The sequence below is a fragment of the Lactuca sativa genome, chromosome 3 (assembly GCF_002870075.4).
Source record: "Lactuca sativa cultivar Salinas chromosome 3, Lsat_Salinas_v11, whole genome shotgun sequence".
Classification (NCBI taxonomy): Eukaryota; Viridiplantae; Streptophyta; class Magnoliopsida; order Asterales; family Asteraceae; genus Lactuca; species Lactuca sativa.
Genome location: NC_056625.2, coordinates 292,880,528 through 292,952,616, shown reverse-complemented (window position 1 = coordinate 292,952,616; position 72,089 = coordinate 292,880,528). Strand labels below are relative to the sequence as shown.

General features: G+C 37.7%; 2 protein-coding genes across 3 annotated transcripts; both read left to right on the top strand.

Annotated features, from left to right (window-relative positions):
• Positions 1-44,778: 44,778 nt before the first annotated feature.
• Positions 44,779-47,334, top strand: LOC111907731 (transcription initiation factor TFIID subunit 11). 2 transcript variants are annotated; one of them, XM_023903536.3, is made up of 5 exons: positions 44,779-44,937; positions 45,426-45,741; positions 46,574-46,661; positions 46,753-46,852; positions 47,025-47,334. In XM_023903536.3, the coding sequence occupies exons 2-5, from the start codon at positions 45,434-45,436 to the stop codon at positions 47,150-47,152; spliced, it is 624 nt and encodes a 207-aa protein (XP_023759304.1). In that variant the 5' UTR covers positions 44,779-44,937; positions 45,426-45,433; the 3' UTR covers positions 47,153-47,334. The 2 variants fall into 2 exon arrangements, with proteins under 2 accessions (XP_023759304.1, XP_023759305.1); XM_023903537.3 differs by having other exon boundaries at positions 44,781-44,937; positions 45,433-45,741.
• Positions 47,335-48,386: 1,052 nt separating this feature from the next.
• Positions 48,387-54,110, top strand: LOC111907729 (uncharacterized; the record flags this gene model as incomplete). Its single annotated transcript, XM_042900427.2, has 4 exons — positions 48,387-49,271; positions 49,399-49,926; positions 50,593-53,654; positions 53,835-54,110. Coding segments are annotated over 3 exons (4,020 nt in total), but the record flags the coding sequence as incomplete, so codon positions are not given.
• Positions 54,111-72,089: the final 17,979 nt, after the last annotated feature.

Genomic DNA, 72,089 nt, shown 5'->3' with positions numbered 1-72,089 from the left:
TCTTAGGTGATATGAGTACCAGTACAACAGAATATGGATCTAGGGCAGGTATATTTAATTTCCATAAGAACTAGTTAAGGGTCCCTATAAGCATGTTGCTACATGTTGACTTAAGCATCTACGACTTTGAGCAAGCCTTAATGATTCGATCTATACCTATCGTTTCTTCCCAATCAGGCTGATCACAACTACTCCGTCTAGAGCTACCTTACTCTTCTCATATGAGTTAAGAGTTTTTCTGCTTTGTCGTATCTATCTAGCAGAAGGTACTTTCTGTTCTTTACCCACCTCCCTTATATTCTCCATTTACTCTCAGTTCACCAATGTAACCCTTGAGACTATCGTTTCTTACCACTGAGGTTTATGGTTACACAACATTTGTGTTTATGATCTTAGATACGTATACCATGTGCTGAGTGAAACCCAAAATCCAACACCAATAATGAATTGATGGTGAATTAATTATTCAAGCACTTACTGAGTACCTAATGAAATCTCTTTTTATTTTTGGGTGGTCTTTTATGAAATTGTCTACTACCAAGGCATTTCTTCCCAAAGACATCCGGTTTTTTTTTTGAGATTTATGCTGTCTCTTTTGTCACTAAATACTATATCCAACCTACCTGGTCAACAGATCACATCGGTCTCACAGGTACTTCTTCCGACGTTTGGTTTTATGTTAAGACTCGAAGTTCGGTTGAAGATAACCTACCCTAAGCCTATGATTAAAAGAATCCTTTCAATGTTTATTAACAAACAGTTGATTGTATTTTTCGGGAAAACACACAAGCACTTCAAGTCTCTCTTGACTTTGAAGGAAGTGATTCTTGCCCGGAATCCTCTGCTTTTTGTCTAAAATGAGACATCACTCACATCCCATACACATTTGCTTTATTTCTTTATCTTTGTCACACTAATGCACGAAAATTTCTATTTTCCAACATTCTGGTTACTGATTGGTTTGAATTCTGGTTTATCTAGTGGAGCCAAACAAGGGGTTATCATGGAATTTCAAACGACTATTGAAGATAAGATTAAGGCACGTGAATTTAAACGGTCTCTAAGCCCATGCGTGCTGACGTATCCGTGGGAGTAACCACACTGTCACATCGCGCTCTTTCAGGCGACGTTTTAGTGATCACGTCATTATCATCATGGTTTTCTCTCTCCTGGCAATGGTATATAAAGGGTTTCTAGTTTTATTTGTCTTTTACCAGCACTAAATTCTCTCAAACTTTAAAGACTAGTTTACACTGTTCATCTTCCTTCTTCATTCATCAATGGCGACTTCTTCTTCAGTACATGATTGTGACAACCCGAAATTTCCATTCTGTACAAACAATATCACTTCAATAGAAGTTATAACAGTTATAGTCAATTTTCAGACTTTTCGTATAAGTTGGAGTAATCCAGGGTTACACTTCAGTAAATATCAGGAGAGTGGATGCACTATGGTTTTGTGCAACACTGTTATTCCAACACTCTGTTATATTAGAAATCATTTCAGGAATAAAAATATTTTCTGTACAAAATATCTCGGGACTATAAATAGATTTCTGAACCAAATTCATTCATTATTCACATTTCCAACTAGAGAAAATCCATTTTCTCTCTCACGGATCTTCGGGTTTTCATCCCAAATCGTGAGTACACTTCTCTAGTTGTTTTATAATACTTGTTATATGCTTAATAACATAGATTACATGTCAAATACGTGAGACCCAGGAGTTTACCGCCCAAGAACGTTCTTGGGGAGTAAACTCCAAAATGAAGCTTAAAGGCTATCTAGTCCCATTTCCTTGTTAAGTAACTAGCTTAGGATAATATGTATGTACATTTGAGACTAGAAAACAATCAAAAACACCAAGTTTAGGGTGTTCACGGCCCAAGAACTTCTTGGACCGTGAACTCCAAATTCAAGGGCCAAATGTGCCCTAATCACTCCTAAGGCTTTAGACATTAACCCTCATTTACTTCTAGCTAATTTGTGGACTTTAAAACATCAAGAACACCCCTCAAAGTGAGTTTACGGCCAAGGAATACTCATAGGTTGTAAACTCCAAACAAGGGCACCAAAGTGTGCCTAGGGTCCTCATTAGCCTTAATCAAATGCCTAGAAATTATCCTACTTGTGCTTGGGGCTTGAAAGAATAAAATACCCATCCCATGAGAGTTTACGGCCATAAACTCTAGGGGAATTGGCCTTGAGGCTGTAAACTCCTTAAGGGAGTGTTTCTATGCCCTAAACTACCCAAAGGATTAAACCACCAAGTAAGAGTTATTCTAGAAATCAATTAGCACTTCAAAAACACCATGTACCACCAAGTTAAGAGTTCACGGCCGTAAACTCAAGGGTTTACGACCGTAAACTCCTTATGTGGGGTTTATTGAGGAGTAAACACTTAGATAAGGCTCTTTGGTACATTAAACCCCTTTAGCCTTGTCCCACAACAACTTAGATGCAACCATTAGGACCTATAACACTTATTCAAAGTGTTTACATGTTCCTAAGTGTCCCAACTTATTTCATTAGTTATTATTTGGCTAATTAGTTATATATATGCTCATTATATGATAACTAGGCTCGTGCGTGTGAACAAGTCTCCATTTGCCACCTAGCACGGTATCCGACACTTCAATCCAATCCACTCACCACAAGTGAGTTCATACCCCTTTAATTAACCTTTGAAATACTTTTAAATGTTTTAAATACTTTATGGGGGGGATACAAGTTAAATACGTATAGTTATTACATCAATCACATGTGATTAATAACTAGAAAACCAATGATTTTATTATTGTTCAAACTGTTTATCAAACTGTTTTACTTCAAACTGTTTTACAAACTCTTTTACTTATCAAATACTTTTATTTAAACTTTGTTATACTTCTTATAAATTGCTTGCCCGTATATGTATAGATATATAAGCAATGTTTAAAGGGCTTAGGAAGGCCATCCGCCCTATTTCCTTTTCGCGCTTGAGATGTGGTCTGGTGGGATTTCGGGTAGCCCTCCGAAGGTCGTTTCAATATTAATTATATATCAAATGTACATATATAGACATAAAAGTACTCCTTTATTCATGCGTATCAGTACATCATTAGTAAGTTACCATCGGGGTAAAACAGGATCATACTACTACAATTTCTAGATCAATGAGTTAGTTCATTCATGAGTCAATACTTATTACTACAAGTACATATACAACTATACTAGAAAGAGAACATATACAACTATACTAGAAAGAGAACATATACAACTATACTAGACAGAGAACATATACAACTATACTAGAGGAAGAACATATACAACTATACTAGAACAGTTCATTACATTACATATACAAGAATACGTTCATTATTGTGATATGAATCAGAGCATGACTTAAATGCCATGGCCCGAGTTGTAGCCAGAGTCTCTTGAAGGGAGAGCGTGAGTTTGCGTATAGATCTATACTGGATTGACTATCCTACACCTTGCTGCTAGCTACAGCCGGACCTGCAGGTCTGCGGGTGCCAAACGTCATTCCGTTATTACGACCATTCGTATGTCGTTGTTACCAGTCGATAATATGGTGCAATTTGTCACATGATACCTTAATATAAATCCGGTTTAAGGTAGTTAGTACAACAGTAGTTCCTATAATACAACACTACAATACTACAATAATTTACCATTACATATATTTAGTGATTATTTCACTTAAACATTAATGTACAAACTATATTTTGTTAAATGATAGTTACACTTGGGAAATTACACACTTTTACAAAAAAACGAGCATACAAAACAGTTAAGCCTTGGTAGAAGGCTACTTTAATAGAAAATATAGGTTTTTCTGAGAGATTCAAACTTTTACAAACATTTACATACATTTTACACACTTACACTTGAGACATGTTCAAACGTTTTGATAACAAACACCGACACTAAAATACTTATGAACTCAGCAGCTTAATGCCGATAAACTCTTTCAAAATAACTTGTATTCTTAGGTCATCAGTAGACAGGTACCGAGGCCAGCTTTTGAGAAGATGGAGCACATCCAAGACTCATCTTATTATTTTGATTTACATTATATTTTTGGTGTCTAAAATTGTATTGAACACGCTTGTATTAAAATTATATATTTAATGCATTGGATGATGTTGTTTGCTTGTTTACTTTTACTGTGTTGTGATACTCTACATGATGTCCTCCGCCCCAGAACGTTTCCGCCATTCTTGGTTTTGGGTTGTGACAATGATCAAACGGCATCATCATCCTTGCTCACCATTAAACCTAACCAAAATATGATCATTGAACTTAATCTGTTTTTGTATGATTCATATATGCTGCATGTAGTGGAATGTTTGAAGTATTCCCCCTTGGTTTTAGCTCTAACCCAGGTTGAAGCAGTACCAATGTCGCTATTATCATAGGTTTATTCTACGGCGACTTATGACAAAAACAAAGAACGCATTTACTTTGTCATCCACGATAAGAAGGCATCGATTTCGAAGGTGAAGTTTTGTTCGATTTTGAATCTTGCCATCGATTCCTCTGTAATCTCACAGGACTTTATCACAACGAATCAGCTATTCTCGATTATGTACGAGATAGGATATACTGATGTGCTCACTACAATTACCAAAGTAAAGAAATCTTGTTTAACGTCTCAGTAGAATGGCCTGCTCACTCTACTGATTAAGGGTTTAGCAGAACGAAGTGGTGGTTCAGACGGTACCAACAAGGGTTTCCTCACCATTCTTTACGGACTTTACAACGGAATCAATCTTGATTATGGTTCAATAATCTGGTCTCAGGTGGTGCAACGGCAACTCCTATCATCACCAAACATCATTCACCAACCAATTCAACTGATTCTGGTGCTACTCTTGGGAGAGAAGATGAGGAATATGACTCCATCTACTTAAGTCCTTACAGGCTTCCGACTAATGATGATGTTGATGCTCCTGTTACAAGTCAACATTTACAGGGCATTAATGACAAGTTAAATCGATTGCTCGAAGATAGCAAAGCTTATGGTGGTGTGGATCTTAAAGCCTTTTTGGAGACTGCCATAGAGCAGTATACAAAGGTCATTGACAAATATACTAAGGCAGTTGATGAGTCTACCTCTACTTGTAAAAAGTCCACATCAGAGGTTACTGAGGTTGTTCACAGAACTCAGATTTTCCTTGATTCGTTGAAAGCTCATGCTGACGCCAATGCAGCTAAGGTACAATCCTCTGTGGGCTCCTTTTATAAGTCCCTTCACGATGAGAGCACTAAGTTCGAAGCTATATGCTCATCGCTCCAAACCGAGACCACTTCTTTCTTACAATTAGTGGGTTCTCGTTTTGATGCTCTTCATGCTAATATGGCAACCGAAAGTGCCTTGAAGGAGGATCTGGCCAAACACATAGCCACTATTGATGTTCAAAAGGTGCAGCTAGCCCAAGCTGAAAAAGAAATCTCTTTGTTGAAAACTCAACGGGCCGTGTATAAAAGTTGTGCAGGTGAAGTGAAGGATGTGTTGACAAATTTGCTTGAAGCTCATGATCCCATTTTAACTCTTACCATTCGCAATCATCTCACATCCAAACTCCTTCATGCCCTTGTAATACTGAGTGAAATGAAGGGTGTTTCAGAGGGGGTTGTATCTCTAAAACAAGGGGGAGAGAGTAGTGCTCGTATTTTTCAACCGAGATTAAGTGTGAAAGCAGAAGGTGTTCAACCGAAAGTCACAACAGAATTGAAGGTTAATGTGGCTTCAGGTTCTGGTTCACAAGTGAAGCCAATGGAGACCATTGATGAAAGTGAAAGTGATACAGAAGAAACCATAGCTGAAGCTCTCAAACGAAAGAAAAGAGACAAAGAGCTGGATGAGACTATGAAAATTGCTAAGGAAGCTGAGGAGGGGGGAAGAAGAAACAATGAAGAAGAAGAAGATGCCTTGAAATGCAAGAAGGCTTTGTTTCCTGAGTGGACAAGAGAGACACTTATCAATCAGGCGATTGAGTTTCCTTCTATCTATTGGTTGGAACCAGTTGTTTCATTTGATTGTGATAACTTGAAGGACTCGCAGTTTGATATGCCGATTACCAGAAAAGCTTTTACGATTCATTGCTTTGAGGCGACTGCTGAGGTTCCTTTTCCTCATCCGAAGGTTGACAGAGAATTGATAGACTTCTACTTGAAGTATAGTCAACCGCAGTATCTGACTTGGAGCGCACAGAAGATCATTTCAGTCAAGGTACTTAAACCTTCACCTGCTGGGAGATTTGTAAACGTCAATTTCAAGATCACTCGTGGTTCAGCAAACACGGTGTCAATCATCTCTCTAACAGATCTTCCCAATCTTAATCCACATGATTGGATTCTGTTGTTCAACATTCTGCTCTCTGATCCTAAGGAATATGAGCCTATATTAGAGCATTTGAAAGAATGTTGGCCTCCTACATCCATGAAATTGCTACTATGGATCAGGAGATAGCAAAGGTGATGAATAAGAAGCCGACTGTGAAGACTACACTAAAACCTGGTGATGTGAACAAGATGAAAATGGGACAAATAGATTCAACACATCTTACTGTCATGTTCACGAAGGGTGAAGCTCACAGGTTTCTGTTTGCTCTAGTTGATAAACATCTATTTTCAACAGACTGCTTGGAGCATATCATTAACATCATACATCGATGCAAGCAGAATTCAGAGGCTGATAAGAAGAATTTCACTGACATGCTTCGGTGGTACATTACACTTCGCCATTATCTGTTAGCTATCATACCGAAGGTGTTCAAGACTGTGAAGAAGTCTTCTTTTGTTAAAAGAGAATGAGGTTTCGGCTCCAAATACGCAAAGGGGGAGATTGTTGAATCCATTTGTGTTGCGTCTTGGGCCATAAGTTTTGTATCCGGATTGGACCTATCCATCAGTGGTTATCTAGATTAGTTTGATAGTTATCTAGATAAGCTAATAGGGTTTTGATATAAATATGCATGCATGTATGCATCATAGACAGTTGTCGTTCATTACGTTTACCATTGTAACCCTAAACACCTCTACAGTTGAAGTTCTTTGTCGAGCTCATCTGAGGTGTTGAAGTAATAATCATTCGACATATTCAATACAATTCTCGTGTTCTTTATTACATTATTATTCATTAACTTGCATAGAATCATTCGATCCTGAAAGAACTTAGTTCTAACAAAATTAATTAACGTGTTTAATTAAAAGAGAATTAATAAATCCATAATGATATGGTTTAAGTTTAATTAAATTAAAAGTCAAATTTATTAATAGTTTAAACCATCTAGTATTTTAAATATGTAAAATACACCCTTATATTATATAAAATTAAAAGTTTAATATATTATATATGTATAAGTAAAAGGTCAGTCTTACCGTTTGTAGGTCTCATTCACGAAGCTGGTCTATAAGGGGTGTTTAAGGAAATTGCCTATAAAATGGCGATTGAATGGGTATCCACTCTTACCCACCGTACTCTTGACCAATGGAGGTTCGTTAGCCGAACGGGTAGGATATGACACAAACTTCCATTAAAAGTATAATGAAATACCAAGTAACTAAATGCTTTATAAATTCCCAATCTTAGTTACTTAGGAAAAATGTGAATTTGATGCTAATCCATGAAATTGCACATTGCACCTTATTGGTCAATTAGTGGAGCGTGTGTGGTTAACCGGCACACTAATGTGGACTAATGAAGTATGGCAATGGATAGCTCGTAGTTTGTCATAGATCAAAGGACCATGTATGGTTAACCAGCACATTGATTAGGTGATAAATGACTTCGAGAGTACGAAGCTAATTTGCTTTGTTATTCACACCTTATTTGTGATCCTCGGTATCCCAGTCACAAACTTGAAGGGCATAATCGAGATTAAACATGCCATTGAAAAGTTCAATGAATCTAAAAAGATCTAGGAGTTTCATTTAAAACGTAATTCGTTTAAAATTTTCGTTTTCATGATGGAATTGGTAAATCATCATTTACCTACCAACAAATAGTTTGCAATTGGATTACGGCATCCCTCTTTCGAATTGTGAATTAGTGTGTTGGGTCCTAGCCTTAATATTTCATTTGGGTGTTATTAAGGACTTAAATCAAATAAACTTGAATTTCTCCCTTGTAGATGTCTAGTTCTGACAACTATGGTCTTCCTAAATCTTTTGGAAAAAGTTTTCCTCATGAAGATGATGTTCCCAAAAATCATACTTCACTTCCTCCACCTCCTCCAATAATTCTCCCTGACCCACATGTTCGTCGACTTGAAAAGTTCAAAGTCACTCAAGCCCTATTTGCAAGCAAACACGAAGATGGAAAGTCTATATGTGCTCATGTCTTGGAGATGAAGTTGCATATTGACAGGCTGGAATGTTGGGTGTCGCTTTCCCGAGGAAGCTGACTATTGACTTGGTTAGGGGTGCAAACGAGCCGAGCCGAGCCCGAGCCTGGCCAGGCTCGGCTCGGGCTCGTTTAAGTTATATGAGGATCGAGCTCGAGCTCGGCTCGATTCGAGCTTTCTTTTACTGAGCTCGGCTCGAGCTCATAAAGAGTTATACAAGCTTGGCTCAGGCTCGGGCTTGACTCGTTTTTATCGGGCGTGCCTAAATAAGCTTAAGCTCGGCTCGAGCTCGTTTACTAATACCCGAAATTCATAGTTCCCTTAATATATTTTTATTTTAGTATATATAAATAATATTATATAAAGGCTCGTTTAGGCTCGTGAGCCTAATCGAGATTTGTGACATAGGCTTAAGCTCGAGCTCGTTTAATAAACAAGCTTAATATTAAGCTCGAGCTCGGCTCGGGCTCGTTTAAAATCGGTTTCGAGTCGAACTTTTAATGATCTGATCTCGAGTAGCTCGCGAGTAGCTTGGATCGTTTGCACCCCTAGACTTGGTTCTTCAATCTCTTCCCGAGTCGTATGGTCAGTTTGTTAAAGACTACTATATGAAAAATCACAACGTGCCCCTTATTGATCTTACATATTTTCTAATTGTTGTTGAATCAGAAATGATTTGGTGTATTGGTAAAGCAAATTTGATTGGAAGATCTACTTTCCAAACTTCCATAGACATTGATAATGGAAACATTGGATGTCCAGAAAAGTCTTCTCTTCCCGATGGAAATGGAAAGACTAAGTCTGAGATTGTCCTGTGTGCCATTCCAAAAGAATCTGTTTGCATCTATTTCCAAGTGAAGGGGCATTGGATGTGAAGTTGCGTATCTACCTGAAAGGAAAAGAAAGGTCAAAAGTATGACTCTGCTTCAGGTAACTCCACTATGTAACTCTATTAAGTTCCTATTTCTAGATTCTTAATACATGATGTGATAAGATTGCATTTTGATGTTTTGTAGGATTGATGAAAGGAAGCTTAAATGAAAAGCATGTTGAGTCTGATCGCGAAGAGATGGATTTTGATCGCATGGTTCGATGATCGGATTTTTAAGCTGCTACTTGGGAGTCATGATAGATTGCTTAGCAATATTTAGAAACATAGTTTTCATATGTACTTGCAATGTAAGGACAAGTTTTCTGCATTTTATAAATAATGAAAATTTTTGATTTTATCTTATTTTATATTTCCTTACAATGACATTTGTGAAAATTGATGTTTGTATATTTCTATTTTTAGCAATATGTATTTGATTCTTTCGTTGTGGTAGTGTCTAAATTTACCAAATAAGGAAAGATTCTCATAACCAAGTTTCAATTGGACAGAAACTTGGAATCATGCAACTTGTATTGTATGATGAATGAGAACCTTCATCTTTAGGAAATTAAGACTAATTCCTTGTTCACACACACACACACACACACACACATATATATATATATATATATATATATATATATATGAGTCAAGTTAAGGACTAGGGGATGTAGTACAAATTGTTTTGCACTGGTCAGGTCCACCACAAAGAATAATAAGACTATTCGTCATGATTTACTAAAAGTTTAGTAAATATGGTTATGCTTACAATATTAAGTATAATTCTAAATCATTGAAAAGTTTCAATGTATAGCAGAACGAATAAGAAGAATCAATTAGGCAGAAAGATAAAAGTTTCTCCAATCTGAAAGGATAGGAGAGTACTTTAGTATCGTGTTTTATGATCACCCTAATGATTATGAAACCATATCACAATTGATCCTCAAAGTACACCTTAGTGCATTTACATGACTAAGAAGAGGTATCAGAAATTGTTGAAATGGTTAAATCAAGAAGGTGAGTCACACTTCGTTCCAAAGTCAAGTCATAAAGTTATACTCCAATATTGTGTCTTGAGTGACATGTCTTAAGAAGGTTTTGTGACACATCATGAAATATGGAGTAGAAAAGTTTTCTTGCTTTTGCACATTTGAAATTGGTAGTTATGATGTTTAGATGAAACAAAGACCAACTAAGACCAATTATATGAAGTATCACTCTTGATAAGAATCCGCACTAACTCTTGAATATTTGTTCGTCAAGGAATGTTTCTTGACAAGAGAATCTTATATGTCAAGAGGTCAGTGGGAGTCTTAAAGGCCTTGAAAAGCTTCAAGAACTAATAAAAAATAAACCTATTGTTTATCACTAGCACATGACTTGAGGTTTGTAACCTATCGTGTTGACATATTCTTGTTTCTATGCTCATTCCAGTTAAAGTTGACTATGCATGTGAGTTCTATTAGTTCTCATTTTTTTTTTGCATAAGGTAAAGCACCTTGATCAGTGAAAATTCATTGATCAGTAAGGGTGATCTGTTCAACAACTTGGAAGACATGATAGGCCCTTGTGCTGCCGAGTGACAAGAAATTAAGATTGAACAGGTTCAGTCCATATGAATTTGAAGTTGTCTTAGACCTTGTCTTATGATAATGACAAATTCACGTGGATAGGAACACATACACCATAAAATCTAAGTGACATAAGGTTTTTCTCCACTTCATGAAAATGATTATGAGGAAACACTTTCACTAAGAAGATTTTGAGGAGATAACAGTTGTGTTAATTGCGTTCTCAAATTCAATTATGATTACGACATCCCTCTTCATAGTTCGAATCGTGAGAAATGGAAAATAGTTTGAACATTCGGGGCTTATTGTTGTAAATATGCTTGTCGATTTAGAAAACATGTATAATTGTTGAACTTTGTATACATCACATAGGTGAAAATGTTGAACTCCCCGGGAAAACCTGATGTTTTCCCAATACGTAAATTACATGACTTGTTTATTGTTATATCGATACGACGATTGTTTTTGATTACCCAGGTGACATTGGATTAATTAAGTTTTGTGAGTTGTTACAATCACGCATTAATGAAAATGACTAGTTTATAACTACAAATTACGAACGATCCTTAAGGCGTCGTCCGTACTACTCACATAATCCAACCACCCTGACTTCTCTTGATTAACGCCACAAATCTGATTACTCGAATTCTCATAAGCCGGTCAACCGAGGAGAAAGGAGGGTACGAAGCCCCCTTTATTTCCATAAGTTATTCAATGCTATCGGGAATGCAAAAGGCACTTGGCCCGACTCGCATTTGACTTCTCGACCTCACTAGCAGTACTAATGGACCATTAGGGACCAATAGCACAATAGAGCTATTGAAAGTCCTTTTACATGAAATTGGGTCATAGAAGGCCCATTAACATGTGAGCGCGTTCCCTTCGGGCCCAAAGATCATGTTATTCGGCTAGCAAGGCCCAACAAGCACGATTTGAAACTTTCAAACCCAAAGTTTGAATGTTGACTCCTCATAGTTATCGCGTGTTTATTGAAATACTATGGTTTATTGATTTTTGTTTTGTTATTGATTCGAGATCGAATCAATTCGTTTTGTAACGATATTGATTGTTGAGAGTGTATTTGTTTTTACGTTTCGTCGGTAGTCGTGGACCTTGTATTTTGTCTTAATGAATTAATTTGTTTAAAAGTAAGATTTTTACCTTTTCACAACCTTTCTTTTATAAAAATAGCACTTTTAGTCCTTTATATAAAAGAATTTCAATTTAGTCCTTAAAACATTATTTTGACACTTTTGTATCATAAACTTGTTGAAAAGACATTTTTAGCCCAAATTTATTTTGTAAACAGCTTTAGTCCTTCCAGAATGATGTTTTCTCGGTTAAAACCCCCAGTTTCACAACTTTTACAGTTTTGGTCCAAAATAGAAATTTTTTACATTTTTTATCCTTTTTGAATTTGAAAAGCATTTTTGACCTTTGAAGTAGTTTTAATACACTTTAAATCCCCTGTTTTATAGAAAATTGCATTTTCAGCCCCTCAAAGTTAGAAATCTCGCATTTTGAGGCTTATTGGGCCGAACAGCCCAAATTTAGCCCATTATGTTCAAAATTTACATTTTAAGTCCCTCAAAAATGTTGTTGTTCAAAAAAATTATTATAGAAACTGTTTGGATCCTTTTGACCCTCCAGAAACTATAATTTGTCGGTTCGGACCCTAAGTTTTGTATTTTTGACAGTTTAAGCCCAAAAATGGGTTTTATGTTCAAGTATGTTCATCCTAACCATATAAACTATTTTTCTTGACTTGATTAGTGTAAAATAGTTTAAGTTATGTTTATTTCCTTCCTCATGTTTTAGAACTCGGTTTTTACACACTTTTTGGATAACATATTCATCACAAACACATGATATCACACACATACATGCATCAAATCACACATAGCATACATTTACACATAGATCTACACTTTTACTTGTATTCTCCCCAATAAAAACTCATAAAAACGGAAAAGAAGGGGTATGAAACTCACCTTGAGTTGTGGATCGGTTTTGAAGAAGATTTGGAGAAGTTTGGTGCTATTTTCGGCCCTATCAAGTTCCTTGGATGGATCTCGAACTTAGATGCTTCTAAGGTGCAACATCATGAGTTTGAATGAATTAAGAGATGATTCTTGAATGAAAGGAAATAGATAGATTATGGATCTAACATCAACTTACCTTAGATGATGTGTTTGTGGGTTAAATCTCCTTGAAAGCTTCCTTAATCTTGAAAATATGGAGAGGAGTGGAGAGAGTTTTCTTGAGAGAATTGTGAGTGAAATGTGTGTGTGTGTGTGTGTGCTTGGATTCGGACGAGAGCAAGAGAGGGGAGAGAAGAGAGGTTTTTGAGTTGATTTGCATGAAAACATGAGATGGTGCATGGGAATCCTATGGGTAAATGTGAGGTGGCATAGGAAAGTCAACTCTCCTTCTTTGGTTGGGCTTGGGCCGAGAATGGAGAGAAAAAAAAGGAGTAGGCCTTGTATGCTTAAGCCTATTTCATGGTTATGTTATGTGATGTTTGGCCCAAATAAATATAAATATGATTTTTATAACCTATTAGGGCTAAATTAGGTTAATTATGGCCCAATATGGTCCATTTAAATATTTTATTTCATTCTAGGCTCAATATGGCCCAAAATATTAAAATAAATGAAAGTGGGTCCAGTTAGAGCACATTTAAGAGGTCTAAGCCCATGATATTCCAATTGGAAGCTTATTGGTCCATTGGACCTAATAAGGAAGTCCTAGTCCAAAATGGACTTAGACAAGGACTTCTAGGGTTTCCAATTATTTGTTGACTATTTGTAGTGCATGTATGAAGTGTTTGATTGAAATTTTGTTGTCATAGAGTAAGCATCATGCATGCTTTCATGTTTTGATTCATAGTTGACATAAGTGTTGTAGTTACAAGGCACCAAAAATTTCTAGTTGTGACATCTGATGGGTTTTAGCCATATGAACATTCCTATGTGCACATGCAAACCCTAATGCTTGGATCTAGGTTTCCCTAATTAAACATGCTTTGAATCCAAGACTTCTAATGACTAATTAGGTATAAGAACTATACAAAATCAGATCTAGAAATTTACCTTTGAATCTCTTGTTTGATCTTGTTGTCTTGGAGCTCTAGAGTCACAATTGTCACTCCTCTAATGGCTTTCAAACACCGACTAGCAAGGAGGATGATTTGAGAGAGAGAAGATAGGGAAGAAATCGGCCAGGGTTTCTTTGCTTTAGCAGAGGTGCCGATTTCACATGCCCTAAGGGTCTATATATACTAGTAGGCTCCTAGGGTTTCACCCTTAAACCCTAGTTGGATAATCTTTCCTTAAAGCAATCCAAATCCTTTCCATAGATAAGCCTTGGACGAATTTGAGGCTATCTCAAGCCCTAGAATTCTTCCATCCTCTATCCAATAAGGATTTACAGCCCAAAGTGAAACTATCAAACAATTTACAGTTTATACCCTCTTATTTAATTAATCCCTTTAAGTCACCAAACTAATACTAATTAATTTATGACTTATATTAATCAAATAACAATATTATTATTCATTATATTATTCTCATAATATATCAATAATATTTATTCTCTCATAATAAATCATCTCATCAAGTTGCTATGGTGAAGGCAACCCAAAAGGACCATGCACAATCAGGTCAAATACTTGCCTAATATAGTTGCAGCCTTAGACACTATTCCAACAGTCTCCCACTTGGATAAGTCTAGTAACTATATGCACAAGTATAATTCGATTTTCAATCGTAGCTCTCAAAGACGCTGTCAAACTCTAATCTAATCAATCTTGTCCTTTAGATAAGAGATCATATAGTCCTCTGTTAGATATCATGCTGACAATTCTATGGAATGATTAGTCAAGCATTTAGGTTTCTCGATCTCTGATTTATTCGACATAGAACTTAATCGAACACATCAATTCAGTTCTGACCGGGCCCAACACATAAGTCAAATCAAATCATCGAGCGGCCAAGATATCGCTTTTACCTTCTTAGGATAAAAGTTACAGATAAACTTCGACTTATATGCATTTTCTTATTCATTAATCAACTATACACAACAATGCGTTTTATAACATCGAGTTACTGATGCATTTTCGCATTATCAATGTACAATCAATTAACAAATAACAAACCATATATCTAGGTTTTAAGACTATATGATATTATCGTCTTGCGATCACCCTTTTATATATCATATTCCATAAGGAGATTCCAGCAAGCGCAGGTTTGTTCCAATGCTCAAAACCAGTTCATAAGCACTCATGAACGTCGCAACAATCTTTTGCCATGTCTAATACCATTTAGACAATCTACGCACCAATTCACGACAATCTTCATTCATATCTACTTCCAACATATGAACGATTGTGGACAATTTGAATAATTCGATTATTCTTAATAAATTCAATTATTCTGGGAGTCAAAACATGCAAAATGAAACAATAGTTAAACAATTAACATAAGACAGTAACATTACTCATAAATAAAACTCCTTTATTTAATCATCAAATGTTAATTACATTTATCTATTACACGTTTCTACTACTATCTAATCTATGCTAATATCATCTTTCAGCCCAATACTCCTAGCATGCTGCAAGTGCTTAACCCTACTCAGTCCCTTCGTAAGCGGATCTGCTGGGTTATCTTCTGATGATATCCTCTTCACTACGAGTTGTCCTTCTTCTACACGATGTCTAATAAAGTGGTATTTTCTGTCGATGTGTCGTGATCTACCATGATCTCTTGGTTCCTTGGTCAAGGCAACCGCTCCTTCATTATCACAGAAAATCTCTATGGGCTCCTTTAAGGCGGGTACAACTCCAAGATCACTGATGAAGTTCTTCAACCATACTGCCTCCTTCGACGCTTCGCTCGCTGCAATGTACTCTGATTCGCACGTTGAATCAGCTACGGTTTCCTGCTTGGAACTTTTCCAAGTCACTGCTCCTCCATTCAGGGTAAAGACCCAGTCTGACTGCGAACGGTAGTTGTCCCTGTCGGTCTGAAAGCTGGCGTCACTATACCCTCGCACCTTCAAGTCATCACTCCCTCTGAGGACTAAGAACCATTCCTTCGTCCTCCGAAGGTACTTAAGGATATTCTTAACCGCAACCCAATGAGCTCTGCCAGGATTCCCTTGATATCTGCTAACCATGCTCAAAGAAAAGGCTACATCAGGGTGAGTACAAGTCATAGCGTACATGATTGAGCCAACTGCGGAAGCGTATGGTACTCGGCTCATTTCTGCTATTTCAGCTTCGGTACTCGGACTTTGAGTCTTACTCAACTTGGCATTACTTTGTATCGGTAATTCTCCCTTCTTCGAGTTTTCCATACTAAAACGTTTCAGTACCTTCTCTAAGTAAGTGTTCTGACTAAGTCCTATTAGTCTCTTACTTCTCTCTCTTATTATCCTTATTCCCAAAATATAGGAAGCCTCTCCGAGGTCCTTCATAGCGAAGCACTTCCCGAGCCAGGACTTAACCTCCTGCAGAGTCGGGATGTCGTTTCCTATGAGTAATATGTCATCGACATATAGAATGAGGAAGCTTACTATACTCCCACTGGCTTTGACATATACACACGATTCATCTTCGCTTCGTACAAATCCATACACTTTGACTTTCTCATCGAAGCAAAGATTCCATCTGCGAGATGCTTGCTTAAGTCCATAAATGGACTTCTTAAGTTTACACACTCTATTCGGATGCTTCGGATCCACAAACCCCTCTGGCTGAGCCATGTAAACATCCTCAGCTAACTTTTTGTTAAGGAAAGCGGTCTTGACATCCATTTGCCAAATCTCATAATCATGAAATGCGGCAATAGCTAGCATCACTCTAATAGATTTTATCTTCGCAACTGGTGAGAAGGTCTCGTCATAGTCAACTTCGGGAGTTTGAGTAAAGCCCTTCGCGACCAATCGTGTTTTATATGTGTGTACATTTCCATCCACGTCGGTCTTCTTCTTGAAGATCCATTTGCACCCAACGGTCTTACGTCCGAGCACATTATCAACCAAATTCCAAACTTGGTTATCATACATGGATTGGATCTCGCTATCCATTGCCTCTTTCCATTTCGCAGACTCCGGGCCTGCCATGGCTTCCTTATAGCTATTAGGTTCATCAAGGTTTATTAGTGTACCATCACTAATATACGTGTCCCCTTCGGTAGTAATATGAAAACCATAAAACTGGGGTTGAACTCTAACTCTTTCGGAACGTCTAAGAGGTAAGGATTCGTCAATCGGTTCAACCGGAGTTTCCTCCTCGGGTTGAGTGCCAGCGGTAGAGGTTCCTTCATCTATCGATTCTTGAATATCTTCAAGCTCAATTTGCCTCCCACTGTCTCCTTGGCCTATGAGTTCTCGCTCTCAGAAAACTCCTCTCCTCGCAACGAAGACAACATTGTCCTTCGGCCTATAGAAGAGATATCCAAAGGATTTTTGCGGGTAGCCTGATGAAAATACATCACTCACTACGAGGTTCGAGCTTGTCGTGAGTATCTCATCTTACGAAAGCCTCGCAACCCCAAACCTTGATATGTGCTAACGAGGGAGCTTTCCCTGTCCACATCTCGTGAGGTGTTTTGGCAACCTTCTTCGTAGGGACTCGGTTAAGGATATGGGCGGCAGTCTCTAAGGCATACCCCCAAAAAGAGATTGGTAGTGAAGCACGACTCATCATAGAGCGAACCATGTCCAACAAGGTTCGATTACGCCTTTCTGTCACACCATTCAACTGCGGTGTCCTAGGAGGCGTCAATTGCGAAACTATTCCACACTCCTTGAGATAATCGTGGAATTCAAGACTTAGGTACTCTCCTCCTCGATCGGATCGAAGCATCTTGATTTTCCTGCCCAATTGATTCTCCACTTCATTCTTGAACTCTTTGAACTTTTCAAAGGTTTCTGACTTTTGCTTGATTAAATAGATATACCCATATCTACTATAATCATCGGTAAAAGTCACATAGAAGCGGTTCCCATCCTTCGTGGTTGATCTAAAGGGTCCACATACATCAGTATGTATTAGGTCCAATAGACCCTCACCCCTTTCACAAGTACTCGTGAAGGGTGACTTAGTCATCTTTCCAAGTAAACAAGACTCGCATGTGTCATCTTCCCTAAGGTCGAATGACTCCAACACTCCATCCTTTTGGAGTTGGGCTATGCGTTTCTTGTTGACATGTCCAAGACGACAATGCCACAAGGATGCTTTATCCATACTAGTGGAAGAATCAATATTCAAAACATCATTTCCTAAGTTATCAACAATCATAACAGTTTCATATATTCCATTACATGGTATAGCTTCAAAGTAAAAGACACCATTTAGATAAGCCAAAATAGAACCATTCTCATTATTAAAAGAAAATCTAAAACCTTGTCTAAACAAACCATGAAATGGAATGATGTTTCTAGCCATTTCTGGCGAATAGCAACAATTGTTCAAATCTAAACTTCAACCATTCCTAAGCACTAAAGAATATACTCCAATCTTGGTCACAGGCGACGATCTTCTGTTCCCCATGATTAGATTAATTCTTCCAGCCTCCACATCCCTATTTCTTCTTAGTCCCTGCACATTAGAACAAATGTGGTAGCCACAACCGGTATCAAGAACCCAAGAAATAGCATGAGATGAATCGTTAGATTTGATTGTGTATATACCTGTGAAAGATGACTTGATCTTTCCTTCCTTGATGGCTTGCAGGTACTCTGGGCAGCTTCTCTTCCAATGTCCTATCTTGTGGCAGTGGTGGCACTCTGCCTCCTTTAGGTTAGGGCAGGGCTTAGCAGGATCAACTTTGGTCCCACTAGAAGAGGCACCATCTCGGGCTTTAACCATGTGATAGTTCTTAGACGAAGCCTTCCTCTTCTTTCCCTTTCCTTGTCCAATAGCCAAGACAGGAGCAGCGGGTGGATTGGGAGTTGGTGCAATAGACTTGTCCTTGAAGTTGCTCTCAGCAACCCTAAAAAGACCTTGGAGTTTGCTTAGGGTGACCTCTTATTTGTTCATGTGGTAGGTCATCCTAAATTGATTGTAGCTTGGAGGCAAAGAGTGAAGCACCATGTCGATCGCCAAGTCTTCCCCAAAGTCAACATTCAACTTGCAAAGACGGTCGACATACTTTTGCATCTTTTGCAAGTGCACGGTAAGAGACTCTCCATGACCCATCTTAGCGGAAATCATGTTAGTGAAAATCTCATAATGCTCTTGTCTCGCGTTTTGGTGGTATCTCTCCAATAAGTCTTGATGCATCTCGTACGGGTACATGTCCTCATAGGACTTTTGGAATTCAGAGTTCATAGTGGCTATCATGATGCAATGTACCTTCGTCGCATCACGCTCGTGAGTTTCAAAAGCGGTCATTTCAACCGGAGTAGCGATTTCAGGGTTGATTTTCTCGAGTTTCTCATCGAGGACATACTCCTTATCCTCATAGCGAGCAATAGTGCGAATGTATCTTATCCATTCGCTAAAGTTCATCCCATCGAAAGTAACCTTTTGACAAAGGCTCATCAATGTGAAAGAACTAGCAGCAGCGTTGTTTGCGTTCGACATCTACAAATAGAAAGGACAAAGATAGATTAGAATATGAATCCCTAATTATCACCCAATAAGAAAAATTAGGGCTAGGATCCAACAACAATATTTACATATTAGAAAAGGGATGCCGTAATCTAACATGCAAACAATATGAAGGTAAGTGAATGACGATTCACTAATTCTCCACCACGAAAACATAACTTTAAGTTCTAAATGAATTGAGAATTCCTAGGTTTGGATAAGATTCATTGAAACTCTTCAATGGCATGTTTAAATCTTGATATGCCCCTCTTGTTTGTGACTGGGATACCGAGGATCACAAAGCGGGTGTGAATTACCATGCAAATTCACATGGTGCCTTCATTGTAACGATCACCTATTCGATGTGCCGGTAAACCCCACACGCTCCATCGAACTATGATAAACAATGAATCACCCTTTGCCACCTTTGCTTAGAACCAAGTAGTGTGTCGGTAAACCACACACGCTCCACTAACTTCTTAGCAAGGGTGCAAAGTGTAATTTCATGGGATTGCATCAATTCACTTTTCCTAAAGTAACTAAGATTGGGAAATTTAAAAAAAAAATGTAGTTACTTTGTATTTCATATTATACTTTTAATGAGAGGATGAGGTTGCCCTATCCTACCCGTTCGGCTAACGACCCTCCACCGATCAAGCAAGCGGTGGGTGTGAATGTACACCCATTAAGCGCCATTTTATAGGCCGCAACCTTATACCCACCTTATAGTTCGGCTTCGTGAATGAGGCCTACTATCGGTAAGACTAGCATTTTAGTTATACATACATACATATATATATATATATATATATATATATATATATATATATATATATATATATATATTAATCTTGTAATATTATATTAGTATAGGGTTGTATTTTAAACTTGTAAAATTCTAGGTTTTGAAATTTAAATTTTCTAAATTAAAACTTTTAATCACAAAACATAAATTTCAAAACTTGAGGACAAGTTTTAAGCATTTAAAACATGGAGGATCAAAATAATTAACTAATTATCACATAAGGAAATTAAATATTTTATTAATTGATAAATCTCTTTAATTAGATCAAGATTATAGTCATATATATCAAAAAATCGGATTAGGGTTGATCTAATATGATAAAGGCAAGTTTCCATAAGATAAATATCAAAAAATCCCGAATCTGGCCCTTCCTGACGCTTGGACTCGCCGAGTGCACCATGGGACTCGCCGAGTCCACAATGGGACTCGCCGAGTCCATGACTCAGAAACATAAAATTCGAATTTTTCCAGCAAGATTCAAACAAACAAGCAACAATTTAATAGAAACCAATCTAGTCTCTGATACCACTGATGGGTTTTAGCCATATGAACATTCCTATGTACACATGCAAACCCTAATGCTTGGATCTAGGTTTCTCTAATTAAACATGCTTTGAATCCAAGACTTCTAATGACTAATTAGGTATAAGAACTATACAAAATCAGATCTAGAAATTTACCTTTGAATCTCTTGTTTGATCTTGTTGTCTTGGAGCTCTAGAGTCACAATTGTCACTCCTCTAATGGCTTACAAACACCAACTAGCAAGGAGGATGATTTGAGAGAGAGAAGAGAGGGAAGAAATCAGCCAGGGTTTCTTTGCTTTAGCAGAGGTGCCGATTTCACATGCCCTAAGGGTCTATATATACTTGTAGGCTCCTAGGGTTTCACCCTTAAACCCTAGTTGGATAATCTTTCCTTAAAGCAATCCAAATCCTTTGCATAGATAAGCCTTGGACGAATTTGAGGCTATCCCAAGCCCTAGAATTCGTCCATCCTCTATCCAATAAGGATTCACAGCCCAAAGTGAAACTATCAAACAATTGACAGTTTATATCCTCTTATTTAATTAATCCCTTTAAGTCACCAAATTAATACTAATTAATTTATGAATTATATTAATCAAATAACAATATTATTATTCATTATATTATTCTCATAATATATCAATAATATTTATTCTCTCATAATAAATCATCTCATCAAGTTGCTATGGTGAAGGCAACCCAAAAGGACCATGCACAATCGGGTCAAATACTTGCCTAATATAGTTGCAACCTTAGACACTATTCTAACAACATCATCCCTCCGTTGGAGGGAATTTCGTCCCGAAATTCTTTTGAAAGCTAGATTTGAGAATGCTAGAATAGATAAGGGTACTTTTGCTTCATTTGGTCTTCGCGTTCCCACATGAATTCTGGCCCACGCTCCGCGTTCCACCGTACTTTCACGATCAGGATGCGACTTTGCTTAGTACGCTTCACCTCCCTGTCCATGATTTCGACTGGTTCTTCAACGAACATGAGATTCTCGTTGATTTCAATTTCGTCAAGGGGAATGACGAAAGTTTCATCGGATAGGCACTTCTTTAGATTGGAAACATGGAAGATGGGGTGTACACTGCTGAGCTCCATGGGTAGCTGCAGTTTGTACGCCACTGGACCAATTCGGGCAAGGATCTCGAAAGGTCCAATGTATCGTGGGTTCAGTTTTCCCCATTTTCCAAAACGAATGACCCCTTTCCAGGGAGAAACTTTTAACAGCACTCGATCCCCGACCTGAAACTCTAAAGGCTTTCGCCGTTTATCAGCGTAGCTCTTTTGTCGGTCGCGTGATGCTTGTAGTCGAGCTCTGATTTGAACTATCTTCTCTGTGGTTTCCCGTATGATCTCCGGTCCCGTTAATGTCTTGTCTTATGCTAGTCCCTTTGCTAGCTGGGTGTCGCCCACCTCAGCCCAACACAACGGTGATCTACACTTACGTCCATATAGCGCTTCGAAAGGAGCGACTTTGATGCTCGAATGGTAACTGTTGTTATACGAGAATTCAACTAAGGGTAAGTGGGTATCCCAGGACTTCCCAAAGGATATCACACATGCGCGAAGCATGTCTTCGAGCGTCTGGATGGTTCGTTCGCTTTGACCGTCCGTTTGTGGGTGATAAGCAGTGCTCATGTCGAGATGGGTTCCCAATGATTTCTGAAGTGATTGCCAAAAACATGAAGTGAACCTACTATCTTTATCTGAGATGATAGATACTGGCACTCCGTGAAGCCTCACGATTTCTCGAATGTATATTCTTGTCAGTCTCTCCATCTTGTAGGATTTTTTTATTGGCAGGAAATGGGCGGATTTCATCAGTCGGTCAACTATTACCCATATAATGTCTAATCCATCTGACGTCTTGGGTAGCTTGGTCACAAAGTCCATAGAAATCCCTTCCCATTTCCACTCGGGAATTACTGGTTGCTGTAATAACCTTGAGGGTTCTGGCATTCCACCTTTACTTTGGCGCAAGTAAGGCATTTGCTTACATAGGTGGCAATTTTTGCCTTCATGTTAGGCCACCAATAGTGTTGTTTAATATCCAAGTACATTTTGTCCGAACCTAGATGTATGGAGTATTGCGTCTTGTGAGCTTCATTCATGACTACCTCCCTAATTCCTCCAAGTTTAGGGACCCAAATACGGTTCATGAAATAGTATACTCCGTCCTCTTTCATCTCTAGATTCTTCTCCATTCCGCGTAATGCTTTGCTTGTTCTGTTTTCCGCCTTCATGGCATCTGACTGGGCTGCCCTGATCTGAGTGGTTAGGTGAGATTGGATGGTTATTGAGAGAGTTTTCACACAACGATTAGAGTACTCTTTCCGGCTCAAGGCATCAGCTACCACGTTGGCCTTGCCTGGGTGGTACTTGATTTCACACTCGTAATCGTTTAATAGTTCAACTGTAACACCCGGAATTTCAGGTATTATATTTATTCATTTTATTTCGAGTTTTATGAGAGGACTCAGTGAGTTGGTGCGTAGACTCGCCGAGTAGAGACGCAATTTCTCACCCGGATTAATGACCCGACTCGACGAGTCGCATTGGTGGACTCGGCGAGTCCGCGTTGTTTAATGAAACCCTAATTTCTCGGGTTTGGGGCCTATTTAAAGGGCCTTATGGCCGTCATTTGTGCTCACCAGTCCCCAGAGCGAAACCCTAGTGAGCTTGAGCGTTTGGAGTGAGAGAAGGATCCATTGTTGACCTTGGTGGTGTTGTCTAGCAAGGGAAAGGAAGCTATAGCCAAGAGGAAGCGAGAGGGTTAACTTCCTGAAGATCTGAGGCCCAAAACATCATGTTTGAGGTACTGTTTTCGAACCATTTTCTGTTGAGGTGATGTTCATGTTGATTTAGGGCTTATTGAGCCCTTTTGTGACTAGATCTAGTGCTCCCATGGTCCCTTAAGCGAGTGAGGTTCTGGATCTGGACCCATGGAGGTCCAGAGTGCCTCTTTGTCCAAGCTTTATATGAGTCTATGGAGGTTTTGGTTTGGCATCATTATGTTTGAGGTTAAAACACCATTTATCAGTCAATAGGTGTGATATGAGCGCCAAGACAAAAACTTTACATGATAAATAAGCTTGGAAAGACTGGATCTATGAGTTAGTGGAACATATCTGACCTCAGAAGGTCATTTGGGGTTGTGCATGGAATGCACTCGTCGAGTCCATTGGCAGACTCGACGAGTTGGAGCGAGTGGTTCCGTGTTTTCGAACCTGGGGTTGAGGAACCGAGTTGGGTGAGTGACTCGGTGAGTCAGAAGGGGATTCAGAGGAATCGGGTCCCCGAAGGGACTCGGCGAGTCTACGCTAGACTCGGCGAGTTGGGTTGACCGTTGACCAGAGTTGACCGATGTTGACTTGATAGAGTTAGTCCACCCTAGTTTGGAAAGTGTTAATTAGAGATGTATTTGTGTTATAGGAGGACTATAGCTCGGGTGATCGAGCACTAGTGATTTCAGGGATTTACGAGTTATCGAGATACGCGAGGTGAGTCTTCTCACTATACTTTACCTTGAGTAGGTAATTAGAGTTATGTGATACATTGTTGTATGCTATATATGTGTTATGTGTTGCATTGCATTATTCTATGTGATTTATGTTGTGCATGCTACAGAGTTAGAACCGGATGGTTCACAGAGATAGAGCCTGAGGGTTCATTGATTTGGTTGCACGAACCCAAAGAGTTATAGCCTCGTTTGGCTAATATGTGTTATATATAAATGGTATTTTGGGGAACTCACTAAGCTTTGTGCTTACAATGTTTGGTGTTATTGGTTTCAGGTACTAGTGAGGATCGCGGGAAGGCTCCGGCCTGATCAGTACACACACGAGATTTTTATGCTATGAGATCTTGGGATTTTTTTATATGTTATGGATTTGAGTGTCAAACAATGATGTTTTTATGAATACTAAATGAATTATGTTTTTATAAAATGCAAAAAATTGTTTTGAAATTTACGGTGTTACAAGTTGGCATCAGAGCCTTGGTTTGAGGGATTCGAGTACACCTTCGAGCGTATTTGAACTCAAACTGAGGATTTGAGAAATATTTTCAAAAAGACTAAGAGATTTTTGGAAAACGCAGAGCAGAGTCGTGTGTACGATCTGTCAGCACCCGAACGGTGATTTCCCAAGATACCTTTATGTTATATGCTTATGATATTGATATGATGTATTCTCGTGCTAGTGTGGGCTAGGTACTCCTATTAGGACTAGAGTGGTCTAATTTGTGATGCCTTAGCCTAGGGAGAGGTGAGCTGCTATGAGATGCTTGAGAGTGAGTAGGTAGCAGCAAGGAGCTTATGAGAGATTTGTTAGAGAAAGGATTTTGAATAATAGAGTACTTGGGACTTGGGATCCTAGGAGGAGGACTTGGGTTGTATACTGACGCGGTGTGGAAGGTAGTATTGGGCCCGTACTACTGGAAACACCGGGACGGTGTACAGTTCAAGTAAGAATCTTCGGGATGCCGGGAAACAAGGAGGGACGAGTTATCGAGTGCGAGTATGCTCGAGTGAGTTTCTAATATATCGTATGTTGTTTTTCAGAGGTAGATCATGGTGAGGACATGTCATGCGCCAGAGAGCAGCGAGACCAGTGATGAGGAGATCCGCCAGATCATCCATGAGGAGGTGGCTGCGGCCATCAGGGCAGAGATACCAGAGATGTTTGGGTCTATCAAGACCATGCTGATTGAGACTTTTGACGAGCGTTATGCCGCTCTTTCTGAGGCTACTGTTACGGCGGCCACCGTAGCCATTGCTGCTGCTAGGCCGCAAGGGGGTGACTCGTTGTTGTTCAGGGAGTTCAGCAACACGAAGCCACCAGAGTTTGACGGGACGCAGGACCCGATTGCAGCGATGATATGGGTACCTGACATTGAGGGGTGTTTCTACACATGCTCGTGCCCGGAGCACTCGAGGGTTCGGTTTGCGTTGAACCTGATGGGTTTTGGCCATAAGAACATCCTATGTGCTCATATAAACCCTAATGCTTGGATCTAGGTTTCTCTATTGTACATGCAATTTATCCAAGACTATAAACCCTAGATCTAGCATATGATAATCAATATAACATATAATTAGGGTTTAGATCATACCTTGATTGTTATGTAGCAATAACAATCTCAAATCCTTCTTGTAATGACTTTAGAAAGCTTAGAGTCACAAATGTCACTCCTCTAATGGTTCACAAACACCAATAGCAAGAGGATGAATAGGAGAAGAGAAGGAGGTTGCCCAAAACGTGTGGAAACCCTAGAAGGAAGCTTATCCACGTTTTTGGGGCATAAGGGCTCTATATATAGTGAGGCCATTAGGGTTATCTAACAAGGAAACCCTAATTTGGATGCTTGAGCCCTAAGCAACCCATGGACTCCTTTCCTTAAAGGCCTTGGACGATTTCTAACGGTTTTCCCCATAGAATTCGTCCACTCCTTAATATAAGGCAATCCATAGCCCAAATTGCAATTATCTTATAATTACAATTCCAGTCCCTTAAGTTTAATTAATCTCTTTTAGTCACAAACTTAATTCTTATTAATTCTTGACTATGATTAATTAAACAATATGATTTCTCCTTTAATATATTATTCTCATAATATATTAATAAATTATATTTAATCCTTTCTCTCCATAATTCATCCTATCAAGTTGCTTTGATGAAGGCAACCCAAAAGGACCATGCACCATCGGGTCAAGTACATACCAAAATAGTTATGGACTTAGACACTAATCCAACAGAACCAGCTTCGCCTGGGGGCGAAGGATTGGTGGAAGTTCACGACAGCACACTATTCTCCAGCAGAGCTTGCTGCGGTGACCTGGGAGAGGTTCACCACCATGTTTCATGATCAGTATGTTCCCCCGGTGGAACGGGATCGGTTGGCACAGGAGTTTTTGACCCTCAAGCAGGGTACAGAGTCCGTTACGGTTATCACCAGGATGTTTCATGAGAGGGCGGTGTTCTGCCCTGAGCACATGTCTACTGAGCAGGCACATATGAGCCGTTATTTGAGTATTTTGCGGAGAGATATTCGGGAGTTCGTGGCGAACTCCTCGTACCGGACATTTTCCGAGCTTCAGGAAAATGCCCGGAAGAGGGAGATTGAGCTAGAGACTCAGGCTAGGGAGGAGGCGGAGTCTCAAGGGAGGGATCGGCGACCGACACAGTCCCAGCTGGCAGCCAAGCGGGCCAAGCCCGCTGATCCCAAAGCAGGGAGCCAGAAGGGCCGCACTTGTGGAAAGTGCGGAAAGGGTCATGATGGAGTTTGTAGAGCTAAATCTTGCTACAAGTGTGGCAAGGAGGGGCATATGGCCAAGGACTACCCCAAGGGGTTTGCAGTGTGTTTCCACTGCAACCAGACGGGACACCGGAAGGCCGAGTGTCCGCTGCTGCAAGGGTCAGCACAGGGAGCTTCTCAGGGAACTGCCCCTACTGCGATTAGAGCTTCGGATAGTCGGCCGGTGAAGACCGAGACGTCGAAGGCTCGGGGGAGAGCCTTCCAGTTGACTGAGGAGGAGGTTCGCGCAACGCCCGATGTCGTGGCTGGTATGTATTCTTTCATGTATTTATTTTAATGTTTTAGATTTTGTGCTTATTTTATGCTATGCGTAGGTACTTTTCTTGTGAGTTTTGTACCTGCTTTGGTGTTATTTGACTCGGGTGCGAGTCGATCTTTTGTATCGTTGGATTTTAGTCAGCACATCAGTATTAGTCGGGAGGCGTTGAGTCGACCTCTGAGAGTCTCCATCACCGATGAGAGAGCAGTGTATGCCACGGAGGTGATTCGAGGGTGTGTACTCGAGATCTTCGGTGTAGAGTTTCCTATTGATTTGGTGCCAATTGCGATGGGGGACGTATGTGTCATTGTAGGCATGGATTGGTTGAGTAGATTTGGATCCGTTATCGATTGCGAGCGGCAGCTGGTGACTCTACGAGACCCAAGTGGGGGAGTTCTTACAGTGTACGGCGAGGGTACCCGTCCCGATTCAACGTTTTGTTCGGCTGCTAGGGCGAGACAGAGCCTACAGCAGGGCTGTAGTGGTTTTGTGGCATATGTGGTGGATACGAGAGTTGGTGCAGAGAGACGGAGTTCGGTTGAGGAGGTTCCGATAGTGCGGGAATTCCCGGATACCTTCCCCGAGGATTTACCGGGTGTGCCTCCCGAGAGGCAGGTTGAGTTTCGCATTGATTTGATTCCGGGGGCAGCTCCTATTGCCAAGGCGCCCTATCGCCTTGCACCTCCAGAGATGCAGGAGCTATCCTCGCAGCTTCAGGAGCTGCTGGGGAAGGGGTTTATTCGGCCGAGTAGTTCGTCGTGGGGTGCACCGATCCTTTTTGTGAGGAAGAAGGATGGTTCGCACCGAATGTGCATAGATTATCGAGAGCTGAACAAGTTGACGGTAAAGAACCGTTATCCTTTGTCGAGGATCGATGATTTGTTCGATCAGCTGCAGGGAGCATCTTGGTTTTCCAAGATTGATCTGAGATCTGGATATCATCAGATGAGGGTGCGCGAGGAGGATATCCAGAAGACTGCATTCAGGACTCGTTATGGGCATTATGAGTTCGTGGTGATGCCATTCGGGCTCACCAATGCGCCTACAGCGTTCATGGATCTCATGAACAGGGTATGCAGACCGATGCTAGATCGTTCAGTGATTGTGTTCATTGACGACATATTGGTATATTCGAGGTCTAGGGAGCAGCATGAGGAGCATTTGCGAGAAATCCTCAGTGTACTGATATCGGAGAGGCTTTATGCCAAATTCTCCAAGTGCGATTTTTGGTTACGAGAGGTGCAATTCCTTGGTCACCTTGTTAACCAAAAGGGGATTTTGGTCGATCCGGCCAAGATCGAGGCGGTGTTGAGATGGGAGGTGCCGAAATCTCCTTTCGAGATCAAGAGTTTTCTAGGGTTGGCTGACTATTATCGAAGGTTCATCAGGGATTTCTCCAAGATTGTTGTTCCTCTCACCAGGTTGACCCGGAAGGGTGTGGTGTTCAGCTGGGCCCAGAGCAGCTGGCCTCATTTGAGACTCTTCGCCAGAGATTGTGCGATGCCCCGGTGTTGACTCTTCCAGATGGAATGGAGGACTTCGTGGTGTATTGTGACGCATCGATATCTAGGTTGGGCGCGGTGTTGATGCAGAGGGGACATGTGATCGCGTACGCATCGAGGCAGCTGAAGCCTCACGAGGCAAGGTATCCCACCCACGATCTAGAGTTGGGGGTTGTGGTGTTCGCCCTCAAGATTTGGCGCCATTACCTGTATGGGGTTCGGTGTACGACATACACGGACCACAACAGTTTGAAGTATTTGATGGATCAGCCAAACCTGAACATGCGTCAGAGAAAATGGTTGGATGTAGTAAAGGATTATGATTGTGAGATCCTTTACCACCCGGGAAAGGCTAATGTGGTAGCCGACGCCCTGATTCATAGGGCAGAGAGCGCCCCGATTCAGGATATTTGTATGAGATTGACGGTGATGACTCCGGTGTTGGACACCATCAGAGGGGCTCAGGCTGAGGCAGTAAGACCGGAGAACCGTAAGAGAGAGCGAGTTATCGGTCAGGTATCAGAGTTCGTAACCGATAGCAGAGGGCTTATGACCTTCCAGGGTCGGATTTGGGTACCGTTTCTTGGAGGAACGCGTACCATATTGATGGAGGAAGCGCATAGATCGAGATTCTCGATCCATCCCGGGGCCACTAAGATGTTCATGGATCTTAAAAGGGAGTATTGGTGGCCCTGTATGAAGAGAGATGTAGCGTGGTTTGTTGAGAGGTGCCTAACCTGTCGTAGGGTTAAGGCCGAACATCAGAGGCCACATGGCAAGTTGCAGCCACTGGAAGTCCCAGACTGGAAATGGGAGCAGATATCCATGGATTTTATCACCAAATTGCCGAGAACGAAGAGGGGTGTCGATGCGATTTGGGTGATAGTAGACCGTTTGACAAAGAGCGCTCACTGTCTTGCCATTAGTGAGAGTTCTTCTGCGGAAAAGTTAGCAGAGGTATATGTGAGAGAGGTGGTATCGCGGCATGGGGTGCCGATCTCGATTGTGTCAGATCGAGATGTGCGTTTCACTTCCAGATTTTGGAAGAAATTCCATGAGGAGTTGGGTACGAGGCTGCATTTTAGTACCGCATACCACCCACAGACTGACGGTCAGAGCGAGCAGACGATTCAGACGCTCGAGGACATGCTCCGAGCATGCGTGTTGGATTTTGGCGGGAGTTGGGACACGTATTTGCCCTTAGCAGAGTTCTCCTACAATAACAACCATCATTCGAGCGTTGGTATGCCGCCTTTTGAGCTGTTGTATGGGAGGAGGTGTCGGACTCCGATTTGTTGGGGAGAGGTAGGGCAACGAGTGATGGGTAGCACAGAGATTGTGCTTCAGACGACAGAGCAGATACAGCGGGTCAGGCAGAGATTGTTGACCGCTCAGAGCTACGCGATTCGGGAAGAGGGGCAAGCTAGGGCCCCGGTATATTGGGTCATTTAGAGTGATCGCAAGGGTGGGTAGGGTAGCGTATCGCTTGGAACTACCTGCGGAGTTGGAGTGGATTCATAATACCTTCCACGTGTCTCAGTTGAGGAAGTGTATAGCCGACGAGTCGGCGGTGGTGCCGTTAGAGGACATTCAGGTGGATGCGAGCCTGAACTACGCGGAAAGACCAGTTGCGATTGTGGATCAAAAGATCAAGGTTATGAGGAACAAGGAGGTGCCTCTGGTACAGGTTCAGTGGCAACATCGGAGAGGATCCGAGTTGACCTGGGAGCCAGAGCGTGAGATGCAGGAGTAGCATCCGGAGCTATTTCAGGGATGAGACTTCGAGGGCGAAGTCAGATTCAAGTGGGAGAGAATTGTAACACCCAGAATTTCAGGTATTATATTTATTCATTTTATTTCGAGTTTTGTGAGAGGACTCGGCGAGTTGGTGCGTAGACTCGCCAAGTAGAGACGCGATTTCTCACCCGGATTAATGACCGGACTCGACGAGTCGCATTGGTGGACTCGATGAGTCCGCGCTGTTTAATGAAACCCTAATTTCTCGGGGTTGGGGCCAATTTAAAGGGCCTTATGGACGTCATTTGTGCTCACTAGTCCCCAGAGCGAAACCCTAGTGAGCTTGAGCGTTTGGAGTGAGAGAAGGAGCCATTGTTGACCTTGGTGGTGTTGTCTAGCAAGGGAAAGGAAGCTATAGCCAAGTGGAAGCAAGAGGGTTAACTTCCTAAAGATCTGAGGTCCAGAACATCACGTTTGAGGTACTGTTTTCGAACCATTTTCTATTGAGGTGATGTTCATGTTGATTTAGGGCTTATTGAGCCCTTTTGTGACTAAATGTAGTGCTCCCATGGTCCCTTAAGCGAGTAAGGTTCTGGATCTGGACCCATGGAGGTCCAGAGTGCCTCTTTGTCCATGCTTTATATGAGTCTATGGAGGTTTTAGTTTGGGATCATTATGTTTGAGGTTAAAACACCATTTATGAGTCAATAGGTGTGATATGAGCGCCAAGACATAAACTTTACGTGATAAATAAGCTTGGAAAGACTGGATCTATGAGTTAGTGGAACAGATCTAACCTCAGAAGGTCATTTGGGGTTGTGCATGGAATGCACTCGTCGAGTCCATTGGCAGACTCGACGAGTTGGAGCGAGTGGTTCCGTGTTTTCGAACCAAGGGTTGAGGAGCCGAGTTGGGTGAGTGACTCGGTGAGTCGGAAGGGGATTCAGAGGAATCGGGTCCCCGAAGGGACTCGGCGAGTCTACGCCAGACTCGGCGAGTTGGGTTGACCGTTGACCGTTGACCAGAGTTGACCGATGTTGACTTGATAGAGTTAGTCAACCCTAGTTTAGAAAGTGTTAATTAGAGATGTATTTGTGTTATAAGAGGACTATAGCTCGGGTGATCGAGCACTAGTGATTTCAGGGATTTACAAGTTACCGAGATATGCGAGGTGAGTCTTCTCACTATACTTTACCTTGAGTAGGTAATTAGAGTTATGTGATAAAGTGTTGTATGCTATATATGTGTTATGTGTTGCACTGCATTATTCTATGTGATTTATGTTGTGCATGCTACAGAGTTAGAACCGGATGGTTCACAGAGATAGAGCCTGAGGGTTCATAGAGTTGGGTGCACGGACCCAAAGAGTTATAGCCTCGTGTGGCTAATATGTGTTATATATATGGTATTTTGGGGAACTCACTAAGCTTTGTGCTTACAGTGTTTGGTGTTATTTGTTTAAGGTACTAGTGAGGATCGCGGGAAGGTGCCGGCCTGATCAATACACACACGGGATTTTTATGCTATGAGATCTTGGGATTTTTTTATATGGTATGGATTTGAGTTTCAAACAATGATGTTTTTATGAATACTAAATGAATTATGTTTTTATAAAATGCGAAAAATTGTTTTGAAATTTACGGTGTTACATCAACCCATCTTCGTTGCCTCATATTCAGCTCTTTTTGATTCAAGATGTACTGGAGACTCTTGTTGTCCGTAAAGATTGTGCACTTCGTACCATAGAGGTAATGCCTCCAAATCTTCAGAGCGAAGACCACTGCTCCCAATTCCAGATCGTGGGTTGTATAATTCACTTCGTGTGTCTTTAGTTGGCGGGATGCATAAGCTATCACTTTTCCACGCTGCATGAGAACGCAACCTAAACCCTGATTTGACGCGACACAGTAGACCATGAAATCTTCCGTTCCCTCTGGTAGAGATAGTACCGGGGCACTGCAGAGTGCTCGCTTCAGAGTTTGGAATGCAACTTCTTGTTTGTCCGTCCATTTAAAAGGTACACCCTTTTGTGTAAGCGAGGTAAGTGGCTTGGCGATCGTAGAGAATTTCTGAATGAACCTCTTGTAGTAACCTGCTAGGCCTAAGAATTGGCGAATTTATGTGGGTGTTGTTGGAACTGCCCATCCTTTGATGGCTTTGACCTTAGAAGGATCCACATGTATTCCTTCCTGACTAACAACATGACCCAAAAAGTTCACGCTATGGAGCCAGAACTCACACTTGGAGAGTTTTGCGTATAGCTTCTCCGTTCGCAGGGTTTCCAGGATTTGTCGGAGATGTTGGCCATGCTCTTCTTCGCTTCGGGAATAGACTAGAATGTCGTCAATGAAAACGATAACAAAGTTGTCGAGGAATGGTCGACAGATTCAATTCATTAGGTCCATGAATGCGACAAGGGCATTCGTTAGATCGAAGGGCATTACGCCAAATTCATAATGTCCGTAACGAGTTCGGAAAGCGGTTTTGGGAATATCCTCTTCCTGGACCTTGAGTTGATGGTACCCAGATCGTAGATCTATCTTAGAGAAGTAACTAGCTCCTTGGAGCTGGTCAAATAGATCGTCGATTCGTGGGAGTGGATAGCGATTTTTGACAGTGAGCTTGTTTAGCTCCCTGTAATCGATGCACATCCTAAAAGATCCGTCCTTCTTTTTGACAAAGAGAACCGGAGCTCCCCATGGCGAGTAGCTGGGTCGGATGAATCCTTTGCCCAAGAGTTCGCTGAGTTGGCTGGACAATTCCTGCATCTCAGCAGGAGCTAGTCGGTAAGGCGATTTAGCGAGGGGAGTTGCTCCTGGAACAAGATCAATTCGGAATTCAACTTGTCTCTCTGGGGGTACTCCAGGAAGATCTTCAAGAAATACGTCTGGGAATTCACGTGCTATTGGAATGTCTCGAACGTTAACCTCTTCCTTGGTTTTATCCACTATATGCACCAGGAACGTCAAATCGTTCTTTCGCAGGTGCTTTTGTGCCTGGACGCACGAGATGAGACGAAGGTTCGTGCTAGGTTTGTCTCCGTATATAACTAGGGTTTCGTGATCTGGAAGGTGAAGGCGAACGGCCTTCTCGTGACACATAATTTTAGCATGGTGGGGGCTTAACCAGTCCATGCCAATAATCACATCAAAACTCCTAATGGAAACAGGCATTAAGTCTATTCGGAAGACGTGTTGATTTAGAGTTAGGGTACATCCGATGTAGACTTCCCCAGTGGATTCGGTTTTCCCATTGGCCATTTCCACCGTAAAGGTTTCATTGAGCTTCTGGGGTTGTTGTTTTAACAAATGTTTAAACTTATTGCTCACAAAACTTCGCTCTACTCCGGTATCAAATAGGATGCATGCATAAGTGTGGTTTAGGAGAAACGTACCGGTAACAACAGCGGGATCTTGAATCGCTTCTCCCTGACCCATGGTCAGCATCCTTCCTGTTCCTCCATTTCCGGGATTGTTGTTGTTGGGGAAATTTCGACGGAAATGCCCAGTCCTTCCACATCCATAGCAGGTGTGGCTAGGTCCTGCATTGTTGCCGCCAGTGTTGGTGTTGTTGTTGTTGCGGTTATTGTTGTTGTTGTTTCCCTGTTGTTGGTTCTGAGGAGGGTAGGTCCTGCAATACCTTGTCGTGTGTCCCTTTCGATTGCAACTGGTGCACTGCATCTCTCTGCATTCTCCATTGTGATGGAGATTGCACTTGTTACGCTTGGGAAGATTACCGGAATAAGGTCTAGGAGCACTTGGAGCAGCTGAGGCTGGAGCATGTGGTGTGGATGGAACTTGAGTGGTTGCAACATTAACTGCCACTGTTTGCTGCTTCTTGGACGATTCAAAGCCTTGACGTCCCTTTCTCTTGTTGTTCTTCCCCTTCTTGCTATCATTTTCCTTCTTAACTTCAGTCTCCACTGGCTTCTCACCCTTCTTGTTGTTGTGGTCATACAGCTTCTTGGCCAATCTCTTGGCACTGTCGAAAGTTTCGGGATTTGCAGCTATCACGTTTCCTTGGATCGGGGAGGTTAGTCCCCAGATGAATCGCTCGATCTTCTTACCCTCTGAGGTAATCATGCCAGGGCACAACAGAGACAGTTCGCTAAACCTTGATATGTAGGCATCTATATCAGCGTTCCGGACAGTGAGATTCCACAGCTCGTGTTCCATTTTCTAAATTTCACCACAAGGGCAATACTCGGCCATCAACATTTCTTTCATCTCTGTCCATGGCATGGAATTGGCTATGGGGAGTGTCATGGCTTCCACGTGTCCGTTCCACCAAGTGAGCGCTTGGTCAACGAAAGTGCATGCGGCAAACTTCACCTTCATCTCCTCAGGACAATCGCATATCTCGAATACCGATTCCACCTTCTTGATCCATCATTTCAGGGTGATCATCTGTAACAGCCCGGATTTCCAGGTATCTTTATTGATTTGATTATTTTGTGTTTTGTGAGGGGACTCGGCGAGTTGGAGCTCAGACTCGCCGAGTAGGGTCGCGATTTTTGGACGCGGGATTCGTCTGGACTCGGCAAGTCCAGGATATGGACTCGGCGAGTCTGCGCTGTTTAATGAAACCCTAATTTCCCGGTCCTAAGCCCTATTTAAAGGACCTTATGGCCCTCATTTGCGGCCACCTTGAACCCTAAGAGTCCCCATTCGACTGTGAGCCCTTGTGAGTGTATTTGGAGGCCATTTGTTCACCATTTTGTGTGATATTGCAAGAAAGGAGGGAGAGGATCAAGCTTGAGGAGTTTGGGAGCGTGGATCTATTGCTAAATCATCAAGGGAGTCTTCTTGAGGTAACTTTCAGAGCCAAACTTCGTGTTTTGTGTTGATGTGTCAAATCTAGGGTTTCTTCTTGCATTTCTTGGCTTAAATTGGAAGTATGAAAGGTTCCATGGAGATATGGAACCTAGATCTGGGCCTTAGCAGGTCCAGGAGACCCCATATGACTAGCTTTATGTCCATCCTTTTGAGTTAGAAGCTAAGGTGGTCATATTAGAGGTTGTTTCCCCAAAATAAGCCTTGTACGCATTACATGGCAACCAAGACTAAGACTTTACGTGACAAATAAGCTTGGGAAGGCCAGATCTATGAATGGATGGAGCGGATCTGACCGCAAAGGCCAGTTTTAGCTGGTGCATGGCATAGACTCGCCGAGTCTGATGAACAGACTCGACGAGTCGCTTGAAGATTGTCCTTGAGGACACCCAGTGTGTAGTCCTGACCGAGTTATGGGCGACTCAGTGAGTCGCAGAGAGTTGGAAAGGTTTTGGCAGGTGGTCGAGTCAAGCTGGGACTCGTCGAGTTGTTCTTGAAACTCAGCGAGTTGAGTCGGGGTGGCCCCGTGACTCTCCCAGGTGGAACTCGTTGAGTTAGGGGAAGCACTCGACGAGTAAGAAGGGAATCCTATGGAGTCGGCGGATGCGTCTAGACTTGCCGAGTTGCCCTTGTGCACTCGCCGAGTCCGGTCAAGTTGACCGTTGACCGTTGACCAGAGTTGACCTATGTTGACTTCTTAGGGATGGTCAAACTTAGAAGATAAAAGTGTTAATAAGAGATGTATGATATTATATGGAGATTATAGCTCGGCGGATCGAGCACGAGTGACTTTGGGATTGGCTAGCTTTTGATATTCGCGAGGTGAGTCTTCTCACTATACTTTACCTTGAGTAGGTAACCAGAGTTACGTGACAGAGTATTGTATGCTATATGTTGTATTGCATTATTTCTATGTGATTATGCTGTGCATGTTTACAGAGATGGAACCGGAAGGTTCCTAGAGTTAGAACCTGAGGGTTCACAGAGTTTGGATGCACGGACCCATAGAGTTATAGCCTTGAGTGGCTAATATGTGTTTTATGTGTGGTATTTTGGGGAACTCACTAAGCGTCATGCTTACAGTGTTAGTGTTGTTGTTTCAGGTACTAGCGATGACCGTGGAAAGGCGCCGGCTTGATCTGTACACACTCAGGGGACTTTTGATATATTTATGTGATCTTGGGATTTGTATGATACAGATTGGAATTTGAAACTTAATGTTTTTATGAAATTAAATGGGAAATGTTTTTTTTATTGCGAAAAATTATTTTGAAATTCACGGTGTTACATCATCCCTCCAGTGTCGTTAAAGGTTCGTGGTTTGGCGTTGGTGAAGTCTTTGTAAGAACATGTTTTGGTGGGTCCTTGATTCATCCCGTTGTTCGAACTTCCGGCCCCTTGTCCGTTGACTCCTCCATTGTTCCCTTGGTGAATTTGTGTCATTTCTGCGGTGACCGCAGCAGATACAACTGCCTGGAATGCAACTGAGTCGACTTCGGGTGGGGTTGGTCTAGGGTTTCTGCGAGTGGTTCGTTGAGGCATCTTTCTGTCATGGAACGGAAAGATGTTGAGTGTCTGTGGTTTTTGTGAGGTTGTGATCCTATAGACTAGGTGCGTGGCACAAACTTAAGTAATTCTACAATTTAGCATACAATCATGGATACTTAACACATAGCAGATTATAACGTCACAATAAAACATGTAAAATCTTTCATTACTATTACCCGCACTTTGATACATGAAAATTTTGCTCGAAAGAGCATACATAAGCGGTATTAGTTTGACAGCATAACGGCTCTATGAGTAGTGTAGTCACTTAAACATAGAGTCGGGGTACATAGCATAGATCCTAGTACTAGTACTAAAGACGAGTGTAACTAGTCCCTCGTACGGTGGAACCTATCTAGCGGGTAGTAGAGTAGGTCCTATTATTAAGGATGACGATGACACTCAATCGTCGATGTGACGCACCAGAAGTTCAGCCAGTTCATCCGCCTCTTGGGTGATTACCTCTACTTTTCACTCGGCTCGCGTAGCCCTTGCCTTGGCCATGATGAGTTGAAGCTTCATGCTGATAACTTCCTCTTCGAGAGCGCGTAAGTAGTATGTATCCACCCCTTGAAACATGCGGAAATTTGACGGGGCTTCCAACTGGTGAGGTTCACTACACGCCTCCTCTACGCCCTTTTCTTCGTCTGGCTCCTGGTCCAACTCATCATAATCGAGATCAACCATCATGTATTCGTCCTGTTCCTCTTCAGGTCTAATGTCGTGTGCCTTTCCTTGATCTACCTCTGGCTCATCCTTGACCCTCGCGTGGGCTACTAGGACTTGATGAAACTGAATGCCCTACTGCTCTCCTTCCATGAAGACTGGGAGGAGGTATACAAATAAACTATCATTACTCCTATGACTCTACAACTATTGCACAGATTGAGTTGAGGTTCTCTTCTTGGTGATAAAGGGGTATGTTTTTAGGTTCCCTAGCTATCACGATTTCCTCAGGACATGTGATAGTTGTACCTTGGAGGAAATGTAGTTGATTAGGCTACATCCACTCCTTGATACGACTAAGAACAGTCCTGGCTTAACCGAGATACTAGCATTATCTTGTTTGGTTCAGTATTATGTTCTTTTTCCTAATACAAGCAAGGATGTTTTTATTGTTATGTTTTACTTGTTTTGTTCAGAGTTGTGTTAGTCCCTCTTTTTGGTATATAGTTGCATATCAATGTGTGGTTAGATATGCTAGTTCACTATAAACAGAGCTCTGATACCAACCTGTCACACCCCCGAACCGAATGGCGGAAACGTCCGAGGGCTCTTGTGACTTAAATTGAATACCATCACAATGATTATACATGAATCATAACATCATTCATCACCATGCATTGAAATAATACAACTGATATTGTTTACTGATGTGCACAAAAGTACCTACTAATTTTAATATTTAGAACCTAACAAACTTAAACTAACTATGCACTTATAGGCAGTGTACCTAGTCAGATTACAGTATAGCTTGGGTAAGTCGGGTGTCGATCACAGGGAACGGTTTTACTAATTAATCTACTTACTATTAAATTAACCTAATTATTAACAAGTTTAAAAGGGGGTTTTATCTGATTTTACAAGATCATACGAACTTAACTCAAATTCAATAAGTAAGAACACACTCTTGTCTAGTTTGAATCCACTTCTTCCTTATGGCTAGCTAATGATTATGGACTATCGAGTTGGTTTAATTGTATTAGTAATTTAGTTCTAACTTTACCAATAATTAACTAATTCATGTCAAACCATGTATGTTCACACACAATTAAACACAGAACTAATTATGAATGTAAATATGCTATATAAGATTTGTTATATAAACGCAATTATAGTCACAATACACGTTCTCTAGCACAGCTAAGCTTATTCACTCTAATTACTAACTAAGATTGATCAATCCTAGCTCTAACAATTCAATGTTCACTAAATCATTAGGTAAACAAGTTCACGCAGTTAATGGTCACTAAGTTACACAGAACATGCAATCAAGCAATTAGAGAAACAAACACAAGCATGCTAGGTAATTCAAATCAAACACAAACAATTTTACCAACTAAATAAATCCATAAAAATTAAGCTATTCATAAGTTAGAAGCTTCATCTAGCTAAACAAGAGTAGCTAGATTCAACTGCTCATCATAGCAACTAACAAACTAACACAAATCAAAGTGTAATAAAACATGTTCTTAATTAACAAAAATAAACTAAATTATGGACCTTCACTCTTTTGGTGTTGAAAGCCTCTTCCCAGAACTTTTCTCTGCTCAAAATCGTCTTCTGGAACTCCTCTCTCTAGCCAAAAGTCTTCTCTATTCGTAATGGTCAAGGATTTATATAGTTGCTGATTTTCACAAATTCACGTCGTGAATAATAAGATATTCACGTCGTGAATTCCAGATAACCGTGCCCGTCAAGGATTCCTTCACCCGCGTACATATCTTCTAGAACCAACTCTTCACGTCGTGAATCCTTTAATTCTCACGTCGTGAGAAGTTTTTTTTCCAGATTTTCTTCTCTTTTAATCTTTTAATTCCCAAAGTTTCTTTCTTTAACGCTTTTAGTCTCTTTTCTTCAAAAATGTCTTCTTTTTTGTTGCAAATAACATTTAAGCTCATAAGTACCATTATTCTAAATAATTTACCAACTTATTAATAAAAATATACTTAAATATTGCCTAAAAATAAGTATAAATATGGCAATATCATTTACATTTATTACATTGTTTTAGTCATTACAATTTCATAACATAAATCGTTCAATAGGAAATCTAAGGAAAACACCATGACATAACTTGGTACTTATTCTTCGGCTTACCTGTTACCTGAGAATACAAGTTATTTTGAAAAAACGTCAACATATGAAATGTTGGTGAGTTCATAAGTAATGTTATGGAAAAAATGATTTTTGTGAAGTTTGAAAACCCAGAAAATCCGATATTTTCTGAAAAGAGTATTTGTTTATAAAAAGTGTGAAGATCCGTAAATATGCTTGTTGATTTAGAAAACATGTATAATTGTTAAACTTTGTATACATCACATAGGTGAAAATGTTGAACTCCCCGGGAAAACCTGATGTTTTCCCAATACGTAAATTACATGAATTGTTTATTGTTATACCGATACGACGATTGTTTCTGATTACCTAGGTGACATTGGATTAATTAAGGTTTGTGAGTTGTTACAATCACGCATTAATAAAAATGACTAGTTTATAACTACAAATTATGAACGATCCTTAAGGCGTCGTCCGTACTACTCACATAATCCAACCACCCTGACTTCTCTTGATTAACGCCACAAATCTGATTACTCGAATTCTCATAAGCCGGTCAACTGAGGAGAAAGGAGGGTACGAAGCCCCCTTTATTTCCATAAGTTATTCAACGCTATCGGGAATGCGAAAGGCACTTGGCCCTACTCGCATTTGACTTCTCGACCTCACTAGCAGTACTAATGGACCATTAGGGCCCAATAGCACAATAGAGCTATTGAAAGTCCTTTTACATGAAATTGGGTCATAGAAGGCCCATTAACATGTAAGCGTGTTCCCTTCAGGCCCAAAGATCATGTTATTGGGCTAGCAAGGCCCAACAAGCACGATTTGAAACTTTCAAGCCCAAAGTTTGAATGTTGACTCCTCATAGTTATCGCGTGTTTATTGAAATACTATGGTTTATTGATTTTTGTTTTGTTATTGATTCGAAACCGAATCAATTCGTTTTGTAACGATATTGGTTGTTGAGAGTGTATTTGTTTTTACCTTTCGTCGGTAGTCGTGGATCTTGTATTTTGTCTTAATGAATTAATTTGTTTAAAAGTAAGATTTTTACCTTTTCACAACCTTTCTTTTATAAAAATAGCACTTTTAGTCCTTTATATAAAAGAATTTCATTTTAGTCCTTAAAACATTATTTTGACACTTTTGTATCATAAACTTGTTGAAAATACATTTTTAGCCCAAATTTATTTTGTAAACAGCTTTAGTCCTTCCAGAATGATGTTTTCTCGGTTAAAACCCCCAGTTTCGCAACTTTTACAGTTTTGGCCCAAATACATTTTTGATCCTTTATGAATTTGAAAAGCATTTTTGACCTTTGAAATAGTTTTAATACACTTCAAATCCCCTGTTTTACAGAAAGTTGCATTTTCAGCCCCTCAAACTTAGAAATCTCGCATTTTGAGGCTTATTGGGTCGAAAAGCCCAAATTTAGCCCATTAAGTTCAAATTTTACATTTTAAGTCCCTCAAAAATGTTGTTGTTCAGAAAAATTATTATAGAAACTGTTTGGACCCTTTTGACCCTCCAGAAACTATAATTTGTCGGTTCGGACCCTAAGTTTTGTATTTTTGACAGTTTAAGCCCAAAAATGGGTTTTATGTTCAAGTATGTTCATCCTAACCATATAAACTATTTTTCTTGACTTGATTAGTGTAAAATAGTTTAAGTTATGTTTATTTCCTTCCTCATGTTTTAGAACTCGGTTTTTACACACTTTTTGGATAAGATATTCATCACAAACACATGATATCACACACATACATGCATCAAATCACACATAGCATACATTTACACATAGATCTACACATTTACTTGTATTCTCCCCCATAAAAACTCATAAAAACCGAAAAGAAGGGGTATGAAACTCACCTTGAGTTGTGGATCGGTTTTGAAGAAGATTTGGAGAAGTTTGGTGCTATTTTCGGCCCTATCAAGTTCCTTGGTTGGATCTCGAACTTAGATGCTTCTAAGGTGCAAGATCATGAGTTTGAATGAATTAAGATATGATTCTTGAATGAAAGGAAATAGCTAGATTATGGATCTAACATCAACTTACCTTAGATGATGTGTTTGTGGGTTAAATCTCCTTGAAAGCTTCCTTAATCTCGAAAATATGGAGAGGAGTGGAGAGAGTTTTCTTGAGAGAATTGTGAGTGAAATGTGTGTGTGTGTGCTTGGATTCGGCCGAGAGCAAGAGAGAGGGGAGAGAAGAGAGGTTTTTGAGTTGATTTGCATGAAAACATGAGATGGTGAATGGGAATCCTATGGATAAATGTGAGGTGGCATAGGAAAGTCAACTCTCCATCTTTGGTTGGGCTTGGGCCGAGAATGGAGAGAAAAAAAAAAGAAAAGGATTGGGCCTTGTATGCTTAAGCCTATTTCATGGTTATGTTATGTGATGTTTGGCCCAAATAAATATAAATATGATTTTTATAACCTATTAGGGCTAAATTAGGTTAATTATGGCCCAATATGGTCCATTTAAATATTTTATTTCATTATAGGCTCAATATGACCCAAAATATTAAAATAAATGAAAGTGGGTCCAATTAGAGCCCATTTAAGAGCTCTAAGCCCATGATATTCCAATTGGAAGCTTATTGGTCCATTGGGCCCAATAAGAAAGTCCTAGTCCAAAATGGACTTAAACAAGGACTTCTAGGGTTTCCAATTATTTGTTGACTATTTGTAGTGCATGTATGAAGTGTTTGATTGAAATTTTTTTGTCATAGAGTAAGCATCATGGATGCTTTCATGTTTTGATTCATAGTTGACATAAGTGTTATAGTTACAAGGCACCAAAAATTTCTAGTTGTGACAATATATGAATACCATGTTGAAGTGTTTCAACATTGGAAATTATATATACGGAAATATTATAGCAAAAGACTGGTCAGGTATCATGCCTTTATGTAAGACAATATGAATCGTGTCCAGTATGTTTTGGGTATAGGATCGATTGCATATGCTATAATATTCACGTGTTCTAATTTTCAAATGCTTAGGGCATTAAGAGGACTAGAGCCAGAGTATGTTGTATGCTATTATATGATGTGATGTCTATGTGATTTTGTGCTATGTGTGATTCAGAGTTTATAGAGTTAGGACCGAAAGGTCCACAGAGTTAGGACCAGAGGGTCCACAGAGTTATGGGATTGGAGGGTCCCACTGAGACACTTTGACCAGAGGGTCATACAGAGTTATAGCCTCGAGTGGCTAATATGTGTTGTATGTGGTATTTTGTGGGAACTCACTAAACATTTATGCTTACAGTGTTATGTGTTATGTGTTTCAGGTACTAGTGACGATCGCGGGAAGAGACCGACATGATCCGTACATACAGACGGAGGACTTTATTTGTGTTCTTGGGATATGTTTTTTTATGGCAATTGTTGAACATGAAATTTGAGAATGTTAAATGAGATTTATATTATTCGAAAAATTGAAAAATTGTTTTGAAATTTACGTCGTTACATGTGTGCTTTTGGTTTTGCTAGTTATACGCTTTACTTCTTAACAATATCATTGTACTCTTTCAGTTTGTTTCTTCTTAAGACATACTTTGGAAAATCCACCTAATCATAGCAGGCAATATTACTTTTGGAAAATCCACATAGTTATACGCTTTACTTCTTAACAATATCATTGTGCTTTTGATTTGTAAACCACACTGATGAACCTGAAAACGAATACACACACAGTCGTTCGAAATTTTCAACAATTGTAAAAAAACCTAGAACGTTGCCGCCCTTCTCGCTAATGGACGTCGGAATCGCACTCTGATATTCTCGATTCACCTTCTCTGGTAGCGGAAACCCTAACCGTCACGTTCTCGCCCTTCTTGACCTGAAAACATGTGCATAATCATCTTTCTAACACGTCGCTTCCGTTTTTCACATTTCCAGATCTATAATAAGTGTGCAGATGGTGTTGCTCCAACAAAAGGTGCGGCTCCGACAACAATAAATGGTGGTGGTGGTCCAAAAACCATCGAAGAAGATGATGTCCGATGGTGAGTATCTCCAACGAGAATGAAAGGAGAAAGAGAAATGATGTTTGTCTGATTTAGGAATCACGTGGGTGGTGGGGTTATATTTTTTCTTTTCTTTTTATTTTTAGTTTCTAATCAAAAAATTAATAAAACCAATAAAAAAAAGAAAAGAATAAGGGCAAATCCGTCATTATAAATATTTTCAAAACAAATTGGACCAAACTTGCAACAAAATAAAAAGTTTGGACCTCTGATGCTAGTCAAAACTTTTTTGAAGCAAAATGACAATTTTTGACAAACTACATGGACCATTTATATAGTTTTGTCAAAAAAAAAAAAACTCAAAACAATTAGACCAAATCTACTATAATAAATATAATAAATGAAGATAATTTTGTTATATGTCAATCTCTAATAACATTTAATACTTGTTATTTTGTGATATATTTTAAACAAACAATATCCACATGTCAATTTATGGTTTCGTTAAAATTTTAAAATTAAAAAGTCACATAATACTTATACTTATATATGTCAACTATCAAATATAATAAATATTATATTAAATTGCAATTAATATGTTTTTTATTTCAAAATTTTATTTTCTTATTTAAAAAAATACTTATTATTTACATTTTAATATATATTTTTTAATCAACCCGTGTAATACACGGATTTTACACCTAGTTCTTAATAAAATCAAAGTTTTCAACGCTAATTCAAAACTTTTTTTTAAACAAAATGGAACACAAGACCATTTTTACGATTTTGTCGATTATTTTATATACAAAATTTACCTAAATCCCTATTCTAATAAATGAATAGTTTTAATCTTTTTTTGTCAAATGTCACTCTAATACAACTCCTTATGTCATGTGTTATGTAGATATATTAGACAATTCATTTCAAAATTTAAATTTATATTTTTTAATTATATTTTAAATTTAAAGTTATAATAACTTTTAAAATTTGATCATCTAATAATTTATTTAAAATAACTTATTAATAATTATAAATTTTTATTATAAAATTTTATTTAATTTTATAACATGTTCGAAAATACATTGCTTTTTTCATTTTTACCTAGTTTGTTTCTCCCCCCTTTCTCTCACAGCCCGCGTAACCCACCAAAATCGCTGCTGAACCGCCATAGCAGTCCATCTTCTCCGTTGATCGTTTGACGAATCTTCGTCATCGCGGTTGCCGTCCACCTCCTCCGAGGAACTCAGGTAATAAATCGCACAATTTCCCTCCTTTCTTCCATTAAATCGCTGCTGGATCTCCATTGTGTATTTAGTTCTCATTTTTTCGAGCTGAAAACCAACCTGTCAACTTACTCGAACTGAAAAATCATAAATCTTAGAATTAAACAACCAGACGAACCATGAATAGGTCTAGAAACGGCATATGAAAACATAAACAAAAATAATTGTTCAATCAGGTAACGAAGTATCCTTCCTTTATAAAGACGCTGCATTGCATATAAGGTGTTTGAGAAAATTCCTAAGTGAGTTCTTCGCAACTCTACAGTATGTTTTGCATAATTGCATCTGTGTTGTCTGTATTCTGAGATTTGTTCTTAGTATTTCAAGACGCATAGTCAAAGTGCGAATTCATCTGAAAAAAAAAAACCCTAAATACGTTGATAAAAAATCGATAGTTCATTAAACAACACCAAAATCAAAATTCAAAACTCACATTACTTCATCTAATGAAGAAATCAGCATGCAACAATCCAAGGATCCTTTTGAAGTAGTGGCTGAAGAACACGAGGAATCACCACCCAATTCACCAACTGCTCATGATGAGACTGAACCCCAAACTCCCAATCCACCACCAGTAGTCAACTCTCAGGGTGCTGACGTGGACAATACAATTCGTTCTAGAAACCCACAAAAATCAGCAGCCACGTCAGCAACTGCCAAAATGGGGAAAAACAAAGAAGAAGATGATGAAGAAGAAGAGGAGAACATGGATGTTGAACTTGGAAAATTACCATCATCCAGTGATCCTTCCAAGATGGCCAAGATGCAGTAAGTATTTGATGGATTTATTTATTTATTTATTTTATTTTTATTTTTTACAGGTGTAAATTGCAATCAATTTTGCTAATAATTGGTTAATTTGAGTTATATTTTAGTCTAAATGTTCTTACTTTTTACCAAAAATAGCAATGCACTTTATTTGTTACATATTGTTAGCAGAAGAATAAAGTAGGTTGCTATTTTCTGCAACTTGATCTATATTGTATCTTAAAAGGGTAAAATGGGTAATTTTTTTTTTTTTATAGTTTAGCTAAAAATTGAACATGTCAAAGAAAGAGAAAGTTATTACCCAAAGTGTATTCATATACTTACAAGTTACAACCTCCTAAATCACTTTATTTAAGAAACTAAGATTTATTATTTGAGTGAAGTAATTTCTATAATTTAATTTAGAGTAAATTACACAAATGGTCCCTATGGTTTGGGTAATTTTCACATTTGGTCCCTAACTTATTTTTTTAACTCGGAAGGTCCCTAGTTTCTACTGTTTGTTTTTGTTGCGCCCTTGGTCCCTATTTTACCTTAAAAGACTATTATGCCCTTGATTTTTTAATTTATTTAAATAAGGTGGGGTAGGTAAGGTAAGGTAAGGTAAGGTAAGGTGAGGTTGAGGTTGAGGTGGGGTTGGGGGTGTGTTTATTTAAATAAATTAAAAAATCAAGGGCAAAATAGTCTTTTTATGTAAGACAGGACCAAGCGCGCAACAAAAACAAACAGTAGGGACTGTCCGAGTTAAAAAAGATAAGTTAGGGACCAAGTGGAAATTACCTCAAACCATAGGGACCATTTGTGTAATTTACTCTTTAATTTATTTTTCCAGGTCTATTTTGTCACAATTTACAGAGGAACAAATGAGTAGGTATGAATCTTTCAGAAGATCTGGATTTCAGAAATCTGTCATGAAAAGGGTATGTACGTCTTTTCTCTTGTGTGTGCAAAAGACATAATTACCCTTCTCTAATATTTGTAAATTGTAATCGGTGTGAAATATGAATGCAGTTATTAGGTAGTATTACTGGAAGCAATAAAATCTCTATGCCCATGACTATTGTGGTATCTGGAATTGCAAAGATTTTTGTTGGTGAGCTTGTTGAAACAGGTAGAAATTATTTTTTATGTTAAAATTTTATTTTTAATCACACAAATTTTTTTATTTAAATTTATTTTTTAATCACATAATTTCATCCCATTTCATGATGGAATGGAAAAAAAAAAAAAAAAGCACCCTATAAATAAGTCCATTATGACGTGTATGTGGATGACTTTTGTAGCGAAAGTGGTGATGAAAGAGAGAAAAGAGAGTGGGCCCCTCAGGCCATGCCACGTCAGAGAAGCGTATAGAAGGCTTAAATTAGAAGGCAAGATACCTAAAAGATCAGTTCAAAGGCTTTTTCGATAAGCATGTTGAAATGTATGATCTACAAAAAAAAAAAAAAATGTTTTGTTTGTAAAATTAATATATGTATGGTTTGTTGTAGAATTGCTCTAGTTAAGTCATTAAATATGCATGACCTCGAACTTTATGAGTGTAACAGAATATATGGCGTTATATCGTGTTAGAATTGAGCTTTGTGTTATTCCTTTTTTGGAAGCATAGAGATCTTTTTTTTTTTTTATTTGAACAGCAAAATTTTATAAAAACGAGAATTTAATGAATTGAATGGAAAATTACACCGCTTTAATGCATAGAAAAACATATTAAAGCACAATGAGAACAAGGGGCTGTAGATTTTTATTTATTTATTTTTTAAATTCATGGATTTTATAAAATACTTGAAACACAATGCGAACAAGGGTTTGTAGAAACTTTTTTTTTTTTTTTTAATTTTTAAATTTTTATGTGGATTTTATAAATTCTTGGAGAAGATATTTTGAAGCTAGAGTATAAATGGTTTGAGAGAAGTAATTGAAATTAATACCGATTAAAAACTGGTTATAATTTTGAAGGCGGAGTTTGATGTGAGTATTAATATTGGTTAAAATTTCGAACTTTTTTTATTAAAAAACCGCTAGTTTTTTTTATTTATTTATTTATTTTTTATTAAATCGACAAAAAATTCTCTATATATACACATACAGTTTAAATTACACAAAATTTATATAAATATGGTATCTTACGATTAAGGATGTGCTTGCAACGAGTTTCTAAGAAAAAACACGAGCTAAAGGAAAAGTTTCGTTTAACAATACATGTTTTTAACCTTTTTTTTTTTCAAAGAGCCACTTATTCAAAAACTTTTGAGAATTTTTAGCTTTTGATTATATATGTTTTTTTTACTCTTTTAAAAGTTTTGATCTAGTTTGTCGAACAACTATATATAAATAACAACTATTAGGGACGAGCATCAATTCGGAACTAGATCGAGCACAGAAAAACCGAAAACCAAGAAAATAGAGAACCAGGAACCGGACAGGATACCGTTTAATGAAATCTAATACTTAAAATCTTCCCATTAACCAAAAATCCCGTTTAATGAAAACTATGAAAGGGTAAAATAGTAAATTAACAAAAAAAAAAAAAAAAGACGATGAAAAACATGCAAATAATTCCTTGTTTTTGTCAACTCCTGGTGTTACGGTGTGGTTCCTCCCCCTCACCAAACATTTGAAAAATTTCTCACACAAGCACCTAATTTCTCGTACCAAATTCACAAAATCCCCCATTTCTCTATCCAATTCTTGCAACAAAAATGGAATCAAAGCGTCAATTGATTGATTCCCTCACCTCCCACATCTCTCTATACAATTCCAACTCACCATCTTCATCATCAAACCCTAACCCTAACCCGAGATCCTCAATTCTCAAATGGTTTTCATCACTCACACCTCACGAAAGACAATCCCACCTCACTATCGTCGACAGATCATTCACACAACTTCTAATCCAAATGCAATTCAAACTCAAAGATCATGGTCATGGTTCTTTCATCATCCTACCTGACATCCCCTCGTCTTCATCAAACCCTAACATCCCCAGTTTCTGTTTCCGGAAATCACATGGGCTGCTAAAGAGAATTAGCCAGGTTTCGAAGCCTGAGCGATCTATTCATGAATCGGTACAGTTGTTTGATTCGAAAGAAGGTGAAAACTTTGGTTCTTGCTGTTCTACCTCTTTAGATTCTGTTACGGTTAGTAGAGATTTTGTTCAAAATGTGGATACGTTTGTTGAGGCTATGGATGGGGTTTCAAATGGCGAGTTTTTGAGAGGGGAGGAGAGTGTGTTGTCGGGATCATTGGATTGGGTAGAGTTTAATTGGTTAAAGGGGAAAGGGTATTATAGTGTGGAGGCGTTTGTGGCCAATAGATTGGAGTTGGCTTTGAGATTGTCATGGTTGCATTTGAATATTGGAAAGAAGAGAGGTGTGAAATTGAAAGAGAAGTCTGTTTGTGCAGTTGCAGGTGTTGCAGCAAATGTGTATTGGAGGAAGAAAGGGTGTGTGGATTGGTGGATGAAGTTAGATGATCAAATGAAGAACAAAGTTTTTCGAACAGTGTTGGGAAAAGCTACAAGATTTCTGGTACTTATCTGTTAAACTCCTTTTTTCTTTGTGCTCTTGATTTAATAACGTTTATAATTTGGTTAGGATCAAAATAATCAGGTTTGGATTATTCTTCAGATCATAACAAAAAGTTTATAATTTTCAGACTCAGGAAATTCTAAATGGAAGAAGTAGTGGTGTTGAAGATGACTTACAGACCATTAATGGAGGAGATAGTGATAAACAATCCTCAAGATACAAGCATCCTAAGTGGCATCAAGAAACCATTGAAACCCTAAAAGACATAGAATCAGGGAAACCTTTATTTATCTCTCAACATGATAAGTTATCTTCTTCACTATCTCATAAATTAAATCGCCTTTTACTTGTTTGTGAGATTTCAACTATGATACAAGCATTTGAGCATAGTCAATTTGATGAAGGAGTACTTTTCTTTACCTCATTGGGTTCCATTAATACAATTTCTGATTGCATATTAAGAAGAATACGAGGTTTGCTCATGGTGGTTTCACTTGATTTCACAAAACTTGAGCTCCTTGAAGATTTTGGGTCAACAAAGTCAACCAAGAATCCAGAACCAAAACTTGTTTCGAGTAAAAAAGGGAAGGTAAAAAAACAGATTCCTGTTCAAAGATCTTTCAAGAGTAATTCCATTCCTGAGAAGCCTTCCAAGGTGTGTTTTTTAGTCTTATTTATGGTATTTAATTATTTGTACGCCTTTTTAAAACCATATTTTTTTCTCTGGAATAGTGTAGAAAATGCAACATACTTTACTCTTTTTACCAATAAAGGGAATATGCTATATTTTTTACCCATAATAATTAATAACAATGCACTACTTCCTTTTTTATATATATATATTTTTCATATTTTAGGGAAAACTCCATAAAAATCTTTATATTTTGGCCTCATAATCATGTCCTAAAAACCGGGAATTGTATTCATTTTGACACTTTTACCAGGTCATCAGGTCATCCAACTTTCAAAATTTACACTTTGGCCCAGATTTTAAATTTTATTACAAATTTGGTCCAAGATTTTCACTTTCGGCCCAGATTTCAAAAATCTGTTATGAATTCATCGTAAATTTAGTTTTTTACATCTTTTTTTTTTCAAAATTTTGTTTCGAATATGGTTTTTTAGCTGTATAAATTCATATTTATAGAAAAAAACATATTTTCACTTAAAAAACTTCCCTTTTTTTCTTTATAAAACCTTTTTTTAAAACATTTTTGTATGCAAAATACCTATATTGGTAACACTAGTAAAGTACATTGCTATCTTCTGACTTTTTTTTTTTTTTTTTTTTTTTTTTTTTTTTTTTCTGTTAATATTTCAGGATGAGGGGGATAAATTGGGTAGTATAGTTCATGAAAAGGTTATTGAAAAAGAGACTCTATCCACACCTGAAATGGTTGTTAATGTAACAGTTCAAACCACCTCAAAGAAAGGAAAAAGAGCAAGAAAGAAACATAAAAAAGATGGCATAATCGTAAATAACCCCACCAAAAGCATCGTTTCCCAAACTACCCCTTCAAAACCCGTTTCTCAAGACCTGAATTCCCTACCCGAAATTCCAGACACCAAAATTACACCAATTGCCATTCCCACTGATGACAATTCAACAGAAGCAGCTATCAATTCTTCCAATTCATCACCTCTTGAGAAAATAAAAGAAACGACTAAAACTACAAAAAAAGAAGAAAAACCAGTTGTCAATAATGTCATCCATGGTGGAAGTGGAATAGTCAACTCTTCTAGAATAGTCAACTCTTCTAGAAACTCTCCATATGAATGGCCAAATAATGGTCCTCAATTATCATTCACAAACTCACACCTCCCTACAACCACTGATCGATTGCATCTAGATGTGGGCCACAACTGGCAAAATCATTACCACCAATCAAGCTTTTTACACACAGTCAGAAACCGGACAATCGAAAACGGGTGCACCGAAGCTATGGTGCACCATCGCCCCATTCCAATGAGCTTAGATTGGCCACCAATGGTTCACAGCTTCAACGGATTACTTCCCTTTATGCCAAGAAGACAATCTTTCAAACAAATTCCCACTCCTCAAAATGATGACACCCGGAGATACTCCGGCGAGTCAAACTTTGACTCGCCGGAGTTCGTGGAGGAGCACGATGGCCAATGGGTGGGTGAAGAAGATTTTGCGGTTTCCGGGATGGATTATAGTCAGTATTTCGGTGGCGGGGTTATGTATTGGGATTCCTCCGACCACCCGGTCGCCGGATTCTCCCGCCCGCCTTCCCTGAGCTCCGATGACAGCTCGTGGGCGTGGCAGGAGGCCGACATGAACCGGACTGTTGATGACATGGTTGCTTTTTCATCACCTTCGGGTGCGTCTTTCTGTTCGGCTTTCGATCCAATCGGATACGTTATCCCCGGAGAAGTCGCCGGAAAAGTCACCGATGATAACATGAACGTGAATGTTTCCGGTTCTTTGGACATCGAAGCACCGTATCCGATTTTGCGACCGATTATTATTTCCCGGGACCGGTCACGGGAGTTTAAGCGGGCCCACACTTACGAACATAAATCGCCGTGTGTGCCGCCTAGCAGACGCGAAGAACCGCCGCCGGTGAAACGGCCACCTTCGCCGGTGGTTCTGTGTGTCCCGCGCGGTGGTGCGTCGGTTGTCGGTGGTGATTCGAGGAAGCAACGCGGGTTTCCGACTGTTCGTTCCGGTAGCTCGAGTCCCCGGAATTGGGGCGTGAAAGGGTGGTTTCATGACGGAATTAATTTTGAAGAAGCGTGTTTGAGAGTAGATGGAAGTGAAGTCGTTTGGCCTTCGTGGAGAAAGAAAAGTCAATTACCGGGAGCTTTGATTGCAATCTCGCAAGAAAAACATCCGGATTTGGCGATTCCGCTTCAATCTCCGGAATCGGAATTAGATTCCACCGTCCGGAGCTCCACGATTCCGGTCATGCACAGTCTTTTAAACGATGAAATTGACTCGTTTTGTAAACGGGTTGCCGGAGTAAACTTGACCCGGAAACCGTACATTAACTGGGCGGTCAAACGGGTAACCCGTTCGCTTCAAGTGTTATGGCCGCGGTCCCGAACTAACATCTTCGGGTCAAACGCAACCGGGTTATCTCTCCCGACAAGTGATGTCGATCTTGTGGTTTGCCTCCCTCCCGTTCGAAACCTAGAACCAATAAAAGAAGCCGGAATCCTCGAAGGTCGGAATGGAATCAAAGAAACCTGTCTCCAACACGCGGCTCGGTATCTCGCGAATCAAGAATGGGTAAAAAACGATTCCCTCAAAATCGTCGAAAACACTGCGATTCCAATCATCATGCTTGTCGTCCAAGTTCCTTTTGATGATTCCATTCCGGAGTTGACCGGAATGGAATTGATCCGAATCGATATAAGTTTCAAAGCACCATCGCACACCGGATTACAAACAACGGAATTAGTAAAAGAACTTACGGAACAGTTTCCGGCCGCCACCCCTCTCGCGCTTGTCCTAAAACAGTTTCTAGCGGACCGGAGTTTAGACCAATCGTATTCCGGTGGATTAAGTTCTTATTGTTTGATTTTGTTGATAACTCGTTTTCTTCAACATGAGCATCATTACGGGAGACCAATTAATCAAAACTTTGGAGGGCTTCTTATGGATTTTTTTTATTTTTTTGGAAACGTGTTTGATCCACGTCAGATGCGGATTTCCGTTCAAGGGAGTGGGGTGTATATAAATAGAGAAAGGGGGTATAGTATTGATCCGATTTATATCGATGATCCTTTGTATCCTGCAAATAATGTTGGAAGGAATTGTTTTAGGATTCATCAATGTATAAAGGCGTTTGCGGATGCGTATTCTACTTTGGAGGATCGGCTTTTGTCTCTTTCGGATAATTGTGATTCGAGTAAATTGAAGCTACTCCCGTTGATTATACCGAGTGTTGGGAATTCCTAGATGAATGTTGACCTATTTTTGATGATGAGGATGAGAAAGGGCGTTTTCGTCTTTTTGCATGGATGACAGATCGGGGAAACGAGCATGTCCTTGTTCCACCTTTTTGGTAATCAACAGTACCAATACCAATACCAGTATCAACTTTTTGGATGGGACAAAGTATCTGCAGTTTTTGTTCCATTGACATCAGCTAAACATTGGATTTTTGGATGGGACAAAGTATCTGCAGTTTTTGTTCCATTGACATCAGCTAAACATTGGATTTTTGGATGGGACAAAAGATTTGCAATTTTTTGCTAAGTGACATCAGCAATGGAAGTACAAGTACAAACTTTTTGAATTGGACAAAAGATTTGTAGTTTTTGTGTCAGCTTTTTGAATGGGACAAAAGATTTGCAAGTTTTCAATGCACACCAAATGCAATACAAGACGTTGCTATAATTGGGTAAAAGAAGGTAAGTTTGTTTGTTCTATGTAATTAATTGGATTAGATTGCTATAATTGGGTAAAATTTTCAAAATACAATGCTGTTATAGCAAGAATTAAAACTAGGATGCAATAATAAACAAATCAGTGAAAATTTTCACATTGCTATTCCATGCATATAACCTTATATAATAAATCTTCTCTTGCAGGCTTCATGGAACTACAAAATGATAGAAGTTTTGATCAGATTGTACTTCTCTGAAGGGTTTATGTTTCCAGATGTTCTTTTTACTCACTTGCCCCTTGTTTCTTTTTCTTCCTCAAATTACATAAAACTTGGTATAATTGTAAAAAAAATGTGTATTTGTTGGGGCATACACAAAGAATCCTGATAGTGGCATTTTGTAGTTGTGTGTTCAAAAGTAAAATTTCGTCAACTTTTTTGAAGTGAATTTTCAATAACAAAATGAGTTGCACTTGGAGTTTCCCAATATTGTAGTAATTTGATGTTTTTGAGTCACGAAACTCTTTGTTATCTGAGGAGAGTTAATTTTAACTAGTGATTATTCATTTACTTATTTTAACTTGTGATTATCCATTTACTTTCATCATGAGATGTCTTATATTGAGTACAAGTGGATAAGATTATCCTTTTAAATGTTCATGAATTTTGTTTCTTGATCTAAATTAAAAGGGTTTTTTGACATTAAAGCCCTTAATTCTGTCAAATTTTGTCTGGTTTGTCCCTGTGAAGATACTTTGTTTGTCAATGGCCAAAGTTTGTCAAGTTTTTATATTTTTTGTATATATATTTTTTGTTTTTGCCATTGTTACAAATCTTTTATGCTTTTAGTTTTAAGTATGTTTTTCAAATTTACGAAAAACCCATGAGTTTACAAATATTTTATGTTTTTACTTTGTTTTTCAAAATTGATACGAAAAACTTTAATTTTGTTAAATTTACTATTATGGGTAACAAGGACAAACATTAAAAAAAAAAAAAAAACCCAATTAAAAACGTCATAGGGACAGACCTCACAAAAGTCAAAAGCCCAACTAAAAACTAGTGAAACAAGTGTAGTTAAAACACATTGATACGCTCGGAAATGACTATGAATTTTATCAATTTTAATTATCTGATGCTCATGTAAAGAACAAATCACTTCTTAACTACATATATCATAAAGTTATAATAACGTAGTTATTATAAATCATATATCATTAGCCTTTATAAGCATCTCACATTATACCACCATTAGCCTTTATAATAACGTAGTTAAGGGTGACCTTTAACTAAGTTTAAGCAAAGACATTTTTTGTGTTTAGAACCATGAGCATCTCGGATTTAAGGACATAATATTATAGGTGGCCGAAAGTTACTTATGACGTCGATCCATGAAGTGATTTCAATAACCACACGCTTGCCCAACATTTATCCGTAGCAAATACACATGTATATGATGTACTCTTTTTCTATAGTCATAATTATTAGACTAGCGATTTATTATACTTTGTTTTTAATTAATTATGTTATATTATGAGGTGGTCAACTGTAATATGGTTATATATATATATATATATATATATATATATATATATATATATATATATATATATATATATATATATATATATATATATATATATATATATATACACACACACACACCGTATCAATGAGAGGGTGATTTGGTTTTGGCCTTATCACATATTCTATTATGGTATCTGGTATCGGAGACATATTACATCCCTTCCTAATTGGCGCTAACCCTAATCGCATCACTCCCTCTTTTCTCGTTCTTCTTCTTCTTCTGAACACCTCCACCACTCTCTAATGACAGGTCCGACATCCCCCCTTCACCCCGCAGTCACTGTCACGAACATCAAGAATTACATATCAATCCTCCTTGATACACTCCTTGACACAGATGACAGCCAATACACATCTTGGGCCGAACTTTTCAAGATGCATTGCCGTGCGTTTCAGGTTCTTGATCATATCATTCCACCCGCTTCATCTACTTCAGCTAAAGAAAAAGATCCTAAAGCCGATGAGCAGTGGTCACGTCTGGATGCCATTGTGTTACAATAGATATACGGGACGATATCTAAAGATCTCCTCATAACCATTCTCTCACCAGGAACCACTGCTGCTGCCGCCTGGAAGGCCATTGAAAACATCTTTATAGAAAACAAACCGACCCGTGCTCTCCACCTTCACCATAAATTCACAAATGTCAAGCTTGAAAACTTTCCTAACATGACGGCATATTGCCAAGAAGTTAAAAATCTCTCTGATCAGCTAACTAATGTCGAGGCTCCTGTAGACAATCAACGACTTGTTCTACAACTTATCTCCGGTCTCTCGAATCAATACGACATCATTGCCACTCTTCTCCAACAATCCAATCCGCTACCCGACTTCTACACCGCCCGCTCTAAACTGTCTTGAGGAAACAAGAAAATCGCTGCATAACCGACCTGTCACCGCCCTCACTGCCTCCATCACCGCACCAGCAGCGAACGTCGCCGTCACAAACTCCTATGATCAGTGGGATAACGGACCATATTCTCAATCGCAATAGCCCCGGTCCTCAGGTTGGGCCCATTCAAATGGATCTTATCGTGGACGGGGTATCAACAATTTTTTTTTCTTATTTTGATTCTCATGACAATGATTGATTTTGGACTTTTCAAATAATACAGTATTCATGAATACTTGAACATGTTAATAAAGAAAAATCAAAAAGAAAACATGTAACTACATTTTGGATAGATCAAATGATTTTCAAGGCTTGTGCGGATATCAAAATTGAGATCGTATAAAAATTTGTCTAGTCAAATATTATTAACTAAGTTTTATACTGCTAAATTCAAAACTTAAAGTTGATAATAATCATCTCGTAAACTCTCTACCTAAGGTATTATATACGAGTCTTCACTCATTAACAATAAGTTGAAACTATTACAAACAATTTTTCAAAAAATATAAACATTCTAACACTTTATTATTTATCATTGATCTTCTAGCATTTTTAGAAGTAAATTAATTCATCTATTACAATTTCATAATCAATATTTGAAATTGATATCAAAGTAAAAATCTCTCTTGCGCCATGGTAGATTTCAAAAAAATATTTTAATGCTTTTAATTTTGAAAGTTTTTCTTCCACTTGTGTAACTACAATGGGAGTAATAAACAATATTTTATATGATAGATAAGAAACTAAATAAGTGTTTGTATTTTTTTGTTTAAAAAAAATTAATATTGTGTTAGCTATATTATGTTCAATTGATACTTTTTTTTTTTTTTTTTTTTTTTTTTTTTTTTTTTTAATTCTAGTTTGTTGAATAAATAATCTCCATCGTTTGAGATATGACTATTTTGAAACCTCCTAATTAATTTTTTGCAACTTGTATTTAGTCCGTTAGCATTCAGCCACTACTTATTTATTATTATTATTTTTTTTTTGTGAATGATTCTTAAGGTGAATGTTAAATGTATTAATTCAAATGATTCTACTTGACTCTCTCATGTGTGTGTCTATTATTTATATATATATATATATATATATATATATATATATATATATATATATATATATATATATATATATATATATATATATATATATATATATATATATATATATATATATATATATATATATATATATATATATATATATATATATATATATATATATATATATATATATATATATATATATATATATGGAAAACAAAAAAACCCTAAAAATTATAAAAATGCATAAAAAAAATACTTAGACATCATAATTCTTTTTTTTTTTTTTTTTTGATTTTATATTCTTAAAAGTCGCAACTTTTTTTTATAAGTTCGCTGGAAAACAAAATTAAAAAAATTGATTTTTTATTTCTTATTTTTTATTACTATTTTTTATGTATTTATTTTTATTTTTTTGGTTTTTTTTTTCAAAAAAATTTAGCAAAATTATATAAAAAGTTGCGATTTTTAATAATATTGTCACAACTAACATTTTTAGCTAGAAAATTCTGTACACATGTAAACATCAACTATTGTAAGACTTGTAATTTAAGTGGATATCATATTCTATGTTCAATCAAAATTATTTATTTGAATCCAAACTCTTGAGTGAAGTTCCAAAACCTAATACAGTATAACTCACGTACTTAACTATGGGTCTGAAACCCTACAAATCTCGGTTCAAACTCAGAATGAACTAGGATCCTCTTATTGGGCCTAATAGGCTAGTAAACCTTCTATTTGATGATTTTGGACCAATGAAACCCATTTGGGCTCTAGTTGGGCCCATATTTGTCAAACCATAGCAATTGAGTCATGTTGGGCCTAAAATAACTCATCCTTATGGACCTTGATGGGCCGTGAACTCATTTGGGCCGTAAACCCATCCTTTCCCATTCACGACCCACTTTAAAAAAAAGAAATAAATTAGCAAAGGATATTAAGAGTGCCACCTCATGTTTACAAGATGGATTTCCAAGCCATTATCCAACAAACTTCCATACTAATCTCATGTCTCAATACAACCATCACATCTCAACCTCTCTCCTCTCTTCCTCTCTTCTTATTCATGGCCATAGAGCCAAAAACCACCACCACCTTTATTTTTCTCTCAAACTCACTCAATCATTCCTCTCTAAGAACACTCAAAGAAACCTCTTCTATCCTTCCTAAAATTCATGTGTACTTGGGTGTGTCTCAAGGAAAATATCTTCAAACTTCATACTAGGTAAGATCATGTAAAATCAAAGTGGTTTATTTCATTTTATGTTAGATCCATCCTCATAAGCACATGTTTTCTTGATCCATGTTCTTAGAACTTCATAGATCTCGAAAATCTCCTCAAAGAAACATCTAGGGACAAAATCTTCTTCAAACTCTTCATCAAACTGAGAACAACAACCCAAACTGAGTTCATACCCCTTCTTTTTGATTTTCATAATGTTTTAGGAGAGAATACAAGTTTTGTTGTGAAGATCTATGTGTGTATGCATGATTTGTGTGTTTTCATGATATATGTTGTGATATGTGTCTTACTTTTGGAGTTTTACTTGAACTTGAAGTTTAGCACTTAGATCTTCATAAAACCTTGAGAAAAGTATGTTTTATCACATATATTACATGCAAACTTGTAGATCTAGGATTTATACACTTAAAATAGCAAAAATAAGTGTTGGGTATAAACATGGATAATTTAAACTCAAAAATCAACCTTTGACATAAAAGTTTTGGTCTAGTTTTGGACTGTTTTGACCATCTTAATGATAATATTTTTCAAAACTGTTTTACATGCAAGAAGTTCAGGTTTATACCTTTAAAATGACTACTCCGACGTTTCCATATGATTTTTCTAAAATTTTTGGCGAATTTTACAAAACTGCCTATCATATTTGAAATAATCTCGGACCAGCCTGTGAAGGCGAGCAATTTCACACTGGTTTGAGGCCATTAAAAATTATGGGAAAAATTGTGAACAAAGTCGACAAAATTTCCAAACTTCCAGAGTTTACGGATCCAAAAATTAGACTTAGGATGATTTTCTACAAATTTTCTAACAACAGGGACAGAAAAGCCAAAAACCAGAAAATTGTTTTTAACTTACTAAAAGTATTTATACTTGTGTTGGATGCAAGTCTTGGTCTTTGAAAGGCCCTAAAATGTTATTTTTACTAAAATTGGGCCTTAAGTGTAAATTTTTGGCTTAATGGGCCAAGAGTGTCATTTTTACAAAAAGTGGGCCTTTTATATCATTTTAGTAAATAATTGAGCTAAAACTAGCAATATAATAACAAACGGACTAATTAGGCCATTTTCATGTTTATTGGGCCTTAGTGACCCATTAATATGTTTGATAGGTCATGAATACTATTTATTTGTTTATTAGGCCTCACTAACCCATTTACATGCGCGACAGACATTGGATACTATTTGCGTGCTATTAAGGCCTATAAATACCTTACATGTGAAATGAGCCTTAGTCGTCCTTTTACATATATTTTGGGCCCATGTTATATAATCTCATTTCTTTCGGGCCTAAAAATGACTTCCGTGTTCAGTGAGACTCAGTGGTCCGCAATCATGGTTCATTGGGTCTGGAATGAGTTTTATATGTTTCTCTTCGCGAAAAATTTGATTAAGGATCTAGTGAGACTTGTCGGTTGACACCTATTGAGTGTAGAATCGTAGCCTGTAGTTATAACCAGAGTCTTTTGGACATATAGCGGGGGTTTGTGTATAGATCTATACGGGGATGACACCCCACACCCGAGCTGTTCGCTACAATTAGACTACATCAGTCTAGGGTGACGACAACCTTATTCTATTTTCCGTCGGCGTCCACAAACGCCAAGACAAATGAAATTGTCATTACTTAGTATGGTTATGACGACTCACTTAGAGGAATTCACATTATAAATTTATGGGAGACCATTCTCTTTTCTAATTGGAATACTCGGGAACATACTCGTGCCGGTACTCAACCTCGGGGGTTGGTATACGAGCATTCTCTTTTACAGACAACATAGGGTTGTTTGGGGGCATTCTTTTTTACATTCTCTTTTCATTCTCTTTGCTGCATTCTAGTAAACATTAACACATATGCATTAATACAAGATCGGACACAAACATACTAAACTGTTTTCAGAAAATATAGGATTTTCTGGTGGTTACAAAAATTTTACAAATCTTTTTCTCAAACATGCTTATGAACTCACCAATATCTTTATGTTGACCTTTTTAAATTAACTTGTATTCTCAGGAAACCGTTGAAGCAGGTTAAGCGGAACAAACTAATGGATATTTTGTTATATTTTGTTTCATCATACTCCGACTATTTTGACATGTAATATTCAAATACAATACTTGATGTAAGCAATGAATGTTGTTATATTACATGTGTGATGATGATGATGTTATTTTTAATTATATACTATGTGATAATACTACAACAATGAAGTCATGCCAAGCCCCTGGACGTTTCCGCCGTCTGGTTCAGGGGTGTGACAAATATAAAGTCAAAAAAAATATTTGTGATATCTAAGTATTTTTTTATTCATTTTTATGATTTTTATGATTTTTAGGGTTTTCTTAGGTTTTTTTGTTTTCCATAGAACCTAAACACACACACACACACACACACATATATATATATATATATAAAATTCTTATTTTATTATTTTTTTAACAAACACCTGATCAATCCCTAAATCAGAAGGTATAACTCTAGCACAATTCAATGTCTTCAAAAACCCATGCTCTTAGGACAACTCCAACCCACCTCCAAATCTTATTTTTTCCCCATTCTCCTCCAATCCTATCCCATTTTCATTTTCATATATAGTTTTTGTCGATAAAAAAGACTTTTTCATACATACCGATCCGGTTCGGTTTTACTAAAGTTTTCTGTGTCCGATCCTTTTTTTATCTGAAAACTACAAATTGAAAAACATTATTAATATAATCATATTTGTTTAATAATTATTGTTAATAAATTAATAATTAATTCAAATTTTGTATATATGTACATTTTATTTTGTTATAATTTTATGATAACATAATTGATAATATTATTATAATGAAAAAAGATAAAATATATATTTGTTAAAATCTAATTAGTAGAAAAGGTGTTTGACAATATATGTAAGTTACTAAAAAAGAATATAGTATAAATATATTTTTTAGGATAAAAAATGGGGTTGAGAATAAAATAGGGTTGAAGATGAAACACTATTGCCCAAATGAAGATAGGTTGGAGATGGTCTTACTGATCTACGCTCCAAAACTACTCATTATCTCATTAATACGCATGGTTTCATATTAGAGTGTATGCTGATGTTATTTACTTGAGCCAATATATGATACCATATAACCATACTAGTGATAAAGTCAAATATACAAAGTTCATACGATGTTACACAAGTGGCTTCGACGGTTATGATTTCTTAGATTTTTTTAAGTTTTGTTTTCTTTACTTTTTGGTAGGTTGTATAAAAAATAATAATATTATTATGAATACATTTTGTATTTTTCTTTGATGATAATAGTTAAAAAGTCCTTAAATTGCTGATAACCCCCGAACAAATTTACAATTTATAATAAGATTTTAAATTTTTGTAAGTTATTTTATAATTAAGATGACATCAAATGGTTATATATGTGTATGATTACTTCTCATGAATTTTAATTATAATAATAATACATACAAAATTTATCAGATAAAAAAACCTATACCATAATTGTAGATTTGTCCCCGAATTCATAGATCCCTAATGATTGGACATTCGTTTAACCGCCCCACCCGCACACCTTTGGGGCCACCACTGATTGTATTTATCTAATAACTATTGGATTAAGTGTCCAAAGTCATTAAATAATTGGTAATAATTCTAATATTAGTAGAGTCATTTTGCATTGGCCTCATGATACAATAAACAATAAGGACTTATGAGATATCAACCAAATTATATGAGAGGCTGTGGTGTTGCAATCAATATAAATGTGAAAGTGAAAATGACACGAGTGATCTCACAGGGAAAGCCCTTGATCCTTGCTAGGATCTCCGACATAAAACCTTGAATTATCACCTACCTTGTTTAATCTTACTAATCGAAATGTAAACTGAGTACAAGTGATTCAGTCACTCTAGGCGTGTATTGTGTGATTTATACATGTGTATTTATAGCCTAGGTTGACTAACCAGATGTCCGATATTCTTGGGATCATGTTGAACAAGATCTTGCACGTTGCTTTGACTTGACAACTCTGGGTTTTGAGCTTGACTAGAGCGATTCTTCAGTGTAAACGTGTCTCGTGTTTACTATTTCTACACATGTGAATAATAAACATGAAATATATTCGTTAATCTCGTTAGGAAATAATATTGGTAATATTCACGATCTTGACTCCACTTTAAGATCCGAGATCCTAGACTTGTTTCAGGATCTTGACCCCTATCAATTTGAAACGTCCCAAAAATAAGACCCAAAAATTTCATTTTTAAATTAATAAAACTAGTATCCCAAAAAAACCATCATAAAAATCCAAATAAAACAAATGTATCAATCATCGTGTCACATCAGAGTAAATCAAAACAAGAACCCTAGAAACCCTAGGTAATTTTCGAAAATTATTAAAGGGAAGGATTAGGGTTACATACCTTTTAGTTGTTATAGTAAACAACTAGAAATATTATTGTTGATATTTTGGAAGCAAGCACCACAAGCGTCGTGCCTCAAATGGTTCACACCCAACACAGACAATAAAAAGATAATGGAGAGAGGAGAGGGGATAGTATAATTTCGACTATCCTTAGGAAAGATATGACGGACGAAATATGAAGAGCTATAGGTCCTTATATAGTGCAACCAGGAAACCCTAGATAAGCCCAAAACCAATATAATAATATTATTTTGAATTGGTAATTATCTAGCTTCCTAATTATCCTCCAAGGATAATTCTAGAAACCCTAAAATGCCTCTAGAAACCGTCCACCCTATGTGTGGAAGATTATGGAGGCTTTTGTTTAACTATTGAACAATTACACTTTAGTCCTTATACTTTTAATTAATTTCATTAATCCTGAAATAAATTCCAATTAATTATTAATTAAATATTACTATTTCTAATTAACATATTACTCTCATAATATATTAACAAATTATTTATTTCAATTTATTAATCAAATAATAAATCAATCTCTCTCTCTCTCTCTCTCTCTCTCTCTCTCTTTAAAAATCATCCTGTCCGATTGCTAGGTTTGAGGGCAACACAAAAGAACTATGCTACTATTAATTCAAGTTTATACCAATTATAGTTATGGGCTTAGACACCTAATCCAATAATATCTCACTTGGATAAGTCTGTAACTATGATTTCCAGTATAACTTCCGAATAGATCAGTAAATTGTAGCTTCCAAAACCTGCTGACGAACTCTAACCTAGTCAGTTACGTGTCCTAAGACAAATGATCATATAATCCTCCGTTCTGCAAGATATCATCCGGACATGACACATGGAACATAATAAATCTCATTGTCTAGTACTTTGTTTCCAGATTTCTGATTTGTAATGACATATAACTTCTAATCGAATACATCAAATTAGTCCTGGCCGGACCCGACACTATAAGTCAACACCAAATCACCGAGGGGCCCAAAGATATCACTTTTCCTGTCAGTGCAAAAGGAATGAATAAACATTGACTTATATGCTTGTATCATTTACTCATCAAATGATACACAAAAATATGTTTTATAACATCAAGTTACTGATGCGTTTACATATCATCAATGCATAACTGACTTGTAAACCACAACTCATATATCCCTGTTAAAGATTATAAGATATTATCGTCTCAGAATTACTTGTGATAAATTACATGAAGTAAGTCTCTGAGTGTGGGTTAATCCAATACTTAAATTTCCATTTCTAAGTACTCATGAACACTGTAGCAATACCATTGCTATGTCTAAAACTCTAGACAATCTACAATTCAATTCATGATAGTCTTAATTCACTATGTACTTTCATAAGTACTAACGACTGTGGAGCTTGAATAATCAAATTATTTGGGAAGTAAAACATGCAAAAATTAAACACAAGAATAAACAATTAACAAAAGGTAGCAAACAAACTCATAAACAATTCTCTATTATATAATCACCAAAAAGTCAATTACATTTACTTTGTTACAAGTTTTAAACTAGTTATCTAACTGATGGGTTTTGGTCATAAGACATCCTATGTGCTCATACAAACCCTAATGCTTGGATCTAGGTTTCTCTATTGTACATGCAAGTTATCCAAGACTATACACCCTAATTCTAGCATTCAAGTAATCATATTAACATGAGAATAGGTTTAAGATGTTACCTTGATTGTTATGTAGCAATAACAATCCCAAATCTCCTTGTATTGACTTTAGAAAGCTTAGAGTCACAAATGTCACTCCTCTAATGGTTCACAAACACCATAAGCAAGAGGATGAAGAGGAGAGAGGATGGAGGCTGCCTAAAACGTGTACTAACCCTAGAAGAGAAGTTCCCCACGTTTTTGAGCCTTAAGGGTTCTATATATAGTGAGGCTATTAGGGTTATCTAACAAGGAAACCCTAATTTGGATGCTTAAGCCCTAAGCAACCCATAGACTCCTTTATTAAGGCCTTGGACGATTTCCTTATGGGTTTCCCCATAGAATTCGTCCACCCCTTAATACAAGACACTCCATGGCCCAAATTGCAATTATCTTATAATTACAATTCCAGTCCCTTAAGTTTAATTAATCTCTTTTAGTCACAAAACTAATTACCAATTAATTCTTGACTAATATTAATTAAACAATTATGATTTCTCCTTTAATATATTATTCTCATAATATATTAATAAATCATATTTAATCCTTTCTCTCCATTATTCATCCTATTAAGTTGCTTTGGTGAAGGCAACCCAAAAGGTCCATGCACCATCGGGTCAAGTACATACCAAAATAGTTATGGACTTAGACACTAATCCAACACTAACTACTAAAGTTAATATCATCTTTCATACCAATGCTCCTGGCATGCTGAATGTGTTTAGCCCTACTTAGACCCTTTTTGAGAGGATCTGCATGATTCTCTTCAGATGGTACCCTCTTCACTACGAGGCGACCTTCTTTTACTCTATGTCAGATGAAATGGTATTTTCTGTCAATATGTCTGGATCTGCCATGATCTTTTGGTTCCTTTACCAAGGCAACCGCTCCTTCATTATCACAAAAAATTTCAATTGACTCCTTAATGGTTGGCACAACTCCAAGATCTCTGATAAGTTCTTTAACCAAATTTCCTCATTTGATGCTTTTCTTGCCGCTATGTACTCTGATTCATAGGTAGAATCAGTCACTGTCTCTTGCTTGGAACTTTTCCAAGTAACTGCTCCTCCATTTAAGGTAAACACCCAGCCAGATTGAGAATGAAAGTTGTCTCCTTTGAAAGTTGGCGTCACTATATCTAGTTACTCTCAATGTATCACTACTACCAAGTACTAGGACCTAGTCCTTAGTCATTCGTAGATACTTGAGAATATTCTTAATTGCTATCCAATGAGCTTTACATGGATTTCCCTGATAACAAATGGCCATGCTCCAAGAAAAGGACACATCAGGGTGAGTACATGTCATAGCATACATGATAGATCCAATGGCGAAAGCGTATGAAACTCTACTCATTTATGCTATCTCTCTATCGATACTCGGACTTTGAGTCTTACTCAGTTTGGTATTACTCTGGATAGACAGTTCTGCTTTCTTGGAATTTTCCATACTAAAACATTTTAGCACCTTTTCCAAGTATGTACTTTGATTAAGTCCAATTAGTCTTTTACTATTGTCTCTCAGAATCCTTATCCCTAGAATATAAGCAGCCTCTCCTAGATCCTTCATAGCGAAATACTTTCCAAGCTAAGACTTAACCTCTTGCAAAGTTGGAATGTCATTTCCTATAAGAAGTATGTTATTAACATACAATACTAGGAAGATCACTATACTCCCACTAACTTTGACATAAACATATGACTCATCTTCACTTCTAGAGAAGCCAAACTCTTTGACCTTCTCGTCAAAGCAAAGATTCCATCTGCGAGATGCTTGCTTCAATCCATAGATTTATTTCTCAAGCTTACACACTTTTTTTTGGATACTTTGCATCTACAAAATCCTCTGGCTGACTCATGTAAACATCCTCAGCCAACTTCCCATTAAGGAAAGCGGTTTTCACATCCATCTATCAAATCTCATATTCATGAAATGCAACTATGGCTAGCATTATCCTAATAGACTTTATCTTAGCCACTGGTGAGAAGGTCTCATCATAGTCAACCCTTGGGGCTTGAGTAAAGCCCTTCACAACCAATCGAGCCTTGAAAGTGTGTACCTTTCCATCCATATTTGTCTTCTTTTTGAAGATCCATTTGCACCCACCTATTTTTCGACCTAGTACATTATCAACCAAATTCCACACTTGGTTGTTATACATGGACTTGATCTCGCTATCCATTGCCTCTTGCCATTTGGCTGCTTTAGGGCCTGCAATTGCTTCCTTATAGTTAGCCAGTTCATACAAATATACTAGAGTACTATCACTGATAAACGTATCACCATCTGTATTAATATGGAAACCATATAACTCAGGTGGCATTCTAACTATACTGAAACGCCTAAGAGGTAATGAATCGTCAACTGGTTCAAGTGGAATCTCTTCCCTTGGTTGAACCCTAGCATCTTTAGAGGTTCCTTCATAGTTTGATTATTGAATCTCTTCAAGGTCAATGGTACTCCCACTGTCCTCTTTGCATATGAGCTCTCTCTCGCAAAAGACTCCTATTCGTGCTATACAGACCACTTTCTCACTAGGCCTGTATAACAAATATCCAAAGGACTTCTATGGGTAATCGATGAAAATACTGTTGGATTAATGTCTAAGTCCATAAATATTTTGGTATGTACTTGACCCGATGGTGCATGGTCCTTTTGGGTTGCCTTCACCAAAGCAACTTGATAGGATGAATTATGGAGATAGAGGATTAATTATGATTTATTAATATATTATGAGAATAATATATTAAAGGAGAAATCATATTGTTTAATTAATATTAGTCAAGAATTAATAAGAATTAAGTTTGTGGCTAAAAGACATTAATTAAACTTAAGGGACTAGAACTGTCAATTGTGTGATAGTTGAATATTGGGCTAATGGACTCCATATTAGAGAGGTGGACGGATTCTATTGGGAAACCCATTAGAAATCATCCTAGGCCTCTAAGGAGGGAGTCCATGGGTTGCTTAGGGCCTAAGCATCCAAATTAGGGTTTCCTTGTTAGATAACCTTAATAGCCTCACTATTTAAAGGACCATTGAGACTCAAAAACGTGGTGAACTTATTCCTTAGGGTTTCCACACGTTTTGGGTAGCCTCCTCTCTCCTTATTCTTCATCCTCTTGCTCTTGGTGTTTGTGAACCATTAGAGGAGTGACACTTGTGACTCTAGGCTTTCTAAAGTCATTACAAGGAGGATTTGAGATTGTTATTGCTACATAACAATCAAGGTAAGATCTAAACCCTATTCATAAGTTAATTTGATTAATTGTATGCTAGAACTAGGGTTTAAAGGCTTGGATGAATTGCATGTACAATAGAGAAACCTAGATCCAAGCATTAGGGTTGAATGAGCACATACGATGTTCTTATGGCTAAAACCCATCAAATACATCTCTTACTTCGAGGTTCAAACTTGTCGTGAGTCTCTTGTCTAGAGAAAGCTTCAAAACCCCAAACCTTGATATGTACTAACGAGGGAACCTTCCCTATCCACATCTCATGAGGTGTTTTGGCAACCTTTTTAGTTGGGACAAGATTAAGAATATGGGCGGCAGTCTCTAAGGCATGCCCCCAGAACAAAATTGGAAGAGAAGCTCGACTCATAATGGAACGAACCATGTCCAACAAGGTTCAATTTCCCCTCTCAGCCACACCATTAAGTTGTGGTGTCCTAGGAGGGGTCAATTGTGAACCTAATCTACATTTCTTGAAGTAGTCATGGAACGCGATACTAAGATACTCTCCGCCTCTTTCTGATCGGAGCATCTTTATCTTCCTTCCTGATTGACTTCTTGCTTAAACTCTTTGATCTTTTCAAAGGTTTCTAATTTATGCTTGATTAATTATACATAACCATATCTTCTATAATCATCAGTAAAATTCACATAAAATTGATTAGCATTCCTTGTGGATGATCTGAAGGGCCTACACACATGTGTGTGTATGAGATCCAACAAACCTGCACCTCTTTCACAAGATCCAGTGAAATGTGATTTTGTCATCTTACCCAAAAGACAAGATTCTCATGTATCATTTGACCTTAGGTCAAATGATTCCAACACTCCATCCTTTTGGAGTTGGGCAATATGTTTCTTGTTAACGTGTCGAAGATGACAATGCCATAAGCATGTTTTTTCTATACCATTAGACGAATCAATTTGAAATACACTATTCCCTAAACTGTCTAAACATATCACAATTTCATACACACCATCACATGATAAAGCTTCAAAATAAAAAACACCATTTTTCTAAGTAGAAATAGAACCATTCTCATCATTAAATTAAATAATTAAATTAAATTTAAAAATAAACACATGATTTAATAATTATCTATTAATTAACATTTAATTAAATTTTAAATCAAATAAGGAATATCTAATTAAATTAATCAAGTAATTTAATCCTAATCCATATACCCCTAAATTTTTGAAAAAAATAGGTATATGACTTATCCAATTTTAATTATCTATTTTTACGCAAGTAAAATGATAATTATGAAATTTAAAAAATCCCTAACCACTTATCAATTTTCGAATTTTTTGGGGATGAAGGTTATGGTTTCAAAACCCTAACCCTAATTTCAAAACTTAGGGGGTAAAAAACCCCAACTCAATTTCAAAATTTGAGGCCTTTTAGGGTTTAATTTCTAAAAACCCTAATTTGATCAAATTCAAGAATTATAGCAAATTAAATTGAAAACAAAGCAACCACTCTGATACTACTAATGGGTTTTAGGCATAACAAACCAAACTTAAAACTCTTAAGTGTGCATGCAACCTAAAACAATATCTATGTTTTCTCTATTGAACCTATAACTATGAACATCAAAACAAGAACGCTAAAAACCCTAGGTAGTTTTCGAAAACTACTAAAGAAAAGGTTTAGAGTTATATACCTTTTAGTTGTTATAATAAACAACTAGGAATCCTCTTGTTGATCTTTTGGAAGCAAGCACCAGAAAGGTTGTGCCTTAAATGGTTCACACCCAACTCAAGCAAGAAGGATATCATGAAGAGAGGAGATGGGAAAGTATAATTTCGGCTATCCTTAGGAAAGTTATGATGGCCAAAATATAAAGGGCTATAGGTCCTTATATAGTGTAACTAGGAAACCCTATATAAGTCCAAAACTGATATATTATTTTGAATTGGTAATTATCTAGTTTCCTAATTACCATATAAGGATAATTCTACAAACCCTAAAATGCCTCTAAAAACCGTCCATCCTATGTATGGAAGGTTTTGGAGCCTTTTTTTTTCAACTATTGAATAATGGCACTTTAGTCCTTGCACTTTTAATTAAGTCCTTTAATCTCAAAATTCATTCTAATTAATTTCTGATTAATTATTAATTAAATATTACTATTTCTAATTAATATATTAACAAATCATTTATTTCAATTTATTTATCAAATAATAACTCAATCATTCTCTCCAAAAATCATCCTGTCCAATTGCTAGGTTTGAGGGCAACCCAAAATGACTGTGCTACTATCAATTCAAGTTTATACCAATTATAGTTGTGGGTTTATAAACCCAATGCAACACTCACCACATGTGTGGTGAACATCATCTCCTTACTTTTTCCTTATATTTTCCTTTTCTATGATGCATTTCTACTGCATTCTTCACCACACTTTTCTTCACTACACTTTTCTTCTTTCCAATGCTTCACCCTACTTGTACAATACAATAGTATGTATACTATTTATTAGGTGAGGGGTAGGAGGTGACCATTTCCTAGGTATGAAAGGGGAAGTGGGAAATGATGTGGCTCTAAGATGGCATGGGACGTGGCTCTGAGATGACATGCAAAAAGTAACTTTAGCCTAAAAGGGAGAGCATGTCAAAGAGAAGGTCAAATCGTGTAAGCAGGGATACGAGGGTGGATTTTTGTGATAATGAAAAGAAGAAAAACCAACAGATCTAGGGCTAACTATATACAACCTACAACAATGACTAATCTTTAACGTATGTTTCACTCTAAAAATGATCGTCTCCACAAAATGATGTTTTTGAATTGTATTTTGTAACAAAAAGTAGTTAAATATCTTTTATATATGACTGGAAACTATTTCGAAAATTGCTTTCAAACATGGGCATAATTCTTTGATGATCATTCCTTTTAGTTTATTTAAAGGTGTCAACCAAATAATTCTTTTAGAATCTTTCTTGTTAGTCTATTTAGTGGTGCCAACACTATGAAATTTGCATTAAATTTCCAGATTCCTTAGAAAGTCATAATATTAATGTAACAGTGTAAATGCCATCGGTTAATGCAATCGACCCTGAGGGAGTTGTAGCAAGAGTATTTTTTAGAAGAGAGACACAACGAGCGGGTGCACTTCATCTTAACATTAAAGTTTCTCATAATAGAGCCTTGCTAGTGGGCGACAAACTGATTATTGAATCCAGAGAGGCCATCCAATAAAAAGATGTCATCTAATCAAGAAGAGAACTATGAGGTTGTTTCATGTCATTGACGTGTAACATGTTGTATGCAATCAAATGTAGAAACTCGGTTTTAGTTGACAGATTTGGCCTAAAAAAAGCTTCACAGGTAAGTTCTTACCAATGATTTGTCCAACAATTGGAAGATGATATAAATGCTAAGAGTTGTTAACTCGCTTAATCTTTGCCGGTTGTAGATGAGACCCCAAAAGTAACAAAAATTTAGGAATGTGTATCTGATCTTGGTTGATCGCAACTCGATGAAAGTGTGTCGAAGACTAATCTTTCATGCGAGTTGCAATTGTCCAAAAAGTAGACATTCATTCCTATAATTTTGATGAAATTGTTATTGAATCAACATGCATTCTTTGTAGGAAACCATTATAAAATAGATACATTCATTTTGAGCTGTTAATGTATGCATAAATTTCTATAATTTCTTTTTTGTGAGTTGTTATTTCTAATATTTGATATTCATTTTTCTAGAATTTAAAGAATTTGTTACCAAATCACATACCAATTACCATAAACTACAAAAGTACACAATCTCATAATTTATCTATAATAACAAGTTCCATATATAATACATTCTACCTATATAATCTATATAGTTGTCCAAAAATAAAAATAAAAATAGTAATGAGTTCTACCTCGTTGTCGATGATCCCTAACATGAAAGATTAGTCTCTAGCAATCTTTGACATAAGTGATCATTGAAGCAAGAGATATATAAACATTACATGTTTTTTGGGACATTGGGAAACCAATCATTATTTAGTTAATGAATATGATGATTACTTATCATTCGGTCAATAAATAACAAGAGACCTTTCACTATATGTCTTAAGAGCACCAAGGCTCAGTGCACGCATGCATAATGTTGACTGATAGCTTGTCTATGACTTAAAGAACTCTTGTTGTTGGTGACGGTCCTAACATCTAAAGACATCTTGTAATAGATATGAGTACCTATACGTTCATCTTTATTTCTTTTGATTTGATGATCACTCGAATACAAGCACCCTATTACATTTTATTAATAGAAGATTAATAAAAGCAACAATGTGATGCTTGGTTTTCAATTTTGAACATGTTCTTTTTTCGAACATTATCATGTTCTTGATTTTCAAACATGA

What these genes read in the sequence shown, in the direction of transcription:
- LOC111907731 (XM_023903536.3), top strand. Translation starts at nt 45,434, where the DNA reads ATGCAACAATCCAAGGATCCTTTTGAAGTAGTGGCTGAAGAACACGAG. An exon ending in AGAAATCTGTCATGAAAAGG is followed by an intron (nt 46,662 to 46,752) that starts GTATGTACGTCT and finishes ATATGAATGCAG; the next exon opens with TTATTAGGTAGTATTACTGG. An exon ending in TGGTGAGCTTGTTGAAACAG is followed by an intron (nt 46,853 to 47,024) that starts GTAGAAATTATT and finishes TGACTTTTGTAG; the next exon opens with CGAAAGTGGTGATGAAAGAG.